The sequence below is a fragment of the Nomia melanderi genome, chromosome 10 (genome assembly GCF_051020985.1).
Source record: "Nomia melanderi isolate GNS246 chromosome 10, iyNomMela1, whole genome shotgun sequence".
Lineage (NCBI taxonomy): Eukaryota > Metazoa > Arthropoda > Insecta > Hymenoptera > Halictidae > Nomia > Nomia melanderi.
The window spans coordinates 16,341,710-16,413,798 of NC_135008.1; the positions used below are offsets into that span (position 1 = coordinate 16,341,710).

The 72,089-nt window shown below is 36.5% G+C and overlaps 1 protein-coding gene across 2 annotated transcripts; it reads right to left on the bottom strand.

Moving 5' to 3' along the window:
- Nucleotides 1-34,057: 34,057 nt before the first annotated feature.
- On the bottom strand, nt 34,058-36,964 carry LOC116428728 (uncharacterized). Of its 2 annotated transcripts, none has more exons than XM_076371364.1 (3): nt 36,696-36,964; nt 36,090-36,146; nt 34,058-35,976 (listed from the first exon to the last, which is right to left on the bottom strand). In XM_076371364.1, the coding sequence occupies exon 3, from the start codon at nt 35,619-35,621 to the stop codon at nt 35,031-35,033; it is 591 nt and encodes a 196-aa protein (XP_076227479.1). In that variant the 5' UTR covers nt 35,622-35,976; nt 36,090-36,146; nt 36,696-36,964; the 3' UTR covers nt 34,058-35,030. The 2 variants fall into 2 exon arrangements, with proteins under 2 accessions (XP_076227479.1, XP_031836614.2); XM_031980754.2 differs by having other exon boundaries at nt 36,691-36,964.
- Nucleotides 36,965-72,089: the final 35,125 nt, after the last annotated feature.

The following is a 72,089-nucleotide window of genomic DNA, read 5'->3' on the forward strand; positions in this document are numbered from 1 at the left end:
TCATTCAGATCTTATAAATTAAAGGTTTAACACTGAAACTACTAGACAGGTCGAAATGATCCACTCCTGATTTCTCTTTTTGCAATTATTGGAAAGATAACAGAAGTTCGTCTGAGAATTTGTAATAGAAATTTATTTGGCAATGTAGTTTTAGTGTTAATAGAAAGCAATAGAAATGTAATTTTTAACTAATCTGAAATTTAAGTAACATCTAACTAATCTGAACCGAGCATGAAACAATAAGAGGAATTCCCTTAAAAAAATTGGAGCCAACTAATATTTATTGCAATACGTTACAAATGCAAGAAATATTTTGCATATAATGAAAACTATTCAAAAATGGGGTCAAAGATTTATTGAATATGTAATCGTATAAATGATAATAAATCATAATACCTACTCGGTAGTTTTAGTGTTAAAAATAGACAATTAGGGTATATATTCTCGTAATTGCATCAATTATAATCGACTCAATCATTTACCAAAAAATATTTCTAAAAATGTATTGAGTCAAATTGACTGGTTCCGTAAATCTAGTGTTAAGGTCTACAGAAACCACAAGGTTGTAAGTATGCACGCACACCGTGGCTCAAGTGGAACAAACCTTCCCAAGATAAACATTCACATGTGAACTCGAGCTGACGCGATCACCGTTCCTTTTCGCTAGACGGCTGGCCGGGTTCAGCGAGCAGCGTGCACGCGTACCTGTGCAGGACAGATATGCGACGGATGGCCCCAGGATCGTCTTGGATGATCGCGCGTGGAACTGGTGCTTTGGCAAAGCGCCATCGATCTTTTCCATCTCGTCGATGAAATTGCGCGAGCACGTGTACCGTGAAAACGTGTTCGCACATGCTGCGAGAGATTGATGCCGTGACTCTTTCGCGGTCCTGCGCCAGGAAACTCCAAGATCGAGGTCGTTGATGCCTTCCGGTGAAACTGTTCTCGCCTAACGTCGTCTTCCAGGAACGCCTGATTTCTACGCTCAATCTGTCACTTCGGGATAACCATTGCCAAAAGATTGTTCACGACATATCGCTTTCCGTTAGATGGCAGACGTGGATTATTATTATTACTTAGTCACCCAAGCTTGAGTAACACCGTTTTTAACGTAAACTTCAAAAATAATTTTCCTCGAATCGAATTTTATTAGATGTATGATATATAATGAGAATGGTAGAGCAATTATGGCGGTCTACGTGTTAATTAGCAGATAGCTTAACTTAGGACACTTCTTTGAAGTAGAAAGCAGATGGATACGTACATTGCTGCAGAAGTGTCGGGAATCGGCCATTTCTAACTTTACGTTATTTTCGCAAAGCTTCACATATTTAAGTTGAGAAAGTGCTGACGCAGTGGAATAGAAAATTTATGGAAGGAGAATATTTTGAAAGATAATAAAACCATTAGTTTAAACTTATTTGCAACTTTCCTTATTCTTTCCTGAAACTTTTGTAGTAACCCACGTATTAGCACTGGCACGATCATGTGTAAAAAATTTACGCGTACGGCCATCGGTGGTTGTTTTCGGATTCGAATCTTTTATGCTAATGCTTATTTAAAACTGCTTAATTCCAGTTCGTTCTTGAAAAGTTAACTAGGGTACACATAAATTGTATGCAAATGTAAACTAATAAAATAAATTCGCTTTTCATTACGCAAATACCAATCAAGATTTTTCAGGCTTCAATCTTGACGTGTACAAGCTATAGACTTTAATTATTTTAACCCTATAAATTGTATGATGCAAACGCTGGAGATTAACAGAAGAGAATTTAAATTATATGATCTTTCACTTTCGTGCACGTTATATGGGAAAAAATCAGAGCCATAAGTAATACTATAATTAATGAATGGAAAATAATCATAGTATACAAGCCATTATAAAATGCTGGACGAATACTAAATTTTCTGGCTTTAGTCGAAATTGTTAAAAAGATGCGTGGTATAAAGTTTTAACTCTTAGATCTAAAAAGACTCTAGGTAGATATTAGATAGAAATAACCTACTTGTGTGATTACAGATAAGTCGTGCTAATTGACTTATGCAATAATGATTATTGACGGTGGTAACGTTGATTTATCTTATGAACGCTTTTCTTCAGTAGCATTACAAATATTTTATTCATTGATATTTTTTACAAGCTATAAGGCGGAGGACATTGAACGATGACATGTAATCGATAAGAATTTATGATATTATATAGCATGAAGATATCTATATCGACCCTGTGATAGCCATCTTATTGATTTTCATGACTTTTATATGGAAACGAGCTCCTAGAAAAGTATTTGATACGCACTGTTCCTAATAGTCTTCAGTAATATGTGCCATTTTAAATCAGGAATCAAATCACATAAGAAACTAATGATAAAAATTAGTCCTTCGAACGACACATTGAAAACTTCAGCAATGCTTACTGATTCGAAGCTTTGTTTTTATAATTAGAGCGAAATCACGTTTCGCTGAGTAACGATGATTCTCTGGTTAATGAAACTGCGATAATACACCGGCGAACAATATTCGCAGACGATAAATATTGTGGGAATCTTTCATCTTGTTGCCTGACATTATCGCGTTCACGAGTTTCCTGAGAACTGCATCGTCATTATGCGTGTTCTTAAGTCTGTTTGCCGAACGTCGTGCTTCGGGGATTACTTTGAACGTGAAATGGTACCATCCCCCTTTCGAGTTTGCCGAGGGAAGTTATCAGTTGTTGCAATAAAAATGACGGGACTGCGACGGCACCGCCAGCTGCGTGACTCTCACGAATCGACGGGAACGATTGGTAAACGTGAGGCGGATGGACTCGCAGACATTGTCCCCGGCGATGTAAGCCAAACGACGCGAGCTTGTTCTTTAACTGTGTGTAAGCGACATTTTCACATCCACGAGAATGATTTCGCTGATTGATTCGTGACTGGATTGCAGTCGCTCTGGCAATACGGCTTTAACGCCTTTTTCTATAACATCGAGTCAGACTCGTGATGAAAATTTTCGGTAATAATTTACAATACTGATTCCTTACCGATCTGGGTCAGCTTGAAATATGTTACCAAGATCATCATTCTGAACACCTTCATCCTATACATGTTACCACCACTCGGCCTTAGTTTTCCAAACATTCGCAAAAATATGTTCGATAATGGAAAGTTTTCGTACTTATAGTGAATAACTTTAGTATTCGGAAACTATGAGATTTTTACTTTGTTACATCATAACCTCGTTTCTAACAAAATCAGCAAAAAACATAATCAAGTATTATATTAAGGTATATGTCTAGGAAACAATTTTTAGTAGATTTTTAAAATATTCAGTACTTATATTATCCCATTCTTCTTTTAATCGATGTTTTAACATTTCTTTTGAAGATATTGTTGTTTTTCTGATACCTTGCTCTCGTTCATCTCACACAATTTCAAGAGGGTTGAAGTCTGGTAATTGAGGTGGTGGTCGTAAAACTTTTGGGCAATTGTACAGCAAATATTCCTGCACCATGCGTGCTTTATGTTTCGGATCATTGTCTTGGTAAAACTTAAACGTGTTTAAAATTCCCATTTGTGTGGCACTTCTGTATAAATTATTTTTTAATATGTTCAAATACACATTTTTGTTCATAATGTTTTCAATAAAAACTAATTTGCCTGGTTCAAATGTATATATACAGGCGCAAACAAGTACACTACCACCTCTGAGCTTTATAGTCGGCCTTAGATTTTTAAATTTAAATTCTTCATTTTTCTTCCGCCACGCCATCCTTCGTCCATCTGACTCAAAAATCTCTTCTTCCAATTTTGTTCATTCACATACGGTTTCTTCCTAGCGACTCTTCCATTGTAGCCACTATCTTTTAAGGCCTGCGGATCGTTTGGGGATGTACCTTCTTTCAAGCCTCTTTTAAGAGCTCAGCTGTTAATTTTGGTGCACTGAGTGTAGGATCCTTCTTTATTTTTCTGATTAGTTTCCTCTTATCACGTGCATCCAATATTTTTGGTTGGCCCTTTTAATATAATACTTGATTATGTCTTTTGTTTGTTTCGTTAGAAACGAAGTTATGATGTAACAAATCTCATAGTGTTCGAATATTAAAGTTACTCACTGTATTTACGGAAAGAGTAACTCTTGTATGACCTTGATTTTGATATATATTATTAAGGTCATTGTTCTGTACAATCAGAACATTAAACTTGTTGAACATGAGTATTGTTTCAATAGTTATGATGCATTAAAGTTGCGCAGTGTGTTAGAAATTTTCGACTTCATTTTCATTTATTGAAGTTGTTCATTATAATATGTATATTCGAACTTTATTTGGGTAATACAGATTGGTATTAGTGCGGCCAATTTCTCTGGAGGGTGTGGGTGGGTTGCATTCCACCCCGGAAAAATGTATAGGAAAAATTTGTTCAGAATGATGACCTTGGCAACATATTTCAAGATCATGGAAATCGGTGATGAATCAGTGTTGTAAATAATTTCCAAATTTTCAACCGAATTCGACAAATTTAAATGTTATTTGTTTATGATTCATATAAATGAAATATTACTTGTCGATTATTGATCTTTAATCTTTAGACTAAACGTGGACACAAAGTAAGCATAACATTCTTTTTTCAAATTCTTCTTGTTCTAGTAAATTGTTAATGGTAAAGTAGCTGTATGAAGCACAATCGTGCAAGTAATCATAGCGCAAGAGATTAATGACTGGCAGAATGTCGGTAATCGGAACGCGTGTCCATTATGTATACGTTCTTTGATGAGCAAACGAATGTCCGATAAATTGTATAAACTTGTCATCAAATTGATACGCGCGATATTCATTCGTCACGAATGACGCAATCAATTCACTCCAGAGTAATCATCCTTATGTAATGCGACCGGTTACTTACGCAATGTTTGTAACACAGTTCATATTTTCCTTAGAATAGAATCATGTATTTATCGTCTAATTAGCAGATTCGTAGATAATTGAGAACAGGAAAAATTATTATCGCATACATTTTCAGACATATTTCAATAGGAAATATTTCAATAAATATCAGTTAGCTCCAATTTTTATAAAGGAATTCCTTTTATTGTTTCATGGGATGTGAAACATCACGTATAAGAGAAAGACGATTACCCAATTTCTCGTTTTGCGTACAATAAAATCAAAAAATCAAGTGTGTGCTTGTCAAACACAGGACGAATGCGCATAGGGTATATTTTAATGAAGATTAAAGCAAAATAAAGAAGAATTAGATGTTTGTCTGAAAACATAAATAATTCATCGTTAAAAGAATTAATACCACTTCAAACTTTAAGATGACGTGTATACTCATCAAACACAGTTAACTGATGCATTTAATTTAATAATAATTATGAAATATTTTTTAATATACAATAATATTAATTCGTTTCATTTAATGGTATCGAATGCTCGGTAGTTCTAGTGTCAAAGTATATAATAAATACATCCTTATAGACCTAACAAAATAATATAAAAAATAGACCTAACCAAGACCTAACCAATAATAAAGCAGCGTGTGCAAGGCACTAATTTTCAGTCAGCCTGCAAGGAAAAAAGGAAGAAACCAGTTTCCGTCGTTCGCGGGAATATTAATCGTATCCAGCCAGGCGAGCGAACGATTCACGGAAGGGGCTCGTCACGAATAGAATTCTTCCGCAAGTTCATCGTGCGTTCCAGCACAAGCTCGGATGGCATTGGTGGGGCACTCGCATGTTGTGTCCCCTGGGGAACGCCGGTAGCATAATTAAGAAGAGCCTCCCGAGTTTGTCGACTCACGCGTAGGCCACGGCGTCGGCACTACCTGGCACTCACGTTGCCAGACATGCAAACCTCCTGGCTTGCGAGTAGTATCTACGTTCCGCCGTTTGCACAATGTCATCGGCCAGCCTCTACAGTTATTGCTAATCATCCTGGACTGACGTTGCTATACGGCGATGACGTTCGATTACACGAAGGTTGCGAAACGGAACACAAAAAAGAAGGAAAACCGCGAGATTATCGCGTGATCAACCTAGAAAAAAACAAGCCACTATCAACGAGTACTTGGAACGCTTTGTACACGCGCAATCGACGAACGTTGTATGGTGAAATCGGACTACGTTTGGTAAATAGTGTGAGATAGATTTTTTATGGATCTATTGATAAGCTACAATGAATAGTACTTAACATGTTACTTATTGGTAGTCGATTAACATCAAAACTATCAGACGGGTCAAAACGACTAATGCCTGATTTCTTTCTTTTGCAACTATTAAAAGTAAAACATACGTTTCTCTGGGAAATGATTCGAAATAGTGATTTAGCAATACGCGAACTGAATTATAAATCAATTAAAGTCTCAATATGTGTACTCTTGTAGTTTCCGTAGAGGAATTTCAGCCGGTTGATTGTAAATAGGCTTCGTACATTTAGATGTTCAATGCTTCGTTTTCCTGATATTTATCATTTTTAATAATAATTTTTGTAACAAATGTAATTAATCCTTATTGATGATTTATAAAAAAAAGTGAGGTCTTAAGTTTTTATTTCACTTCACTCATTTCTAAACTATTCTTTACTTGAAGATCGTGAACTGAAAAAAATTGATTTTCGTGTATCTTTGAATCTGTAGAATAGTAAGCATTCATAATTACTAATTTTGTACAGAAATGTATTGAAAAATTCGTCTATTTTATCATTATAACAGGAGATTCTCTCTTTAAGTGATTTTTATAGTATAATATTATTTGATGTATCAGAGAATACTTTACTTATAATCTATAGTTAAATCTATGTTAAAATTGTGATAAAATAAAATACTGATAATAGTGAATACTTAATTTTATACTTATACTTTATGACTCCCTATTGTAGAACTTTTTATTTTCTAATGAAAGATTTAAAAAACACTTTTTTTGGTTTTTTATGATTATTTTTTATCATTTATTTATTTTCATAGAGAGTGGGTTATTTTTACTGTAAATTAAACTGTTATACAGTTGTTATATAGTCGAGCCATATCTTTATGTATCGGATGTCGATAAGATACAAATATCTTCTTGACCATGATTTTACCTTCTACTACGTTTGTAAAAATGATAAAATTACTGTGTAATAGGCAATGACTCGTTAATTCGTTAAGTAGTTTTGTTATCGATAACTAAATTCAGATAGCACTGAAGAAATAAAAATAAGAGTTCTCAAGTATTCGCCGGCTAAACTAAGCCTAAGTAAAACCGCAGAAGCAAGTGTTCTTTATACATATCATAATAGTTTGAAAACAGATGTTATTCATTTCAAAGACAACAATTTGTTTGTTAACCACGCGTGAAAAAAGTTAAAATTTTTGCATTAACCCAATATTTCCGGTCTTTTGAACTATGAACCATAAGAAAGACTCAATTTATTAGAATTGTGAAAAAGTGGGGATGATATGTTGTTGTCAATAAAATGAGTAAAATTATACAATTTGAAGGATAATGAATTTATTAAACATGTTGTATTTTTAAACCCATTTAAAATAAATAATTTTTTAAATAATTTAACAATTAGCCATCGCAAATAGAATACATATTTGAGTTATAGAACTTAGAATTAGTTTCTTTTTATATGTCATACATTTTCGTTTGATTTTTATCAGCTTACTATGTAATTATATATAACATTTGTTGCTTAGTGAAATCTCATTTTGGTTCCTGAATGTATTTTTTAATATTCCTATACTATCTCTTTTGCCACAAGGTAAAATATTTCCTTCTCCTTGACACAGATATCAGCTTTAGTATTTTTATAGCAAGATAAGAATATCTTAGTTTCTTCTATTTTCATTATTCGAATCATTCTTTATCTGTTCTCTGTTCCTATCTCATAGTTGAAGTTACTTGAATGTCACTGATAATACCATTGAAATTTAAATCAATACATAATAGTACAAACTAAACAACGTCTTCCACTTTTTCCAAATAATTTACAAATATTGTCTACTTACCTTTTCTTCATTATAATGTTTTGAGTAATAGCTTCTGACTTAGAAACATATACATTCTTAATAATATAGGTTTAATAATTGATTTCAAATAACACTGTTCACTTTCATGTAAAAGATCAAAAAGAGAAACACTTATAGAACATCCTCTCGGCTTAAAATGTGGTTGAACGAAGAGTCCCTATAGTCACGTTTCGTTTTAAAATATCATCTAGTACAGCAGGAGGTCACTTTACTGGCATACAGTAGTTCAAGGGTTAACCCTTAAGGAACCACAAAGAACCGTTACGTAAAAGACCAAAAATTTTAGTTTCTATCGGACCCGCATATCCAAAAGTAATACATTTAATTTGCGTTTAATCTGAAAACAGAATTACGATAGAAAATGTTTTTTTCTGGCAAACGTTACATTGAGTCATTCCATAAATAACGTGGTTTTTTATATTTCTTTTATTTTGAGAAATAAAGATAAATAAAACTTTTTTCAAAGTAACTATAATATGTAGATAAACAATTTATAGATAATGAAGGAGAACATGTTTTAGATTAAAAACAGATTTGTTTACCTTTATTTTTAAAAATAAAAAGAAATATAAAAGACCGCATTATTTATGAGATGACCCAAAAAAAATCACTGCACTTCAGAGATTTCAAATTTCCCATAAGTGCATAGAAATTGAGAAAATAAATAGAAGAAATAATTGCTACATAAGTGAAGCACACCTGAACCAAAACAAACGATCTAATGAACGAATCGCTGTCCATCACGTATCAAACTCGTCGCGTAATTCGTTGAAGAACAACAATGTAGTGTAAACAATTTTTGGCCCAAGTCCACCTTGACTTTCTTCAACAGACTAAAGCTGTATCACTCTCTGTCGTACACTCGCGAAATGAGTGAAGCAGTGGTTTGTACAGTGGTTTAAGCCAGAGTTTGTCGCCTTTCGTTAGAATGTTAACAATAACACATAAAGGACTCTCATCACACGTAAACCTCACATCATACGTAATTCTAAACTTAGTGATTTTACACTAACAAGAACAATAAACTATTACAAGAAAACTGAAGAGTTACAGGGTCAACTACATTGTTTGGAACCCTAACATTTAACGATAGTCTACAGAAAACCAAGGACAAGACACTTGAGCCGTCCGTTACTTGCAAGGGTAGTTATCGAACCCGGAAATTCAAAAAAATTATGAAACTTTATGTGTAAATAGAGTAAGTCAAGTCTAATACGTTATAATTATAGACCTGAAAAAACAATATATTCTTCGTTTAAACTTTTTCTCGCCATCTTTCACTGTTTTTAAGATAATCTACAGAGTTTTTAAGATAATTCACTTTCAAGTGAAATTTGGTACGAAAAAATTGCAACGTATTAGACTGGAATTACTCTATTTACACGCAAAGTTTCATCATTTTCTGAATTTCTGAACCCGATAATTTTCTGAGTAAATCAAAGATTTTGGTGTTAAAGCGTGAAAACATTCGGTTGACAACTTTCTCCTAGGGTTCCGAAGCTCTTTACTTTCGGAACATTTTCTCAGGCCCTGTTTCACACATTTTTCCTCAAATATTCGTTTAATTTCAAAGTGTAAACATCTCCATAGACGTCCAAGTCACCCCTACTTGGTAAACCTTTTTGTATTTCAAGAGCAAATAGTATTTTAAACGTTAAGAGTTCCTGGCTGATAACGAAATTTATTTATAAAAATAAGAAAATTATTCTAGTTACGACATGGAAGATTTATAGAACAATTTCTAAAATCAAATTTCGCAAGGCAAACACCCACGGGTGAGATTCGTTCCCACTCAAGGGTTTGAGGGTTAAATATGCAACCATCGAAGTACCAATATTGTCAAAATCAAGTTCAGACTCGCACGTTACTTTGCATTCTTATTTACACTTGTTTTAATCGATAAAAATAACGAACAACGTCCACGATTTCACGCTAATTGCAATCCTCATCGTCTGCCCCGGCTGCCGTTTCCCCGGGTCACGGCGGAGCGGGTCGTGGAACCAGTCGGGTTCACAGAATTTACGAGCGTCGCCTTCTCGTCTGTGGTTTTACCGCATCGCTCAAACATTTTTCCACCGGTCCTCCCTTTGCCTTCCGTTTATACGCCCCCGTCTCCTTTCACGCTTCACACCGTCCAGTGTCGGCCCTTTTTTTTCACTGGCTGCCAGGCCAGCCGTGACGCTGCGATATCTCGCGGTCAGCAATGAACGGCCGACGGGTATGTAACGAACGGGCATCGGAGCTTTTTTAGGATACGAGTCGAGTCACGGATAAAGTAGAAAATATTATCCCACGTTCTATCGTTTTGGGCTTGTCACCTGATGTCTCTTTACTTCCTCCTCTCCTTCTCTGTTATGTGAATCAACGCGCCCGTATTTTTTTATTAACCCATTGCTATATGATTTTCTTTGCGTTAGTCTAAGCGACTAACTAATTTTACTGTCAATAATTTGCGAGAAACGTTTCATTTATTGTAAGTACACACCAACGTTGAAAGTAAAATATTAAAAATAGCAAAATTTCTTTCTTTCTATTGCTTCGACTCGCCTTTGGTACGAGAGTCTATACTGTGGAATTAAAGTTCTCGTTTGCGTTTTGCGTAAAACCTCCTAAACTACGGTTTAATAGATCTTCATAGCTTAATTCTTCATATATTGGCAGAATCGCATCATAAACTTTTAAATCCATTGCAGGTCTTGGTTAGATCACTTTGGAACACTTTGAAACTGCAGTGGCTCACTGTGCGAAAGCGTTAGCACGCTGTGGCGCGCTCTACTTCTATAGCTCGAAAATTACCCTTTCGTTTTCGATACCGTTTTCAAACTAATGCAATATGTTTTTCATGTGTGCAAAGAGTATTGTTAGCAAAAAAGAATTTCGAAATTTTGAAGCGGTTAAAGTGATGTTATCCCTTAATACAGCAAGATGTCACACAAATAAAAGAAAATAAGATAATTGTTGTCTGCTAGTCAAATTCTGCAGAAAATTAAATAAGACTTTCGTTACCGTTTAAGAAATGTCTCTAGAAGACATTTATAGTAATAGCTTCAAAATCGCGTTTTTTGAGTTGTGACTCTGTTCCTGAAAGGAAACGATATGGTAAATTTATATTCCCATTCGCGTCAGCGGACTACATGTAGCAAAACTTCTAAAGAAACTTTTGTTTTACATGAAACGTGACTTAGTATCAGTTCGTATTTCAATCGAAGAGTTATGATTCAGGTGTTTACTTCTATTTACACTATAGTACGAAACTCCAGGCAGGAATGTTAATATATGCAGTAAAGTTAACGGAAAGTAGTGACTAATGTTTTCTACAGCTTAAATATCTCTTTGATGGAACTTTGAATAATGCTTTTGGTATTTTCGGAAAAGGAGGGTGTATTAACCCTTTACACCCCATAAGCGCCTTTCAGTCGCCACTCGATTTGATACAGCAAAATTATGAAGTATAATACTTAATGCTAAGTTTCATACGATGCATTAATATGTGAAACATTACAATAAAACAGCCTGTTTCTTTAATTTATGTACGATTTCTCGTTAAGTTAGCTTCAAGAAATATATACTATATTTCATCAGAAAGTGGGTATCTTTGGTAGAAAACGCTTGGAATGTAAAGGGTTAATCACTCCAGTTAGTCTTTACTTATTTTTATTTCCATCTTAATTCGATTAACACTTAACCGATCGGTACATCGCGGTGGTGAAGTGAGAGAATTTTTGTTGACGCCTGACAATGTTTTATATGTTTGCAAAAAGTTGGGAAAAAAAGTGGAACTATGAATTCTGGTAGCATATGATCCTTCCCAGAAAAAATATGTGAATTCACAAAGAAATTCAGAATTGTTACAATTAGTAATTTATATCTACAGCAAAGTATGAACGCGTATTTTTATCTGCACAACCGGTTAAGTGTTAATATTCGTATAAAGCACAGTGGAAATATTTTAAGGACGTACAAGGCATCCTTTTCTATACAATCTGGTTGAAACATTTTCACGATATGAATGTGTACCCAATTCGGTTTTCATACAGTTTTGATTTAACATAAATTATTTCCCTCTTTTTATACGATTTGTTTGATTTATCACGAATTAAAAAGAAATTTATTTTCTTTGTACACGTTTTAGTTAATACAACACAATCACTTAAATTTTAAAATGAGTTTTTATATAGTTTATCGTATTATTTTATTAATTTCTTAGATTTGGAACCGAAGTCTATTTTTCTATAGGTATAGTATATTGTTCTTTACACGAATTTTTTTTACGTGAAACGTGTCTATCGTGGAAGAACATAATTGAGTGTCTGGTAATACAACATTACATACATAGGTACTATCATCCTACTTAGACATGACAATTTAAGTGTTAGATTTTTTTCACTGAAGATACCTTTTTTCCAACGTAGTTGACCTTAAAAGAAGGACATTTCAAGTTCACTTTCACCTAACAAGAACACTATTGAAATCAATCGATGAAAAAATGACACCCATGCACTGTTTTAGAGATTCAATGTACATACAAAACAAATAAATAACAGTATTACATGACGATTTCACATAGGCCAACTTACAGCCACACTAACTGTAAGATCATTAACACTAAACGTACCACGACCAGTCAAATACTCGGGATTTGAAAATTTGATTAAAAATTCTGCATCTGCTTTCGTTCACTTAACTTAATATCAGTTTTTATATTTTCCGATTAATCAGTTCTTCTATTCGTCTTTCCATTTTATTCTGTTTTCACTCAGAAAAATGTATGGTTTAATTTGTTTACCTTTATTTTATAACCAATTATTTGATCGGTTATGGTAGGAATAGACGTATATAAAGTGCCTGTACATTTAGTATTAACCCTTTCGCCACAATGGACGAGATATCTCGTGTATCTTTATCATTTATATAAAGTGTTTTATTTGAAAATCTGACACATGTAATCGATTTTTAAGACATCTCATCGTCGGTGGAAAATGCTTAAATACGATAAATATAAAATACTCCATATTTTACACAATTAAAGTTTTTATTTTTACACAATTAGAGTCTGGTTAATGACAAGAACATTGCAAAATATTTCTACTGCCTCAAATAGATTGCCTATCAATATTACTTCTATATTAGAGCGCCAATAATTCGAGTATTGCAGGCGGGATAATTGTAAACGATATAGAAGATGTAATATACAAAGATACAACGCATAGAAGAAAATTTCATCCAACAATAAAATGTATAATTTACAAAAACAATGGCCGATGGAAGAAACCCTGATATTTTTGTGAAAATTATTTCGCTGTACTATGCATTTCACCATGCTTTCAAGCATTCCATACAAAATAAACAATAAAAACTCTAAACGTGTAAAATAAAGAGTATTTTATATTTATTACCTTTAAGTATCTTCCGCCAACGATGACATGTCTTAAAAATCGATTACATGTGTCAGACATTCAAATAAAACATTTTACATCAATAATAAAGATACACGGGATATCTAGTCTATTTCATCGTTTTTTCGACGTCGTGCAACGGGTTAATTAACTTCAGTAGTTCTCGCATACGAAATTCAGCTACCGCAGATCCTTCATCCGGTCAAATAGCTGCAGGTATAACAATACCAAAGAATTCTTCCAGAAACTCGCATTTAATCTCCAGCCATCGAACAGTGTTTCTCGACGTTCTGCGTCGCCGTTCGATCAAAGGAAAAATCTGTGCGCGCAAAGAGTTCCCAGGAGGCCATCTGTGCACGCTTGGCAATCGGTGTTCGCGCTCTTCTCGAAAGCGTGTCTCCGTTTGATCGCGAATTCTCTTTAAGCCGGCGCTCGCCTACTTCTCGAAACAAAAAGGAAACAGAGAAACACCGGTGAAAGAACGATGGAGAGGAAAAGACAAACAGAGTGGCACAGGAGGGAGAGGGGAGTGAAAAAAATTCGATTACGCGGCGTCGTCGACGCGGCAGCGGCGTGTTTCACGGTTGCCGCGTCGATTCTTTTCTTCCTTCGTCGCCGTTTATTTCGCGTTCCTCCCGCGTTCCTCCTCGTACTCTAATGAGATACGCACGGAAGTGTGTATTATCGGATCGCGGAGGCTCAGGCTCTGCTGAAACGCGATTGTCACCTCTGAAATTTCCACGCGCGACTTCATCGAATCTGTGTACCTGGTATCTGTTTCACGCACGTTGACTATTCATGCCTGCGGTTCACAAACACAATTACCGAGCTCAAAACAGGCATAAATCTACCCTTCAAAGATTTAACAAAGGACATCAAAACAAAACTAATGAAGAAATGGAAATCACACTTCAATAACATAGCACCCTCCCACATAAAAAACCTCTCGAACAACTCGTTTAAAAAAAAAGACCTGAACAAATTGTAAAGGAGAGAACAAGTAGCTATATCCAGAATAAGAATTGGGCACACAAAAATAACCCACTCGCATATACTAACAAGGAACCCAGCTCCTACTTGTACCCACTGCAACTCAATAACAACTATAGAACATCTGATACTGCACTGCCCGAAATACAGAAACCAACGTGACCAGTTCAAAATAAGCACAACATTAAGGGACAACTTTAAAGCAGACGCAATAGAAAATGTATTCTGTAGGATACTAAACTAGTGGAAAAAATAGTATAATAGTATACATAGTTACTAATAACCAAGATGTTGATGCGACTTTATATATATAAAGTGTTCTTTTTCGTTAATACATGAAGCAACCTATAATGTTGTATAACGTTGCACGAAAGAAGGCGAGAAGAAGAAATGTGGGTCTGAGTGGTTAGATTTGAAGGAGTTCTGCCCGTTGCCTTATGCATTTACGGCTCTAGCGTGTGATTGGTCGAAACGGTCACATGCACCACGTTCGTTGAGTCATGTGATGCATACAACGAAAGATCTCTCTTACCTCCGTGCCGTCCTGCTCGTCTTCTTTCGTGCAACGGACGGTACTTATCGATTAGTGGCTGATTGGTAGGCTTTAGCACCAGAGGTGTCTAACCTTTTAACTTGCCTAAGTCTCATTAAATTGATAGTATATTTAACTTTAACTATTTATAATATTGTTAATTCCTTTCAGTACCATTTAGCCAGGCAAAATCCAGGCCATAATTATAGCCACCGCTATCTCGCTTGTGCTGTGACCTCGAGTCTGACTCGTGTTATTCATGTTTGATTCAAAATTGTGATCGCGAGTAAGACTCGTCAAAGTAGTACAAGTGGTTAATGGGTCTTTTAGCTTCAATCAATAAGTTTGCTTTACACCAACAAAGTTTATCGATCGGTAAGCTATAAATCACTTTCTTGAATCTTAAATTGAAGAGAAACCTGAATTTTAGGTTGAGAACGGGAAAACGGGATAGTATACATATTATTGCGCATCTATATACATGCACGCCATAAATCCAGACACAGTTTTAAGAAAACAAGGCAAGAATCCCGAGGATGATAAGAGGAATGTCATTAGCATATGATTGGTTATCCTTTACTATTGCATAAACTGCACGTATCACGCATCCTTTTATATTAATGACATATAGAACGCGAGTACTTGGTCCCAGCACGTGGACAATTTACTTCCATAGTTCCACGGAAAGTCGGCGGCGGCGCCACTTCATAGCAGCCCTCTTTCCTCCGCCCTCTTTCATTTTCATTTTTACAAAACAAACTTCTCGGGAATCGGCGCGGAACGATTCGCGAATTTCGCACCGAGGTTGATTTTCGCAGTTTCCCAGACTTCACTTCCGGTGTCCTCTCCGTGCTAGAGCTGCAGGATCGTGACAGTGTACACGCGTGGCGGTGTAAATACACGCACATGGGGAATCCTGATGGAATCCCAGTGTGATAGGCTAAGAGAGCACTTGAGGATGCCCAGCCCCTGGCAGTGAATGGCAGGGGAAGTGGCGGACATTCAGAGTCCCCAAAGTTCAGTGGTCCGCAGCTGACGTGTACAAGGAAATGGCATTTAACGGATTAAAAGCGGCCATCCAGATAGCCGCCGCGCTAGAGCCCGATAACGGCCGGCTGGAGCCTACAGTTTTATTATTTTTTTTCTATCGCCGTGTACCTTTACCTTTTTTCCTCCTGCGTTTTAAACCGTTCTATTGCGTACATAGGCGACCTGGTTTATTGATTTCGCGCGAAATAACGGATCGTGATGTGAACCGCTTATTGTCGGGCTCCATTGGTTGATCAAGAGATCGGTGATCCTCCAGGTATGCTCGAAGAAGCTCGTGAAAGAGAAAGCTATTCCAGTTCATCTTTTCACGTACGATCTATTCTTAAAACTATTATCTAGTAATTTAGATACTACAAAGATGCGTTCCGTGTTATACGAAACAAAGAGCTTCTAAAATTGGAATTATGTAAATATTTTTATAATAAGACAGAGAATAATATGCAATTTATTTAAAAATAACAGGAACGTAAAATTGTTTTCATTTTATGTACGGGATAATTTAAGGCAGAATGGCAGACAAAATTAAAACGTAATCTCTGTTAGAATAGCTTAAAATTAAGTTCCTTCGACATTGACTTTTTTTGCCGTTCATGTTTCATGTTATATAATTTTAAATAACAGAAGAAGTATAGAAGTAATATTAAGGCGTTTTTACCAAAATATTTAAGTTTACTTAGTAGTGTATCTCCTCTGCACGTGAGGGTAATAGTTAAATCATCTCTTTGAGTTTCTTCTTCTCCAAAATTATCTTGAATAATTGTTCAACAGGATCTTAACCCTTTGCACTCGTATGTCATGCTGCATATGTCAATACAAATTTGTTATAGAACGTTGGACATTATTTTAAAAAGTACAACACTTTAAAAGATTACACAAATGAAATCTTATTGTAATAATAATAAACAAAATAAATATAAAACATTGAATTCTACCGCTGTAAATTACTGTAATTCATTTCTCTGAAGATAAATACAAGTTTACATCCAACAACATTGAAAATAAATCGAGTGCAAAGGGTTAACGCATTGATGACAGGAGCCGCTAATTCGCGTCTTGCATAAGTGCGGTATCCTGTAAAAAATGTTGTTAACTACTGTTCAATGAAACAACAAAGCAAGCAATAGATAGTATAAACAAAATCTTATGAAACTGTTTCCACATTAAATGCTTGAATCGTGGGAATTCAGGTTATATGGTTATTAGAGCATACCGTCATCAATGTGTTAAGCAACAAACCCAATTCGAAACCACTTATTGGCGATTTAACCTTTTCCTGTCGAAGTCCAGGTAGACGCGGCAAGGTACTTTTACCGTTGAGGTCGAATACGATTGTTTCATTAACTGAGCGGCTCTTATTGCAGCCATCTTATCGTAACTGTTCAACATATTTATGGTTTATGTTTACTTATTGCTGACTAAGCGCGGCGACTAATTGGGTAGCCCATTCTTGGAGTGTTCCCACCGGAAAAGGTAAAGTTTATGTTTCGGCTGAACAAAAGGTCGCCAGGCGTCTTCCCTTTAATTCCTTTAAACTCTTTCATTGGTTACTGTATAAATTTTTCTTCCATTCCTCCAAGGAAATAACGCTCGGCTTGTTTAGTTTTTCAACTCAGGGACGTGACGCACACACCTGAGGAAATTGGATATATCTTTTTAACGAGCAAGGTACACCTGACCCTCGATTTACGCGGATTTTTCTTACGCGAGCCTCTTTTTTACGCAGTAAATTGGAACACTATTTACGCGGTAGTTTTCACGCGTGATCTGAATTTATTTGATCTGAATTTAGCAACAAAGAATAAAATATACTTTTGTTTCCTAAAATGTCATTTTTATTATTCCTTTTGTTAAGCTATGTGAAATAAATATGTATTTCTAAAGCTTATACCAGCTTTTCTCTTCAATATTTTGCTGTCTCTAGTACCGACAGGCTCTATTTACGCGATTTTCGTTCGCGTAAAACGAACCCACGTGGAACGGATTTTCGCGTAAATCGAGGGTCAGGTGTAATTTCTTCTCGCACTTTTACTGTCTCCATTCGTCCTCCGTCGGACGTACGCGTAATCCAGCTTGAGGAATGAATTTTTAAAGGTGCGGATACTCGTTTTATCGACAGCAAACAGCATGGCTGAACGGTACCAACTTAATTTCTGCCACCGTTATGGCAACGGGAGGGAAATGTGTTTGGAATGAAACTAATTGAAATATCTGTGTACAACGTGAATTATATCATATGGAAATGTTTCTTTAGAATTTACCATACAACAAAATCCGTAAAATTGTTATTAGATTGAAAGAAAAGAAACGAATTTGAAAGATTCGATTTCTATTTACTGAACTTTTATTTTGCTTAAGATATCAGGAATCTTAGTTCTGGAGGTACCAAATAGATTAAAATGGTTAATATCACATTTCTTTAGAATTACTAAAGTCATCAACATATGTTCACAGAAAATAATTGAATAAATTCATTTCTTGTTTCATATCTTCCATAAATTGTATTATTATTATCCTTTTATTCATTTATATGCTATTGCAAAGAATACGACATTAATTCTCATGTAATGTACTCTTGTGTATTTATTGAAGATTAAAATGAATCACTTTTATTATGTAGTATTTTTCTGTTTCTTATACATCTATTATCTCTTCTTATTCCTAACTCTATATTTATAACTGATATACTCCATTATTCCAATATTAAAATCAAGTACTGTTTCTTTTAATCGATCTTCAACTCAGGGAGTCTAAAATTTGAAAAAATGCTCCTCAATAAACAGTTCGAAAAAAGAAAATTTCATGAGATTCAGAGCCTATGGAAATATTCAAAATATTCAAATATTCACTCTGTAAACACACTATCGGTCAATGATGAACAAATTCTCACGGTACGTAAAAAAAAAGTGCGCGAAAGACAGGAAAATTCAATTTACCGTTATACAGGGTATGTTCAGTGAGTGTCGTAAAAAATGAGGCGCCTGGTATTTGAGTGAATCATACCCAATAGCGCGAGCATGTGAAACCGAGGATGCACGATCCCGAAAATATTTCAACGAGAGCCTCGCGGCGTTGTAATATCCTTCCGCGCGTGACATGTACGAGGCCGGTTGAAATAACGAATTTTCGAAAAACGATGACGTTGTCGTCCGCGGGCTAACGAGATTCACGCGGCCAACGTCTCTCGTCGTGTCGGCGGATTCGCCATTAAAAAACTATTTATTATTAGTTACCGATCCGGCCCCGTAGCGGGAAAAACATGCGGTCCTCCGTGTTGCGGCAAACGAAGCCACTTTGTCTCTCGGATATAATCGATACGTCTGTCGTATGGACGGACAGAAGAGTCGAAAAAGCTGGATTAAACGGCCAGTCGTGATGCCCGTGACAATTCATCGGGGCGAAAATGTTTTTCTGGTATGCATGTCGGTGCTGATTGTCAGTTGGCGATGGAATTGCTAGGTCGATCATAACGATACCATCAGTTCGGATTTAAGGGGCTGCATGTAGGTAGCTAGGCAACAGAAGTGGATTTTTTAAAAATATCTTTGTTGTGGATGAGAAAGAAGGCGAGGCAGCTTAGTGATTTTTTACGTTGCAGAAATTTAGCATGTACACGAGGTAAAGTGTTTGTTAATTTTTACAAAACTGTTGATTCAGTTGTTTATTAACGCTATAGAACTGTATTGCCATAACGTTACGCAGTCCTCGAAAGGTTAAACCATCTTAATCTCCTGGTCTGGAAATTAATTCAAAGATTTCGCAGTCTTGCGCGAAGAAATTTATTTTTATCTAGTTTACGCAGATATGTATACTAATTTGGTTTATTAACCGCATAAAGCACAGCTCCGTGACACATGGGCACGACGAATTGATAAAGGACAATATCGAACCTCATTACTTTATCTAAATTCGACACTAGATTTTGCATTTTCTGTATAGAAAAAGAGTTTTCATCGCGAGTAATTAAATAGTAACAGCTTTATATTGATAATGAAATGGAAACATGAGTAATGGTTGACTTGAAGTTCATATATATCGTAATGCTCATAAAGCATTAAAGTTTCGCATTTGGCTAGAAATTTTCATCTTCATTTTATTTATTGAAGGTGTTCTTTATAATATGTATATTCGAATTTCATTTAGATAATAGAGGTTAGTATTAGTGCAGAGGAATCTACTTCCCACTCCGGGAAAACTAGCCTCAATAATACCAATCTTTATTATTTAAATGAAGGCCGAGTAAACATATTATAAGAAACACAACTTTGATCAATGAAAATGAAGACGATGAAACCTTACAACTTTTGAATCGATACTCACTGTCGAAATGTTTAAAATCCTGAATATACACAATAATGACTTTAACAATATATGTCGAGATTAAGGTCATACAAGGATTACTCTTTTTGTAAATAAGTACGTAAGCTCCCCATTTCCGGACATATTTTTACGAATATCTGGAAAACTAAGGTCGAGCGGCGGTAACATATATAGGAAAAAGTTGTTCCAAATAATGACCTTGACAACATATTTTAAGATTATCTAAATCAATGATGAATTAGTATTATAAATAATTACCATTAAATTTTACTTGCGTTAAATATAGAATTGCAACCGTTACAAATATGTGACGTTGATAGCTAATGTTAACAATGATAAAGTGTACGTAAGTTGAGAATTCTGTGTACTATGTAATTTGGTTTTCGTTAGTGAAGAATTTGAATACTTTACAAAGTTCTTAGCCGTAAAAGGGTTAACTTCACATGCTTTAGGTCACAATAATCGAATCTTATATGTATTTTATCCTATACTTTACACACTGAAGAGAATTCGACAGAAAAACCGCACGGTCACTTGTGAAAGCCTAAAACCCTGTCGAACTGCCTCGTGGAGTTACAGAACATCTGTTTGCGAAGGATGCTCGTACTACACACAACAATCTTCACGGTATGCGGGCTTGCTCTTCGTTTCGTTTGTCCAGTGGCTAACGAACTATGAATTCCCCAGACCAAAAAAAACGAGAGAAGCAGGATAGAATCACGGCGACGCGGTTAATTTTGTTTTTTGGCGAAAAATGCGGGTGTACCTCGATGAATTATTCACAGTCCGCTATTTGTCCGGTTGATCCTCTTGGAATACAGACGTATTGTCGTCCAGATGCTTCTAAGAGTGTTTGACTGTGGGAAAAGCTTCGAAGTTCTTTTAAATTTTGTTTTATTAACTGCTTAATGCACAGTTCCGTGACATACACAGGCTCGAAGGATTTACGAAGAGCCGTATTGAACTTTACTATTTCATTCACAAATGTAAGTTTATAATTTATTTCTTCCATATAAACATAAAAATCTTGTTAGGAAAAATTGAACGATAACAATTTTATATTGATCATCACATGGAAACATCAGTAATAGTTGACAGTAATATAATGTTGCACACCGAAAAAATTTCTGCAAGGAATTAAGTAAACTTTTCGGACTAATCATTGCAACTGTACTGTTATCGTTATTCATGGCAAGGCTGTTTTTCCATTACAACTTTTCCGGCGTGATACTCCCAGTAAGAGCATATGTACAACCATCATTTTTTAGTCAGAGAAATATGGCAGTGCTTATTTTATTTTACATATCAGGAGTGTCGAACTGTCACCCCTTCAGCGTGTGGCTCTCGATCAGCAGTTCCCCTACTAGCCCCATTCTAGGAGTTGTCCGAAATTGTGTGCAGGGGTTGAAAATAGTTATCGATTCCGATTCTTGAAATAGTTATGGAGAACTAAAACAGAGTCAGAAGTGTTATAAGGTATATCGGTTCTGAACTATATTAGTTTCGGTTCCCGTTCTTCGAAACCTATACTATATGGATTCTGTATCGGTTCTATAATTGCTACTTTTCAGGTTTTGAAAAAAATGCAGAATTGAAATACAGAACTGAGGAATAATAATTATAGAACTTATATAGAATCAATATAATATTGGTTCCGAAAACACATAGACTCTGGAGGGAGAGTTTATCTTCAGGAATTCGGAGAATTTTGAGAATCATTCTGACATAAGCAACCTAAGCCCAGGAGTCTAAAATTACCAATCAAGTGACAGTTTTACAGAGGACAGTGTACAGCAGGTTCATCAAAGTAACAGAAGCATAGTGCAAAGACTTCTGAGCATCAACAGAATTGTCATCTTTTCCTACATCAGTGGGTGGTCCTTCGGGTTTTATAGACGGCACATCATGCAATATTTAAAGATTACTCGAAGAAACTAACTCGACTCGAGTGATCTTAACAACACTTGTGTTAGTGTTCGCGCAAAGGGGCTTTAACCGTTTGAGTACTAGAGTTTTTTAAAAAAACCGAACAGTGCAATAGCGCTTTCTGAATGGGGCGCGAAAAGATCCAAACGGTGCGATAGCGCTCCTTTTATTTCATGTTGAGAGAAACCAAGCACCGCGACAATGCTTGTCTTAATCTACGTTAATACTATTATGTATATATATTAATTTATAATAGGTAACAACAAAATACAAAATGTATTACTTGGATTACTTATATGCCAAAAAGAGTAGCGACGCGACGTACATGCGTCTGAAAAATTGAGCACGTTTCGTCAGATTGTGAGTGCGCCGTCAGTTGTCCATATCGTTCAAATACGCTGGCTTTTTTCGACATGAAATCTGAAGAGCGCGAAAGCGGCGCGTGGGACTCAAATGGTTAAGACAGGTGATCACTACTCTACGTACTTACAAAGTAATGGACGAAACAACAACCCGGCGGGCAGAATCGTACCTGGACAATTCCTGTGCTGCTCGTATGAACAAGTGGCTGAATACGACTGTTTTAAAGACTGCGATACAAGTTGCAACACGCGACGATGTAGGCGTCGCTATGAGCGATGGATTTGAGCCTTTTTCACTTTTTGTTTGAGTGTAACATACTGTGCGTTCAGAAAATCCTGAGACACAGGAGCAACAGGGGTCTCTCGTTACGTGTATTGTTCATGGCTTTGATTGTTTATGTGTAATCGTATTGATGAATAGCAAAATAGTATCGAAATGAGATGAAAGAAGATGAAAGCTGACCAATTATACTCGCGTTTCTTTTATGGCTCATGTCCTGAACAACGTATAGTATGTGGAAGTGATCGTAGCCAGCTGTACGAATGTATTTTATTATTTTATTTATTATAATATATATTTTATTTCGTTATAATATAGAATATTACAAATTATACAATAATGTCTATGTCGCACGCCTGACTCTAGGTTCAACCTCTTTCTCGTTGTATCATGTGACAATTGCATGGTGTTATTATAGTCGCTCGGTGGCGGTGAGAGGAAAAAGGGGGAGACTGTTCTTCGCTGCAGTGGGTTAGTAGATTTGTTAGAGATTCAAAACCGCGGACAGCAGCGATTACCAGACAATTCTCTAATTTCTTCAATGCAACACGAGGAGTCATAGCCTATCTAAAGTCCTTTAAATTTCTATGCACTCTTGAATCGACAGAGACTGTTTCATTGTTTATGCTCGCGACTTTATCATTATTACTTCCAGGAGAATAGCTTATGGCTTCTCGTAAAGTCAGCAAACACGTGTCGGAAAGTTTCGAACGCAACGATAAGACCTTTTCACTTGCGGGCCACTTTTTGCCAGGGGCATGGTCACTTGCTCATCCAAATAAGAGGCTTACGCGTCAAAGTAATGTATTTACGTGCGTACCCCATTTGGCCAATGAAAAATCCGTTTAGTTTAACCGCCAGTAGGAAAATTACTCAGTTCCAAGATTGCCGGTAGTCGCTGAAGACGTCTCCACCTTTCTTTTTTTCAACGACAAGAGTTTTCTAGGAATAGGCAGTTAGTCAGCAGCGAGACTCCATGTGCTCAGGCCTACTTCGACTTTAGATTTATAGATTCATTGGACACAATTCTAGCAACTAAAGTCGCCACATAAGCAAACTCCAAGAATTCAGGTGTCTATACAGTCCACTGTAATTTTAGTAAATAATCAGTTATTTGGAGTTTACAAGGTTCGTTAACCTAAGGTGTTTTCCGCGATGCGTTCATTGCTTTCGGCAATCAGCTGACTATGTCATGGAAATGACGCGGTCACCGTCTTCGTTGTTGTCGTCTGTCTACGTCATTATTTCTGCTGCTACAAGTGTATTACGGAACCTTGAAAGAATCCAACTTGTCACTTGTAACGATCCAACGCCGCAAATGTCAACGTGTGTGAGAGCTTTAAGAATTTCTAGAAAAATAATAATATTAAAAATATTAAGAATTTCTAGTAAAGGAAAAATGGACACTCGTCTCGGCAGGGATCCGACAAAACGGAAGAGAGCGGTGAACGTGCAAAACCAATGACGCGCGAATGATACGTCAACAAGCATCTGGCCGTTAATGAGAACGCAAGCGGACACGCGCTCCTCGCGCGCAAACATCACGTACACCGAAGGCGCGCGCTTCCTCGTGGACGCGTCCGCCATCGAGGACACGCTGGTTTACCATGAACGCAATCTGACGACCCGCATTAATCGTTGTCGTCAATCAGAGGAGGCAGGAGGCGACCGATGGAATGCGATTAATCTCGATCAGTCCGTATACCGTGAACGAACGGAAGCGACGATCCGGGGAAACGTAGAATCGAGTCGCTTACGAGAACAGTCTCGGTCCGTGGATCGCCCGTAAAGCGTAGAAATGGCGCCCGATGGTCGGGGAAGTTCAAATGAGGAACGTCTCATGGAAGGAGACTGCTGTTCTACTAATTGCATACTGGGAACAGTATATTATTTCTCGGTATTGGTAACAGAATTGTCTACAGTTCAATGGGATGGTAGTGAAATGAAATTGTCTTGGTTTCGTAGTCGTAGTAGTATTTGGAGCATGATACTTATCGCTGTATGAGTTTCGATATGTTGGTCCGATGTGAGAACGTAGTATTATTTAAAGGATTAAGTATAGTTGCAATGGTAACTACAGAGAAATGGAAGGAGATGCTTGTATTTCTTAAGCAAATATAGATGCAGGAATGTGGAATGTGGATAATAACTGAGTTATATGTGTATCTGTAAGTGAAACATTCAGTAAATTATACTTATGTATAATGAAATGCAAGATCAAAAATGTCGAAACATTCTTGTTAACCTGCTAACTGTGGAATTTAATTTGAAAAATCTCTAACAATGCTCGCAATGAAATCAAATAATGTTGTGTATACTCATTAAACGGAGGCCACATGCGCCTATAATATATTATAACGAAAAGATAAAGCAAAACGAAGAAGAATTACATGCTTATCTACGAAAATAAATAATTGATCGTTAAAGGAATTAGTATCATTTTGATTTTAAGATGACGTATGTACTCGTCGAACACAGTTAACTGGTTAATAAGGAAAAACGTCTTGTGCCAAGTTTCAATTACCTATTTTCATAAAAATGTAGATTTAAGAAAAAATTAAATTAGCGGAATTCATTGCATTTTTCACTGACAGTACCGGGAACCAATCAAATGACCGAATGTAAAATTCTGCGTCTTCTTTCGTTTATTTAACGTTATATCAATTCCAATATTGTCCGATTAATCAATATTCAATTTTCATCTTTTCTTTTGTTTCCGTTTTCACTAAAAATAATTTATCATCTAATTTGTCTACTTTTATTTTGTAACCAATTATTTAACTGGTTGCGGTAGAAAAAGTGTCGGTACGGTTAGTGATAAAAGTCAGGCAAATTTCAACTACCACACACGCACGGGACATTTTCAATTTCTCTATTTAAACAATCTTAAAATATTTTTTCTATAATAGGCTGCCATGGCGTAGTTAAACAGATAAAATATTGAGCACATATCCTTCATGCGACAATCTAAATTATATTAAAAAATTCTCAATAATTTGTTCATGTTATTCAAAACTAGATCCACCGACCAATTAGAATGAATCATTTATAATTTCTAATAAAAATTGAAAAAGTGCATTTTTTAAGATTTCAAGCGCGTCGTATTGTTGCACTCATATAAGTTTACAGTGAGGCATCGAGTTACGTCCTCTCAATTTACGTCGGTTCACAGTTATGTCATCTCTACGTAACGCGGTGTTCAATTGTTTTTAACCAATATTTTTCGATTTACGTGGTTAGTATTAACTGAATTAGTCTGAAACTTACTTGAATAAAGGATTCATCACGCAACAAATTAATTTTCTAACGTTTTTATGAATAAATAGTTTCAGACTATATAGTTTATATACAGTTTAGGGACTTATAGAAATATATTTTCAATAAAGATGGGTACCCAAGTGCAATTAATCAAGAATTAAGACCATTAGTTACGTATATCTAATGGCAATATTGTTAAACAGAGAAATACTATACGTTTAGGAACGAAATTAGAAACAATAAAACGTTTTAGTGGAATGCAAGGCTTTATACTAGACCTCGGCTTAGCTGGTTGTTGGGGTACTCAAGTCGACAGCGCGTCAAGAGCCGTTGTCGTAGGTAGTTTTGGGGAATACGTCGACTGCTCCACTACCAGCATTTTTTTAAATATATAAGCTCTTCAGCCCTTTGCGCTATAGATTCTTGTCCACCACTCAGGATGAAACACTGCGGGACGAAATAATACAAATTCCATGAAACATGTAGCTAGATAAAAAATACAATTCTAAGTCCGTATGTACGTAACAATGGCAATAAAAAAAGGTCATTCAGTACGTTCCAGTATTATTCGTGAATACCGTGATCTCTTCGGTTCTTCGTAAACATTTGTTAAATGTAATGTGTTATTATTACTTTACTATCATTTTTATAGATTTACAATGAAATGTATCCCCTAATAAATACGTCTACAGATATGTATGTTCGCATACATGCGCATGTTTACCTTATGTACCTCGATTTACGTTCTTTTCGGTTTACATTGCTCACTCCAGAGCCAATTAGAAGGTAAATCCAGGGCCCACTATACTAGTTTAATTTTCGATTCCTCGTACAAACATCTTCAAATTTTGAATAATTGTAAAATAAAGGAAAATGACCATTTACAGTTTTACATAAGAACTACGCTACTGTCGGCGATCTCGCTTTCTGACTTACCGCTAACGCTTTTCTATCGCAAACGGTCGCACCGGATCACGGGGCGGATCGAGAAAGTTTCGAGACTGGGAATTGACTTGGCCGGTTTTTACAGTGTAACCCCGTTCTTAAACTCGGTTCATTTATATCGCCGCTGGAGCGAGTAACGGATGGGTGCCAAAGGGCCTGGAACACTCCGCGCGTGAAACCGCCGACGAAATGGAACGTTTTATTAGGAACGTGTCTAGCACTTGACGCGGCACCGAGTCTAGACGGATCGTCGAATTTCCCGACGGTTTGTACCGGATGAAAAGCTGATTAAGATCGATTCGGCAAAATTATCCCTGTAATCCGTTCTCGGCGCGGATTAAAGGGATCGTAACCAAATAGGATTCCGTGCTGGAACGAAAGCGATTCAGGGTTTCCCCGTCCCCCGCTCTCAAGTGTCCTCGGAGCGGATAACCATCGAAATTCTCTCGCGAAAGCACGATCAGGGATCCATTTGTCATATTCCCGGGAGCTCGTGAGAAAATGAGACGCCGGTGGGTGCATATAAAAAGGGATTAATTCCGCAGCGTGCTTGCCGCCGTGAATTCTCAAGCGACTGAAAAAGAAGAATTCCACAAAGGGCACGCTTTGGAGATCGCCTAATGAGGGAACGTGTTCAAAAATCCTCGCCTACGACTCATTGTAAAATCAAATTACGCGGGCCGCCGTAAGAAGATGTCGCCGGTCGGAGGATGAATATTGGCCGGCCCAGCCCCCAGGGACGTTAATTAAGCCGACCATTAAAATTAAACCACAGCGTCGCGACCCAGAAAATTTTAAGGACCAACAATTCGGCGAACGACGCCTCGGAATCTTATTGTTGTGGAGCTGGTCCATATTAGTTCCTTGCGTTTCCAGAGAAACGGTTTTTATCGTAATTAGATGAACCATCAAGTGACTGCTTCCATACATACATATTAACCCATTACGATTAACCCTTTGGCTACAATGGACGAGATATCTCATGTATCTTTATTATTGATATAAAGTGTTTTATTTGAAAGACGATACTTTTTTGCAAACTATACATTCGATTATTGGATGAAATTTTCTTCTTCGGGTTGTATTTTCGTATATTACATCTTCTACATCAGTTACAGTTATCCCGCCTGCAATACTCGAATTATTGGCACTCTAATATAGAAGTAACATTGATAAGCAATCTATTTAATGCAGTGAAAATATTTTACAATCCTCCTATGGTGTTTACAGTTCTTATCATTCACCAGACTCTAATTGTGTAAAAATAAAAACTTTAATTGTGTAAAATATGGAGTATTTTATTTTTATCGTATTTAAACATTTTCCACCGACGATGAGATGTCTTAAAAATCGATTACTTGTATCAGATTTTCAAATAAAACACTTTATATCAATATAAAGATATATCTCGAGACGAAGATATATCATACACGAGGTATCTCGACCAGTGTAGCCAAAGGGTTAATTTCGTTCGTATAGCTACACATTTTGTAAATTTTTATCGAGACCATTGGTAATACATATTTTTCGTTTACCGTATATAATAAGCACATTCACCGTTAAATTAAAGAATTTATGTTCCCAGTTATTTCTTAATAAATGAAAACCAATCTATATAATTGATTCGATATTCTTCAATAATATTTTATTCGATGTTATTTAAAGTTTCGCTACTATTAACTTAGTGATTTTAATTATGAAAATCATTAAATATTTTCAGTATAACGCATGAAGGATATTCACAGTCTAAAATGATCAGGATATAGCACATAGGAAGATGAACACTTAAAAAAATTATATGCCTCTCTAAATGTAATAAATCCTTTTTTCTGTTTTTTAGTATTATAATGTAGGGTGTCGATAGCTTGCAACAACATGTCATCGATCATATGGTTGGAGCTATCTCCAAAAAACTATGAACAGTAAAAGATCGATGAACTCTGAAAGCCATGGTCACTAATGGAAAACAATTGTGAACGTGATTGAGCGAATGTGAAGTATACCTGCGAAAGAACAAAGAGAGTATATGGGGAAAAAGAAGAAGAGAAAAAGAGAGTGACTAAAGGTTTGTGTGTATAAGAAATTTGAACGTGTGCACTTTTTGTTTTCTTTTGCGAGCAAGTAAGTTAGCGCCTGGATTTTGCGTTTTACAGTTATAATTTCGTCCGTTTATACTAATTATAGCATTCTTATTTCATAATTCATACATTCATTTGATCTACGGATTCCATTCTAACATAATTTTAACGGAAACATTAATTTATTATTATGTGTTATATATATTTATGCCATACCGTTCTATGTTCTGATTTTCACGATAGATTTGAATGAAACGTATTACCTTAGCGACATTTGAAGCTCGACTAATCTAATTTTACTCAGGTCGGAAGTTAGACCCGCGCGCAACACACAAAACGTAATAGGGAATAAAAAAGCTTCGTAGACTAATGAGAGAGCCAACGTTTTACTGTCATTTGCATTTCAAATCAAATCAGGAAAACGAACCTGACAGGAATTCTGGTTTGCCCAGACTGCGGTTGAGTGCAGAGCTATACATTCTTACCTGGCATTTTAACTATCTTTACGTGAAAAGGAAGGAAACGTAAGCGGATGCTTTGGTTTGAGTAGTATGAAACATCAGCAAAGGAAAAGCAACTGTACAAGTAGGATGTTGTAGTATTTCACAAAAACAATATACTTCTCCACAAATTATAATAATTTAAAAGTAATGCAGAAACAATTAGAACATCGTAGTCAAGTACCAAAAAATTATCATAGACGTATATCTTTATATGTATAATTTATTACATTTTTCCTTAAGTTTAGGGGGCAACATAAATTTACTTTTGCAATTTCTAATCACTTGTTTCTATTTCTTTCATTAATGAATATTTTATGTCTGATTGTTCTACCACACATAGTGGTAGAGTATACTTTTATCTAAATAGTATTTATATATACATAAAATCATTTCAAAATAAATAAATAAATACTTTTTCGATACACTGTATGCACACTCTAGTATCATTATATTTAACAAAAAAAGAATGCTATGAATTCTCCTTTTCTAATACTATTCTTTGAAAGTATTTGCTATTTTACGATTTTATGAATCATTTACGTATTAGACACATAATTTGATTTTATAGTACACAATTTAAAATAATTCTACAGTATTAATAATTACATTTATATATTATATTAAATTTAATTCTACAATTAATTTATTGTTTCAAAAATTTGTACGTGTTGGTAACACGTAAAAACGTTGTTTGAAAAGTTTGAACCAAGCGGTATTAAAACTATGTTGGGGTCCGTGCGAGTGGACCCCGGTTTCCCGGAGTCGCAATCATCCACGTACGTACCCTGATTAATTACAACTTATTAAAAATTTTATTCCGCTTCACGGATATACTTTTACCGGACATGCTCGGTATAGAATTTTATGAATTGTAATTAATTTGCTTTACAGTGCAAGTGACGTTGGACTTACGAATATTTCTCGACAAACAAATCTGACGTTCGCAGTGCGTCGCACATAAACGGGAGACATCATGTCTGCGTGGTGCAGGTGCATTCACGCCACGGTGTATTGTAGCAGAGTAGCATCGCGTATTAACGAAATTTAGGACAGCGTTTAGCGGGAAATTATTGCGCTTGTCTGGTCACGACCCGAAAATTCCGTTTTATATTGTCCCTAAATGGGGGGACATCGCGTGAAATATAAATGTACTTGAAACCTGAACACCATAGCTAATTCTGTTTGCGCTTGATAAAACTACACAGACTAACTTCCATCAAATGGGAAACTAGCATTATGCGAATTTAAATGTTATTAAGACTAGATTTACGGAACGTGTCACTTTAACGCGTATTGACTTTTATAAATATTATTTTATAAATGTTTACGCCTATTTCTATCGATGCACTTGCACGAATATGTACACCAATTATCTATTATCAAAGCCCCAATCTCAAAAATGTAAATAAACGGAAATCAATTTTTCTGGGAGCAATAGAATAAACTGTACTATGAATGCCAGTAAACCTAGTGTTAATCTAATATGAAATGCAGTTCGAATTTTATCAATAAGTTTGTATGTCACGTAATGATTAACGCCTTGTATTGTATAATATACTAGATTGTTATACTATATTTATTAAATATTATTATTTTTGACAATACTTAACAATTTTATTTTTATATATATTTTTTTATATCGATTTATGTATGTAAAACATATTTTTTTCATTTAAATCCTCTTCTTTAGAATATATTCAAGAATTTAAAAGCATAACTGTCCCAGTTGAATAATCTTGTACGCGACCTACATTAGCAGCAGCCTATTTCATTCGATTAAAATTATACGTTCATCCCCCAAGCGGATTTATACATTATATAATCCTCTTTAAGTAAATTGTTCATTGAATTCTTATGACATTATCGGACAAATTCAACTAGAAGATCCATTTTGTAATTATCAATTAATTATTTCATCTTCCGTGCATCTAATTCTTGGGGCATCGAAAATTCATTGAAATTATTATTAACGGAAATTATAAATAATAATTCCCAATTACAAAAATCATTAGTAACGTGAATGTAGAAAATTACACCGGGAAAGTTAATTTTAGCCAGCATAGTGAATTTTATGATGGCTGCACAGAAGAAACGTCGTACTTTTTTGAAAAGCGACCAGCGTTCAAGAGATATCTGCTAATGTGACTGTTAAATGACCGGATAACCGTTGACGGTGTCAAAAAATACATCGTTTTTGGTCATTTTTCTTCGAGCTGTGCTCGCACGTTAACTCTGGACACTGTGGAAAAGATAAATAAAGGGAGCGATGATAGAATTAAGGAAAAAGCGGGCTTTAACGCCGCTTTCAACTGGAAACCGCACTTTTCGACGGTGACGCTGCCAGTTTCATCGCGAACATTCGTTTGTTTAAGCTACATTTAGTTTATTTTCATGGGGGGTGAACGGTAACGACCCCTTAAATCGTTGATGAGTTACGCGGAGCGTAAGTGAGTGGATAAATTTTCGTTAATGTTTCCTGTTATTTGGCTGGACGAGATTTATACGCGGCTGGGAATTCGTGACGATTTTGCGCGATTTAATTCGCGGTGTAACGTCGCCCGGGACGTCGCTTTAAAACGAGTTTAAAGTTTCATTGCGCCCGACAAGGAACGCGGAGCAATTTCCCAGATGTAAATCGTGCAATGGTGTATTACAAATCAAATGGCACTGAAACGTTGTTCCATTAATTATTTGATGTTCATCTTTACACTCCTTCTTATTAAAATTCCATGCAGAGTTACAGATATTATAGTAACATGTTTTATATTTGTAATTAAGTCATGAATTTTATGCGTTTATTATAAATATATCTAATTGTCTAAGGTTAGTGTAATAGGATGTATTGGTATAGATTAATGAGGATTTTGTTTATTCGGATTCTGATAAAGTTCTCTACAACTAAATCTTTATACTTCATGTTAATTTCTGTAAATTAATTCATAAACATGTATATTTTCATATATGATTGTATAGGGTGTGGTGAAAATATAATATCATACGAAACATGCATACGACGCATATATTAGCATTTGGAAATTGAAGGCACGACTTGTATCACACGCTCTTTAAATGTCAGTTAGGTACGCGCTTTATCAGGTATTATGTAGGTACTTACCTACACATATTTTAATTTTTCTACATATAACGTGTATATAATGTGTATTTAACGTATCTGTCTTTTTATTAATATTAGGCATTTATAGTACATTTTTCATAACAATGTTTAAAACTTATTAATGAATTAATTATTCAGTAATGTATTAATTGGTCAAGTTTTGCATTTGATACTTTATTTACCGAATGTCTATTAATAGGTTTCTCAATGACTGTACTACATCAAAAAGAAGTTTCGTTATGTTCATATCCATAATAATCTTAAGAAAAATCATTGTATTATTTCAAACAAGATGATTCATTGAAAACTTTCTTAAAAAATCCTCAGCTACTGATCACTGATCTTTAAAAGATCACTAAATATTCGCCGATGGATAAAATGTTAACCCCTTGACCTACAATATCTTGTTAGACTCGTGGTGAAAATTCTAAATTGAATTTGATAAATCTAAGTGTTATTTATTTTCTTTAAATATAAATTAAATATTACTTTTCTATTATCAGTCGTTAATCTTTGGAGCAAACATAGACACAGAACAAGCATCAAAGTTTTTTCCTTTCCTAATAAATTATTAATAATAAAGTAACAATATCAATCATAGTTAAGACATAAATCATAGGACAAAGGCTTAATAATAAATGTTCGATTACAGGGCAAAACAGGTTCCATTATAGGGGGCAGTGATCGCAGCCAGACACATCCTCGTTCCCACGCCGCGTTTCTAGAACCCCGGCACGACAGCGATAGCTCGCGCGTAGTTGGCAAGCAAACAGATTCTTAAAGAACGATTATTGTAGCGGCGATTCATAGAGGTCGGTTACGCGGGGACAGTGAAAACCGGGCGGTTATAAATCATAATAAATCGCACATTATGTAGGTTAACGCTGCAGTGGAAGAATTATCCGGTGAATTTACGACGAGTTTGTCGCCAAAACCGGTGGCGCGCAAAGAAGGGGGCGGCAGCCAGACAGAGGGGACGGATCTAGCGACGATAATGGCCTCCCCCAGCAAGGACACGGCTCGTCCGACCGACCGAAGAAGTTAATTTAGGAAAGAGGATTTCGTCGCGGACAAAACGTTTGTAATCCTTAACAAAGGGTGCTCGAAGTTCTTGAACAGACCGCGAGACACTTGGGCTCGCAAAGGGAAGCGGTTGCTTGGAATTTGATATTAACTTTTAATTCCTTTCCCCTTCCTTTTTCTTTTCGAACCGTTCGTCCTTATTATACACGGATTCAACGTAATTCCTTTTTTACGTGTCGCCGGTGAAATTAAAAGTTGTCGAGGAGTAACATAAATTCAATGTCACGTAAAATATTGTAGGTCTCTTATACACAGATTGGTTTCAAATTGCTCGGATAAAGTTTATTATCGTTCTGTGGAATCTATTATTATTATGTAGGAATGTCAAGTAATTGAGAGGTTTGATGTGGTATCTACTATTTACTAATAATAACAAAAATTCAAATATTATTTTTACAATGCTCGCTACAGCGTCTATTTTTCTACCGTTTTTTATCATATATTCACGATATTCTGCAATATTCACGGAGTCGCGTCACATTTTGTTCTTTGATTCTTTTCAAAGTTCGTTGCTCCGCATTGACGTTGTCAGACGATATAAGTGGGCCAGGCCATTGATAACTTACAATTATGTGTTTAAGGTCACATGCATCTCTTAAGGAGGGAAATACCTTTAGACGGATGAAAACGAGCTGACCTTTATGAATTTTTTTGTAAAGGAAAGGATTGTTTTACATTTTTGAAACTTTGGTTATCATTTATTATATTCTTTCTCTATTACAACGTATTTTTTGTTTTTCAAAATATTTAAAAATGGCGGAGTTATGTCCCTGTTTTTCGGGAGGGTTGTGGTGCGATTTATTAAATGGTGTAAGCTCTAGCATTGGCTACATTGATTTGAAACAAACATATTTAGACATATTTCGATAACTAACACTTACAGTTTGTAGATGAACCGAAAAAAAGTGAAAAATATTGAAAATTGAAAAAATGGCACCCTTTTAAACAGAAACTTTGAATTTTATATGAAATTTTCGCTATATTTTGCGATAAAAAGGTACTTTTATTTACAATTTATTTCACATCTCTAGGTTCATATAGAAGACAATATTGTTATAGATATGTGTGCAAAATTTCAGCAAGATCGATTGAGTAGTTTTTGAGTTATTGATTCCACCGATTTCGAAAATGTAGTGTTGAGATAAACACGTTCAAAGTTTCGATAAGTGATAACTCAATAATTTCAATGACTTATCAGCTAGTCTGCGATTCCTGCGCCATACACTATTCCTTCTGTTTCCTCATAGAGCTGATTTTCCTCCATACGTTGTTCTCTTCTTGCTTTTCGAGCCTCTTTGGTAGTTAATGAGGCGCGTCGCACCTGTCGAATTACTCTCTGTTCGTCGATTTTGTCGGCGTATGTTTTTGCTTGTTTTCCAATTACAATATTCAAAGCACTCATAGTTCTTAAAACTGAAGCATATCCTTCGTTAAATAAGCCAGTTGCCAAATATGCTGCAATTTCAATCATTTTTATTCCTGAGTGCAGCTGCTTTGGAGCGAACCGCCAAACAGTTGAGTTGAAACTCTCGTTATTGTTCTGAGTATGTCCGCCCAAGCACCTCTCAAGTAGATTCTCTTCAGATAAATCTTCGTAAATTGGTAGGATGTGCTTCTGCACGTCTGGATGTAGTGGTGCAGGATGTTCTATAAGGTCCAAATTTGCTCCTGTAGCTAGAGCTCTCTGCCACTTGCACCAGCTGTCATTTCCTACCGGGCAGTATTCGTGCCTTGGATTTTCTTCGGTGGAGCATAAGTGATAATACGAGGCCATTATAGCTTTCTTCATATTTTCCACACTATGAATATTTCTTCGTATGGCTAGCCATAGTATGCGGTGAGTTTCCTGATAAGCGCATCAGTCAGCTTGCCTTTTCCACCGAGGTTTTTTGTTTTTTTTTTAATATTTCAAAGCCGGCTGTATGATAATTTTTCTCGTATAACGCAAACAATGTAAAGTAACATGTTTACAATGATTGAAACGAGGGAATTATGAAAAGCGGGTCCTCCGCTTCGAGCGCGTGAATCTATATCTGCGGTGGGCTACCGCCTATGAGTCCCGATTATGGGGTATAGCATCAGAAGGGCTCCGAATTTCGCTTTAAAACTTTGGCACCATACTTTTAAGATGTTATACTAACATCCTACAGAAAAAAAAATATTGCGATTTTTTAAGGTTCTAAAGGTATTTCCCCCCTTAAGGTTATTAGTGACCACAATGGGAGGACACAGTAGGATAACGTTTATCTATACATACTAATACGTTCACACCAGAGTGGTAATTTACGTTTTCCTCCATTTGATGGCGAAACTCCTAAAATTTTTGCAAATATTTAAAAGGTCAATAAGTAAATTAATTGTCAACTGTATACTATTTATCAAACCCGTTTAACAAACTACATATTTAAAGGTATACACCGTCTAATGTGATATCAAAATGTGAACCACCGGTGGTACGCGTCGGTGCACAGTGCGGCCGCTCGTTAAGAAAAACCAAAAATTTAACTATTCAACGAAAATTGAAGATTACCAATCTATTGCTCAGTAGTCCCTACTATAAAAAATTATTTTTATTTAAAAAAGAATGAATAATAACTACTGTTTAATATATTTGCAGATATATAATACTGTTTAATGTATATGCAGATTTTTAATAGTAGTGAATATACTTCGAACCATATAGATCTGATTTAACATAATTTATTATAATTATAATTTATTAATTATACAAATAAATTCCGTTTCTTTATTTATATAATATTGGAATCGCAATGCAAAATATCCATTGTCATTTAAAAAACTTTATGATATGTCTGTACTGTGAAAGAAATATAACCATCATATGTTTAGCTCTATACCTTACAATTAATGTCTGAAGTACTGTTCTGTATCACTCATGTAGGAACAATCTCGGACGAGCCCCCAATATTTGTAGAACTTGTCTCGGGAGAGTCCCCAATATTGTAAGAACTATCCCGGCAGAGTCCTCAAGGTGGTGGGATATTCCCTTACAAGTCGCATGATTTTTACAGATCACCAAACGCTCGCTCGCCGATTACGCAAAGTATCGCTCACAAAGTCTCGCACTAACTCCTCTCTCCGCTATCCCGCACAAAATGTTCATCTCCGCTGTCGCGCACAAAATGTCCCCGCGCACGCATTCCCACTCGTTTTTAACACACACCCCCATTCGCTCTGTCTTTCTCACTTGTATCTTTCGTCCATATTCAAAATTCACGCAGTCACGTACACGCTTTTCTCACGGTTCAGTCGCTTGGTTCCAGACACTCTTCCTCGCATTCCTTCAGCCACTCAAGATTTTCTAACCGCAGTCACACTATTTTCCAAACATACCGGCGTCGGTCCGTTGCAATAAGATCTGGTCGCTCTTACGCAGGCACGCACAACGAACCATTCACCCCACACTCATACTTTTTAAGTTATTGAGTTTTGTCCAGAAAACGGGCGATTGGTGGTTCTATACGGCGTAAACGTGTTGAATGGTATAGACCAGGGATGTCTAAGCTTTTAGCTTCCTTGGACCTCATTGAAAGGAGACAACTTGTTATGGGCTGCACATAAATTAATAGCATGTTTAACTTGCATTTGTAATATTATTAACGAGTTTTTTAATCGCAATGTCATAAAGTCTGATATATACCACCATCTTTGAGGAATTCTAATACTTTCCTTCTAGAATCTTCTTCATGCAACATGTCGATTGAATTTGTTAGTTCATGTTGAGTTCTTTTGTTATTACTTTTAGAACACGCGATTAGAATATGTTTAACGCAGTTTTCTACACCACAAGTGTCACAGGTATTTGGTTCAGTTTGGTGATAAAATAGGGGTGCGTCCAGTTTATGTGGCATATTCTTATTCGAGTTAGTATATACTATATTCTTGATCTCTTCCATTCGACACTAAAGCCGAGTTTGTGTCACACATGTTATTTCTAATGTCATGTAGTAGTTTAGCAGATCTTGAGTTTTCTCATGGAATCTGTTATACGAACTTTCCACTACTAACATTTTGCGGCGAGTAGAAACCTTGGGAAACTTTTCCAAGGTTTTGAAAACTTTTCCCGATGGATGTTTTCGCCACGGCCACATTCAGTGACGATAATTTGACGCACGGTTTTCTGGATCTGTGGGCCTTCGTGGGTTTCGCACGTCTCAAAGATGAGATTCTCTTTATCCCTCCTTAGGGTAGCGATTTCCAAACTTAGAGGCGTGAACTAGTACAAAAGGAGGGGCGAGAAGTTATTATCCTGTCAATTACGTTTTTCCCAGTTTTTGTATCATTACATTTTTTACTATTTAAAACTGTGTCCATATTATTTTACGAAATAAAGGAAAGAAGACGCCAGGTTTATATTTTTTAAAAGGGCGTTTAGTAACATAACGTTTGGAAAACATTTTAGCGGGACGTGTATGTGTTTCGGGAACAATTTGATTCCGTTCGCACCGATCCAAACGGTAACATCGAAACGTGCTCAAAACTCAGAGTAATAAAGATCGTCAAAAAATACGATCAATGCACTATTCGCTGACGATATAGCGATAGCTGCATCATATGTAGTGTCCTGTATACAAAACCACATTACAGAATTAAATCAATACTTCGAGAAAGGGAAACTAAAAAATTAAATCTATACAATATTCAAGCATTTTCTAGGAAACACATCACAAATCCTCTACAATTACAACTTAAACAAACACGTTTTAAAACATAACTAAAGGAATTAGAACACCAGATTTGATATCTAAATAAACTTGAATTACTTTATACTTTATAAAACAATCGGCAAAGATTAAAATTACAAGTGAAAAACAGAAATTGTAGTTAAAATCGTGAATTTCAAAGTAGTACAAGTCCATTTTTTAACTATATATAAATTACTGATTTAACCGATTTTAGCTTATGGAGACCTATTTAATAATATTAAAAATGTACACGTAATGAAGATGTACATGTGTATCTAATACTGGCAGCAAGAATCAATGAAATAAATAATGAATGATCGAAGGTGAAAGGAGATGTTGATTTTCTGAAAACGTTGATTGGTTGACTTGTGCTGTTTTAATTATGATTGTATCAATTATTTATGCAAGATAATTTACTGGTCATTTCTCCCGTACGGTCATCTCCTCCGGAATTATCCTATACGACCACAAACACATTTGCAATGAAAATTTATTTCATGAAAATTTATGAAACAATTCAACATTATATATACATATAAGACGTGACCGGGGTCCAGGTCTATACAACGCGTAATCACGGCCGTGACTAATCATAACCGGCGAGCGATGGCCGTATGACGCCAAAGCTTTGTGCACGCGTTCTTGACGGTCATTTTCTTAAACGCCCGTTTCCCCTTCAGAAATATCTGCAGAATCCAATGGTCTGTAGCAAAATCGTGCTAGCTAACACATTTGTCGTGGAAATATAACAGAAGTGCATACAAAGTATGCGCATCTACCCTTTTTTAAACTTTCATCATCATTTACAAGCATTTAATGATACGCAATATTCAACATTTTTCTAGCTACATTCTCGGACATTTCTCCTCTATTTTTTACGACAAACTTGAACTGCCTATCGTTTTTAGTTTTCACGTAACACTTATTTCTTCTAAAAAATTCGTCCGTTTTCACAAAAACCCATGTTTTTCTAAAACTGGACGTGACGTAGTAATTTGGTTATCGGATTCGTATTTAGAGCAAGGAACTCTATAAAAATCACCTAGTGGCTATTACAAAACAAAAATCCTGTTGAACAGTGATATCAACCACTCGAGAGAAACGAAGAAAACAAGAATGTCGAAAACAGGTTTTCCTTGAACGACGAATTGCGGTAATCAATATTTTACTGTTCTTGTTTCTCTTTTTATTTTGTTAATAAAAAATGTTTTTGTCATTGTTGCATTCGTTCTTGCACAACATCTACCACCATTCCCAATATTATATTATTTATTCATTGTATGGTAACAGACAAAAAAAATTTTAGCCCTCTTTTTATTGAAAGTGATTGTACTCTAATGTTCATCCCTTGTTTCTTTTGGTATATAACTATGTCACTTAACGTTAGTCATTTTCTTTATATTGGAGGCGACTATAGTTATCTAACGTTGATCCTTCATTTTATGTGAAACGTGACTGTAGACACTTGGCGTTAATATATCGCTTTATATAGGATATAATTATATATATGTAGTCACGTAACGTTGATTACTCGCTTTATATAAACCTTCCGACGATCATGTCGGAGTCACATGAGGTTCACCTTATTGAATAGTGGAGAATGCGTCTAAAGTGACAGCGTTGAATCAAAAATAACTTCGGCGTAGTCGTCAGACACGCGACCGTCGGATGGTTAATACATTGTTGACCGGTCAAGAGTTAACTGATGTTTGCACTTGCATTAGCTATTTCAATTTTTGAAACGTAGGGTAATGCAGAGTATTGCAGAAGCAAAATATTTAAAGTTCTATAACAGATATTTCCAAAGTTTCATTTCAATTCATTATGTATAAATAAAATATATTGAACTTTATTTAGATTGTTTCATCCTCATATTTAATTACGGAATCATAACGGGTGACATGGGATAGCATCTGCGTAAAATTTCTGGTCAGCAATCTGTCAAGTGATTGAAAGAAAATACAAAATTTTGTAATCAAATTTTAATACCGGCCATTTGACTGGTCGTGATACGTTTAGTGTTAAAGGAGCTATAGTTACCAATTATTTAATTTTAATTTAATTTTTTTCTGAGCAATTTAAAAAATGTAATATAGTATCATAAATATTTACATATATCTGTTTATATTTCCAGATGTATTAGTCGAATATCACATAAATAACCTTACAACGATATAAAGAACGATGGTTGATTTTAATCTTTTTGTTTGAAAAAGTAAATAGTTTCGGATTTATAATCATACGAAAAGTTTTAATCAATAAAATCAACACGCGTTATTGCTGTTTCGACAACTAATTCAATCAAATCTTGCATGAACATAAATTACAAATTGTTCCATGCTTCGAAAAATATTAGCTCACAGTTTCACAAAAATATCATTGTGCAATGCAAACATTTCGTAAAGAGATGTGTAGTTACTCTCCAAATATTTTTCTGTTTCGAGATTAATTATGTTACGCGATCGAATCGCGGGGGATGTATTTTTAAGCGAAAACAGCAGCGCTCATTTCACGTTGTGGTCGGCCGTCGTCCCGTCCCTCTGTTGGATCGCCCCTTGAATAAACGAACAGGACGGGTTTTTCATATTTAACCAGGAATATCGTAGTGTACGAGCCGTAGACTGATCAGTGATCAAACATTGAACAGGCAGTTCCACAGGTCTCATTGTCGGATGTGTATGAAACACGAACAAACTGCTTATCGGTCAATAATGCAGCTTTGGATTTTGGGACGGTTTGGTTATTTATCAGCTGCGAATTGTCGTTATGTTTTACTAGTGAAATGGAAATGAAAAATTAGAAGGATTTATTCATTTTCAAAAACGTCACCTTTGTGATCTAGAACATAATGCTCTTTAATAACGGCTTGCAACAGCATTTTACACACAATGAAATTCACAATAGATTGGACAATATCGCATGTTTGCATTTTCTTTTTAACCTTTCAGATTTTTGAGTCAGGACGCAAAATTATCATTTAGATAAAAATTACTCTTTTTGATGCTTCGAGAATTTCGTCGTAGTTACATAAAAGGTTCTGTTATACCATGTAACTACTGACAATAGGATTGAAGTATTGGCCAACGAAACTAGTACAATGTCATGACTACTGCTTCTCATAAACCTTATTGTTGTCTGTAATTATTTTGATTGACTTTACTGTAATTAATATCAAAAATATGAGCGATAATTTATGGTTTATAAAGATCTATAAAAAAGAATGAGATAAACAATTCTACAGAATTTTACATTTCTACAGATTATATTTATCTTATTCATCGTCAGACCATTAATCTTGGATATACAGTTCTATCACTTTCTCTCAGTTTCATGATCATTTGCATAGAAATCCGCAATGCAGCGATAGCGAGCTTAATACTCGATTTACGACCATCAATTGCATAGTTCATTAAATTATCTTCAAAGAAATAGCCGCACTACACACAACAGTTCGAAATTAAAGAGTCAAGGGCGAAATCAATAAGAGTATATACTTCAATCTAAACATGTAAACTAATCGAATAATTGTACAGAAAATGTAAGCGGACCGTACACATGGATGCACTAATTATTCGCTTAAAAGGGTCACATACGGTACTAGAAAATCGAATTACGTTCTTTCATTGCATTTTCTCGAGTACGTTCGGTATATTCTAAATCATTAATTGTATGAAATATTCATTTAAATTCCTCGCCGAATATTAAATATATAAATATTCCAAACGTATTTAATAATTACTCGCGATACACACGCACTCGTTTATCAATACACCCACAGTATGAAACAAGGTCTACCCAAGTCGACGAAATCAATATTTACCAAACTCGAAATCCATCAAGTCGATAAGTTCCAAGAATCCGACGTGAAAACTCGAGTGATACGATAATAAGTGTTTCCAATGTTCCATGTCCACCCCTGAAGAAACAAAATTCTTATCAAGTTGACCGCGAAAGCGGCATGTTTTAGTTAAAAGGGTCAAGAATCAGTTTTGTCGCGTCACGCGTACGTTAAAGTACATACACCCGTCCTTTCATTTATGCGAAGCTTTTCCTATGCGAGTCTCCTTTCTAGGCATACATTATGTGGCAACAACTTCCCGCACTCTGTCAATAGAGAGTTCCGAGAAAAGAGATCCACGAGCCTTTCTATCTCCTGCTCCAGTCTTTCACGATTTGTATTGTATCACTAGAAATATCGAGCATTTAATAAAATTGATATGTGTTAAGGCCACTTATAGCCTTACCGTTTCGTTCGGGCCCTTAAACCACTGTAGCTTTAGTTTTATATACACTTTTTATCTTTCCTAAGACTTATTTGTACATTTGGTAGTTTTTCGTAACAATAAGAGCCTTCGTCCCATCGCAACTTGCAATCGTTCTTACGGTATTACGAGAAGGGACAGTGGCAGCCATAAATCCCTGAACCCATAAGGCCCGCGATTCTTACTGTAGATTTTCCTTGTCTATTGTTCACATCTGGCGTCCAGTCTCCAGAATTTTTAACTGTGTTATTAAGGCCAAAGCGTTTTTTACTTTTTACCAGCCACGGTCGACGATTGCAAACGGGACGAATTAGTTATTAACATTAGCAACTAGGAAGACCCAAGAAGGGAGGGGATTGTGTCTCCCTTCCACAACCCTCTAGATCTAAAAGGGCCAACCAGAACGTCTTCACCCCCGCGAAGACAACATTGCGGAGGTGTCGTCGAAGACGATTCTGGGAGGTCCAGTCAGTTAGAAACACAAGTTAGAAACACAAGTATCAACTCACGCAGTACACAGCACAGAGTACGGAGTAGGAAGTACGGATTAAGAAGTAAAAAGTAGCAATTTGGATCAAGCATATAGTTACCACAAGAGTCAAAGTCCACTTCACCTCTTACTCATTTCTAAGGTGTGTTCCCGATCATATTGGGTGGTCCTTCGAGACGTACAAATTTTATAAGTCGGCACACCACGTGCAAACGTCTACAAAGCTCGACCACCATTACGGTAACCACGAGTACCTAACAATATGTAATCCCTGTAAAAATTGTAACAATAGATCATTTTCAGTTTCTTCAGATATTCCTTATAGTATTTAAATGAAACTATTTATGTACACTACAAATAACTTCGAATTATTTATGTTTATATTTATGTTTACATTTATATTTATATTTATATTTATATTTATATTTATATTTATATTTATATTTAAGTGGAGTGTATTAACTGGCGCTTGAAGTTTGACTATGTAGCGACCTTAGTCACTAAAATTGAATGTACAGGAAAAAAGGTATAACGTGAATTGATAATGTTTCTGAGTCTGTAGAGTCTCGTTGTTGACTGACTGGCTAGTTCTTGGAAAGCTCTCGTCGTTGACAAAAAAGGAAGATATGTGTGTCTTCGGTGCCATCTAAAAACCTTGGAAACAAGTAATTTTTCCCATTAGCAATTTAACACTAAACTTACCGAGCAATTAAATTGACTTTTTGAAATTCCTTTACAATTTCGAGAGTACATCTATCGAGACTTCAGTTGATTTAGAATTCAGATTACGCATTGCTAGATCAATTTCTTTAATAATTTCTCAGAGAAATTATTCATCTTTTTAATAATTGCGAAATAAATAAATCAGTAGTGTTTTAATGTTAACAATACAGATTTGTCATCGATGATATGGGCTATGCGTGTAAGCACATTATTTGGGCATGCAAGTTATAATTCCCCTGGCAGAAAGAGGCCTGCATGTAAAAAGGTCTTAGCGCTGCGTTCGAAACTTTCCGGCACGTGTTAGATAACTTCACAAGAAGCCATAGACTATCCTGCTAGAATTAATAAACATAAAATCGTACAAACATCGATCGAGTACAAACAATGAAACAGTCTCTGTCAGTACAAAGATGCATAGAAATTTAAAAAGGCTTTAGATAGGCTGTGACTTCTCGCATCGCATTGTAGACTTTTCTCCAATGTACTTTGAACCTTTGCCAATGGGATTCGTTAAAGAATCTTCTAGAAATCGCCGCTGCGTGAACATGGTTTTGAATCTCTAATAATTTATTTTCAAAATTATTTCGGACATTCAATGCGTTTGAGATATCGATCATTTCGAAACAAGAAAACCGGAACCAGTCATTTTGACTGGTAGTGTAGTTCTAATGATATACCATCCGCAAACTTCCAACACTAGCCCCAGACGAAATGCTCACTCCTTCTTTCCTAACTTTTTAGAATTTCTTCCTCCTTTAATAACATTACAAACCGCTTCAATTATGACACTACCCTCGCAGTATTATTTATACGCGATATGAATTTACGCGACCCAAATACAGTGACACCGAACAGAATTTTACTTTCTTTTTCTAAAGTGCCATTATTACCATGTTTTTCTTACACTAAGCGAAATAAATATGTATTCCTAAAACTTATACTAGCTTTCCTGTCCAATATTTCCTTTCCTTTCATACTGTCAGATTTCTATTTACGCTGTTTTTATTCGCGTAAAATGAATCCCCGTGGAACGAATACTCCGCGCAAGTGGAGGAACGGGTGTACGTTCAAAGGGTCAAGCATCAACTCTGCCACGTCGTGCACGTGTTGAAGTAATCAGAAACAAAACAGTGGGGTTTGCAGCAGAGGCGGATCAATTAACGAAATACGGGGTTTCCGAGCGGATGCACGAAACCACGAATCGAAAGGGAATGACTCCTTCCGACAAGAGGAGCGTTCGCTCGCTGCCGATGAGCGAGCGAGGCGGCGAAGGGGCCTGGAGGGTCGATTGTGGGTGAGGTTGTTGTTTTGTAACTTGGTGGTGACCCATCGGACGTTCCGCGAAATTGCAGCCAGCATTGCGGAATGAGAGGACGCAGGCGGTGGCGGTCGGTGTGCATAAATTACGAGAAGCCCGTTCGGCCCGGTAATAAATCATACCGGTGGTCCCGGCCGACAGAGAATTCAGTTGGGACGTCATTGCGTATGGAACAATTTAAGATGCCTGTGTAGGTACAGGCCGATACATATTTTAAGCTCTCACAATCGCACGTCGACGCGTCTGGCCTGGTGATTTATGGGCGTCGTGACGCGGAGAAAAATTCGACGCGGTTCGGTAACGCGAACCCTGTAACGAATTTAATTAAAAAAAAGAGGAATTGTCAATGCAGCGGCGAGTCGGTCCGCGGACTCCATTCGGGCAGCTTCGTGCGACACGAAATTCGGCGAGGTTGATCACGCGATTAATGAAGTTTTTTGTCCCGCTTTTTCGATTACTGAGATACGTCTGCGTTACTTCACGACGGACGCGGCGGTGAGTTTTCATTTTTGAAGCTGTTCTGTGATGTTGTGTTCATTCGTAACTAGTTCCCGACTGCTCCTCCGTTGTTATTGCCGTTCAAGTGAAACTGATTATTTCGTTTTCAGTATTAGTTGTAATGTATATTTGAAAAATGTTTTTTCGTCAGTGAAATTGTTTTATTACTTTATAAATATAGAAATAGAATTTATAATTAGAGATTATATAATTATTATACTTTCTGTGTTATTGAATTATAAACCTCACTGAAGTCATTAAGAATGGACGATAATAAATTGGTTAAATTATTTTTGAAAATTGCATTATGAGATTGATAAATCTCCAGTACAGAAAAATTTTAAATGATATAAAACGTTTTATTCAGAAAATGAGACGAATGAAACTTATGTACCAATTTACATAATAGAATTATAATATTTGATACGATGAGAAAATTCATGTTACGTGTCGCATGGTAAAATTATTTCCCTTCTGTCGAATGTATTGTTGCATAATACGGTTGCGAGTAATACATTGTGTTATGACTAAAGAGGTTATGATATCACATGTACGAGGATTTGCCGTGCAGTAACTTAAATGAAACGTTTATTTCATACTATTATGTTGCTGCAAAATATAATAGATACTAATGTAGGTATACATACGTAAGGATGTACATTTTCTTGCTTATTGTTAGTACAGTATAAGACCCTTCCTAAGGATTCCAAGGCATTCACGCGATACGGTTTACACATCTGGGTCTCCAGTTTTGTAGAAGCGAAGTTATATAACGGCAGTAAAAACCTATAAATTTAACTCTATACTGTTGAGCTAGAATCTCTAAGAGATTTTACTGATATTACTTCCCTATTCACTGGTATTGCTTCTCATAACTTAGCATTCTTCTGTAGAATAACATTCTACACTACCAATTCTTCCTTCATTTAGCTTTCAATAGAATTGCGATGTATGTTAAGAACATTGGGATTACTTTTAATATTAACAGTCTGTAAAGAGAAATAAAACGAAAAATAATATTGTTAACTACTTTCGACTTAAGTAGGTTGATTAGATATTTTCTTTCCTATCTTTTATTTCAGTAAGGAGTAATAATTTTTAATTTTATGTTTTTAGTTCATGCGCGTGGAGGGCTGAAACTGTATGTCCATTGATAAACAGAGAGACATCTGTGAAAAGCAAAATTTGTATAGTACAAATTTTCCAGTAAAAATGTCAGTAAAAAGTACAGCTATAATTTTTAGATTATTTAATTGTTTTCGGATATATATATGTTATGCTTTCATTTGTATACATTTGTTACAACGAATCATATACATGTATTGGAATGCAATTTATTTTTTACCCTGTTAACGGTAAATTGTAATTGCTACATTTTGTAAACTGCTTTAACGTATTGCAGGTAGCACCGTGTATTGATATTCTTTTATTGGGTAATAAATGGATTGAAAATCTCATGCACGTCTGGTGAGTGGAATTAAACAAAGTTAATCAAAGTAACTGAAGTATTCACTGCACTTATGCCTTTAACGAAAGCGAGAACTCGTTTAAATGGACTCGATTTTATAATGAATAAAAAGTAATTCCTTCTTATTGTATGTTTCACTTAACTATACTTAATCTAAATATAAAAAATTAATAAATTAGTCTTTCAAGTCTGTGCTATTAATGATTATTAAATATGTTTTATTTAAGAAAAAACATAGGAACAGTTAATTGAATAAAACACAAATAAATAGAAACGATATAGCTCGCAGTGTACAGATCTTTTCTCTTCTCAGGTCAACGCAACTCTCCCCAAAATCTCTCGCCATCCGTACTTAAAAATCATTCTCTGCCCCACAAGCATTCTTCTTACTCACACTTCCAACAAATTCTCCAATACTCCCTATTCTCACCACCACGCACTCATTATCCTTGCTTACGCATCGCTCGGGAACACCAACCAAACCTTGGGCCTGGTCTCCATGAGTCCCTTTATCTTCTATGGTCCTCAGAATACTCGCTGCCCCACTGTCTACAACACTACAATTCCAATACATGTATATCGAGAAAACGCTTCACCAAAATAAATAAAAAACCAAGTTCGTTAAAATCTTTCACGATTCGCTATGAACGAACTTCAAGTTTAAAAATCTCGTTGACTCAATTTCCAGCGAATTTTACGACAAGGACGCGCGATTGCAGCGAACATTCAGGCAACAAATATATTTATCGTCACGGAGCGGCGTAACGGAGCACTTAAGATATTTCGGGAGCGTGCATTATTCATTCCGAGCGGGGCTACGAACACCCAAAGTCAAATCAGCTTATAAAGTCACTCCAGCTACAAATTAGATCCACAAACTGACAAATTATCTCTCCATCGTTCGCCATTTATTTTCCCGGTGGCGGTTGCACACCCGAGCTAGGGTAATAGATGATCTTCGAGGGCCGTTCCGGAATAGCCGCGTCATCGTTCGATCTGCCTTGGTCAGCCTTACTCTTAATGAAAAATACCCTGTAGAATCGTGACAATTGGCCTGCTCGCGCCATACTTAGAGGCGTGAGAGAACCCGAAAACGTCAGAAACTCGATGAACAAGGTAGAATAGGAACGAGTTCTCGAGAATATTTGAGATTTCCAAAAATTCGAAACTGCGTACAGTTTGGTCTTAGAATGCATCGAGTCATCCCCTAAATAATACAGTTTTTCATGTTTCGTTTATTTTTAAAAATTAACACATTGTGGGCCGGCAATTTTACGCGGAAGCTATCCCATGTTATCGGCTATTGTTCTGTAATTACATATCAAGGTGAAACAATCTAAGTAAACTTCAATATACTTTATTTATACATAATGCATTGAAATGAAACTTTTGCTTTTGCAATATTGTATATTGTCCTGCGTTTCAAACATTGAAATGACTAATGTAAGTGCAAAGACGAGTTAACTCGTGACCGGTTAACAGTGTGTTAAGATGAACTAAACTTGCTTCACAGTAGAGCCTCGCTCATTCGAACATCTTGAAGGAACTCATCTGAACGCTGTTCGGATAACTGATGACTTTGGATAATAGAGGCTTGTCAACTACCAATCCCTGAGCTTATTTGTTTCGATAAAAAAGTTCAATTCTTCGTGACGTTCAGATAACAAAGTTTGTTAAGATATCTGATTCTTTTTTGTTTTTAAGATATAACCTCCCTTAGTCTCGGTTATACGAACGGCATATTCTAGGCTGAGGAATTTGACTTATCGATTAGTTTTTAATTTTTCTCAGCCAATTTTCTATCGGTTATATTTCCTAATTGTTGATATTTTTTATTACTAATTTACTATTCGTCAATGCGGTTACACGTAACCAATTTTAACTATAAAACTGTAAGCTAGAAAGACACCTCTTGCTCCTGTGCCGTTCCGCTAGATAAGTTCCCGTTCCCTAACTGAACATAGGCGAATTTTTAAGCATTGTGTATTGTTTTAATCCCTTGACCTATGATTTCTTTCATGACTGCGCTTTCTAGATCTATTTCGTAGTTAATAATTTATTAGACAACAAGAAAAATTCTATAATTATCCTATGTCTGCAGATACTTCAATTGATAATAGAAATATAACATTTATTTTCAAGTTAAAGTATTGAGACTATGTCCGACAGTCTTTCAAATAATAGAGGTTCGGTTAGGAGTGTGTTAGAGGTTCGGTAATTACTGGTTCGGATAAAAAAGGTTTTACCGTAATCTAAAATATGTACTCCTTCATTATCTATAGATTGTACTTTATTACCCAGATTAGATTTAAAAAAGTTCTATTTATCTCAATTTTAAAAAATAAAAAGGGTGCAACGAAACCACATTGTTTATAAGATATGGTCGAATAGTTTTCGAAAATATTTATAAAAATGAAAATTTAAAACCATAATTTTACTCATCAAAGCAGGTCCCGAAACGACTCCCCGAAATTTTGGAAAATTTCAAATGCTTTTGTGAATTCTAAATATTTTTAGGAACACGCCCCGATCCTGAAAAAATGTCTCGTCCCATCCAAACGTGATATTTTCTGGTTCTCGCACACGTCTAGCGAATCCCTTTCATAAAACGCTCGTGACGGACGAAAGATCTCGTAACATCTACACAAGCGGCGGCGTATACGTTTCACGATTGTCAGCCAGAAGAAGAACTGAAGAGGAATTCAATCTGGTTCATGTGACTAATGAACGCATAAAATGCTCCTCCCTGTCACGTTCCAACCTCCCTCGGTTGCCACTGTTTCCACTCCGCGAGGACGAGGAAAAAGGGACGAAGGGAAGAGTCATGGCGCACGTAGAGGGAAAAGTCTGTCGGCTACGACGAGCTCGAGGGCTAATTCGTTTCTGGGAGCGGGGTAATGTCAGAATTTAAGTCTTCATTTCCCCGCGAGATTCCTCTCCGGCTTCCGCCCACTTAATCCGCTCCCCTATTTTGAGCGCTGACTTCGTTTCGTTCGCGGAATACTTTCACGAAGTTTGTCCATTCGATTTGTTCTTAGACTTTCAAGGTCGAAGGAGATGAAAATATCTTAGGGATGATTGATGTTTTCTGATCAATTGCAATGCAATATTTATTCCATCAGACTTGTCTTTGTTGTACAGCCCATGATAAAAAAATTAGGACCATTATGGTTTTACGTCATATTTTTCATAGTAATAATAGACTTGGAAGTTCCAAAAGGTAATTTTGTAATCATTTCTTCGTTGTAGTGTTAACCCTTTGTGCTCCAGAAGTATTTCACCGGAAATACTCCACATTTTCTAATGAGATACATGCCATATTTTCTGAAACTAACTTGACGAGAAATTGCATATAAGTTGAGGAACAGAACTATTTTATTTCAATATCTCACATATGGATGCATTATGCAAAGTCTAATATTAAATATTAAACTTTACAATTTTGTTGTATCAAATCAATTAGCGACTGAGGGGTCTCTGGAGTGTAAAGGGTTAAGATCAAGAGTTATGCAAAGAAATTAAATCTCAGTTATACAAAATTAACGCTAAAACTACCAAACGAGTGAAAATGACCCATTCCTCATTTTTCTTTTTGCAATTATTAAAAAAATAACAGACGTTTCTCTGAGAAATGATTAAAGAAATTGATTTAGCAATACGTAAGCTGAATTTTAAATTAATTAAAGCCTCAATAGATGCACCCTTGGAGTTTCTATAGAGGACTTTCAAACAGTCAATTTAACTGCTCGGTAGTTTTAGTGTTAAAATGAGGATACGATCAGACAAGAATCAGATTGATGATTCATTGCTGATCTTGTCAAAGATGACATCAATCGTGGCACTAATTTTTTTTATCAAGGATTGTATAACGTTTATTATACTAAATGTATCTACAACAATGTTACAAACTTAACAGAATGTCGGTACACCTAACAACAACGGCGTATCGTGTGAATTCGTGGTATGGCTAGATGCTATTCCAAATACCGTTCGGTAAAATCTGATGTGTGTCGAAAAATGAAACTGGAAGGAAATTTGGAAAAGAAAGGAAATTTTGGAGTAGCGGGTTAAGCTGTGTCATTGATAAGTAACTGGTTTCTGAGGTCTGAGTAGGTAAAAGTTGAAGGAATATCGGTAAGACGTTAGCTGTTTTCTATAGGAATTCGTTCTATGATTAAAACTTTGAAATTACTACGTAACTTTCGAAGGTTTATTCATCAAAAACTTGTAAGTAACATGTTTTACAGTTTGTATTATTTCTTTCTATCGAGGAACGAATATTTTTCTTGATATTATCTTTTCATTAAAAAACCGCCTTATTTTTAATGACAGCTTGATATATTCTCTGCATTCTAGCTATTAGTTTTTCGAGTGTTTCTAATTTTTTTATCTTTCCTATATGTAATGGTTAACGCTTATTAGAGAACAAAAGAATCACGGGTTTCTGTATAAGCTGACAACAGAACATCTTTCCTGGTAGTAGGAAAGTTCATCCGAACATTGCTTTATCTGAAGTCTCTAAAATCGTAATGCAGTGTGCTAATATCTTATATAATAACAAACGATCATTTCAAAGTTAATCGGAATATTCGGTTATGATGGAAATTAGCATGCGATTCCAAACTTTTGACCGGTAGTAGTGTATATGTACAATTGAAGAAAGACAACAATTAAAAATATATATTGTTATTACAAGTTTGGTTTAATTAATTAAAAGAAAATTTAATATATCACTGTGCAAGATTTATACAATGGTAAAGAAAATCCAATATCAATGCGTAATACGAAGATATACATGTTATGTTGTAAAAGTACAGTTTATGACCTTATTATGTTGCAGCAATAATTTTCAAACAGATTTATATTCAAAGCAGCAATTTTATGCTCTCCATTAGTTGAAAACTACCGTGCATTATTTTTAGTGACCTACGATATAAAGTTCGACACGTAGCCGAGTTAACTCGCGAGCCGTGCGTGGAAACTGAAAATAGTGTCTGGCCCTGAAGGGTTCGAATAAAAGTCCGCGCAAGTGTTACCGAGTTTCGAAGCTTCCTGTGCCGTTTCTGTGAAGTCTAGTCTGAAGGAAATGCAATTTAAGGGTCAGTTGAGGAGAAAGACGGGTCCATGTACTTTTTCGATACGCAACCTAAACTCATTAACTTAAAGTTCGTCGAGGTGGAGGTGAATCGGGTGAAAGTTTAATTCTTTCAGAATAAATACATTCCCGTGCCATTAAACTCCTTTAAAAGTATTACGTCAGAAGAAGCCGCTATACATTTTTGTTCAGAGACCGAGAACGATTAAAAAACATTTACTTAGAATAAAATAGTACTACTGAATTAATTAGTATAGCATACGCCAAATATATACTAATATCATAAGAAATAAATGTGATATTAATTAATGATACTATTTTTCAAAATTAAATTTTATATTTTAATAAAAATATGAAGTTGCAAATTTAGTGATATTACAAATATTTTATTTAATAATAAAACTATATATAAATAAATTATATGTATTGAAGCTTACAAAAATAATTTTCCGATAAAATTACCGACCAGTAAGGTATTAACATCCTGGCTTATCAATTCACGGTAATCTACAACAATATAAAAAGAGTCCTATGATATTTAAATTGTTATCTCGCTCGTACATACCCGTTTCATGTGAAACGACGAACATAAATTTCCGCCGGTGTAGACGCATACGTGCGATTACTTAATGCGTCAAGTGCTCGACAAATTACGGGACGCACCGTTGAGTACGTAATAGAAGGGGCATGAAGTCTGACAAGAGCGATTTCAATGGCAGGAAAACCTTTCACAATGATTACTAGGAATCGTATCACACCCCTTCCCATATTAGCAGCAATTTTGCGGCTGCGGCAAGATCAAACGAGTTTTCCTTGCCGCAGGCCGCGGCTCGCGGCGCGACTTCAAAGGGGCGCGACCGAAACGTTGGGTTTTGTTGTCGGCGTTAGTTTTGGGCGTTCGAACGGGAAGCAACCGGAGACGCAGTGCCGATAAAGTTCGGCTACGCGGAAACGGGGGAATCGGTTTTCCGTGACGATAAAAGGAGTTTGACAAGAAACTGGTCCGTTCGTTCGTTTTAACTCTACCGGAAGTTTCCCATCTGATTATGAAACTTCGCGAAACATTCACGCGGAAGAAAACTTCCGGTCGATGCGGCGCGGCGCGGCACGGCGGCCGAGCGAACGCGACTCTGAAAGAATCGCGCGCACGGATATTTGACGATGCTTATCCGGCGTCCTTAATAATTAAGGCTGCGAACTTTCTTATTTGTTGCTCCCTCGACCGTCCTCAATCGGGCATCATGGCTGCGAACTTTCACAGAATTAATTTCCTTCTCCGTTCGAGAGACGGGTCTGGATATCGGTTGCACGTTGGAGATGAATAATCTATATGTTACAGTTCAAGTGATACATTGGTTTATATTAACCTGTTCGCTACAATGGAGGAGATAGCTCGGTTCCAGGATTTCAAAGAAACGATGCTATGGACGAGATATGTCGTTACCATTATGTCATAGGTACGATGCTACGGACGAAATATCTTGGTACCATAATGATGTCATACAATGCTATGGACGAGATATTTCGTGAATCTTTATTATTGATGTGAAGTGTTTTATTTGAAAACCTGACACAAGTAATCGATTTTTAAGATATGTCATCGTTGATGGAAGGTACTTAAAAATGATAAATATAAAATATTCCATATTTTACAGAATTAGGGTTTTAGGGAAAAATGTATCGTTTAATTTGTTTACCTTATTTCATAACCAGTTCTTCGACCGGTTATGGTAGAAATAGGTGTATATAAGGTGCCGGTTCGTTTAATGTAAAGTCTTATGTAGTCTAATTGTGGGCACGTAGTGAACGGGTATCGCGTAAATAAGAATATTATGAGGTTTTTCTGTATAAACAGAAAAATTTACTGTATTTGTTTACTTTTAATCTGAAAGTTTTACAATGATTTTTTTATAGTTTTTTTTAGAGAGTCACTTTACCGTAGGAAGTTTTGGTCAGAGGAAGGTCGATAAATTTTGGAAAACACCCAAAATTAATGACAGCAATAACAATAATAGTTTATCAATAGACAAATAACAAAAAGACTATAACAATGAACAACACAAATAAATACCGCTACACTTACACACAATCGCTTGATCGCTATTTCACATGAAAAGACGCCCCGCTCGTCCATTCATACCCACATTACTTTCACCCTTGCAAGACTTACTTTAAACATGACTTACTTTCATAACTCATATTAAATTCAATTAAATCCTTTTCCTTCTACTTTCAGCTTTCCTTATAAGTTATCCTGTTAGTTCATCTACAGTTCACGTAAAAATTTATATCAATTTACATTAGAAATCAGGTACTACAGAAAACTATAGAATTGTGGAGCCACGTCACCATCTTTTCCTGTACAGAAATCATATCATCGTGATTTAGTCTGATAAATATAAAAAATGTTTCTCGTTATTTCATATTTCTTTGATCCACATCTTCCCATTTCCAGGTTTCATCGGTCGTTACAGGGACGAAGCAATGGGGAGTTTGGAAAAGTGAGAATACAAATCACGAGGAAGCATTATTATTTGCCTTCACGAAACGTTGCCGTTGTTCCGTTTATTAAAGGACGCCATTCGTTTCAGCCGGGGTTCGCACAAGTAGTGGCCGCAACCTGCGGATTCCGGTGATTTATTATCTCGAAGAGCGGATTCGGTTTTGCGCCGGACAGAAGGCACGTTCGCTTAACACACAACCCATTAAGTAAGTAACATGGTGGCCGGTAGCCGGCGCAAAACGTGCCGCAACTACTGCGCCGCGTCGCAACGTATTCCCTTCCGTAACATTAACGACTGATATTTTTCATACGGTTCTATAAATAAAACGCCGGCGAGCTCTGTTTTTATCATGCTCCGTCGTGCACGCTGCCACTTGAAAACCATAACTTTGCACATCTCGAAAAATATAGAGATGAATGGCAGAGAAATTTTGATCGGGCTGCAAAGTATGTACGACCTAATCAGTTAACTGCGTTCGGCGAGTATACAGTTCATCTTAAAATCAAAATGATACTAATTCTTTTAACGATGAACTATTTATTTATTTAGATAAACATGTGATTTTTCTTTGTTTTGCTATAGCTTTTCGTTAGAATATATTATAGGTGCATTTGGCCTGTGTTAGATGAGTAATCTAGAATTTCAGTTTCCTTTTATCGTTGTACTGGGTGTTCTCGATATTTTAATACAACCTGAAAGAAGTGAAAATGAGGTAATATAGATAAGATAGTAAGTAAATAAGATAATTATTAAAATTTTAATTGCTTTGAAAATATCAATAACTATAAAAGTGTTTAATATTTCAAAGAGGCCACCATATGATACAAATATTATTTCTATAGCTTTACTTAGGAGTTATGAACGTTTTTTACTTTTGTAGAATAAATAAATATATTTTTCTCATCACTATACGGTAACCATTTCAGAAACGAGTGGAAGCACGTGCATACATCATTCATATTAGAAGCAACAAATAAAGAAAATTACAAAATGAATATATGTTATCATATAAATGCCTTTCTAAAACAATATATCCTATATTCAAAAAGTATTCTTTCAGTTGTTAGAACATTCAAAATAATGCAAGCATTATGTTCCGGCACGGTTTATTTAGCTTAGACGAAGAAGTAAAATTTGGAAACATTTTATTGCTAGCTGCAATCCTTAAATCCGATATCATAAATGACCAGCTGTCGAAACTAACATGTTATAAAAAAGCGGCAGCTCAACCACTTAAATCTCCAAGCACACAGCCACCGGTACCTTTGCAGGTCAGAAGGAACAACGTACCCCCTACCTCCACTACTAGTAATGTCAAAATCATAACTAGCAACACCCCGAGTGTTTTAGCTTCTGATTTGTCACTAAGGACACCGCCCTATCTCTGTATTTTTATATATATAGAGAGACATTGAGACAGATAGATAGACAGACATACATCACAAGTTCATAACACTCACGCTGTACTCACTGGACAACACACACACACTTTAACTTTGTAAACACATACACGTTCCTTTCACTCAATATTCAACAAATACAGTCCACTTTCGAACGAGAAAAGGAGAAGCCTTTTTTCCTCACATCCATTTCACACAAGGTTAATTCGGCGTGTGAAAGTGTTACGCCAAGTCCACTATTACTGCTTGGACAGCGTACACGAACACATTATTTTTCAGCTGGTGTACGCCTTATAACAAATTGGAACTCGAACTCTTAGACGTCTAAATACTTTATCGAACTTCGTAGCAGCAACTTCGGCATAAGAATAATTAAAGATCTCAATATCAAACGCATGAGGTGAAGCATCTAAATTTCCTTTTCGATGCATATCGCATGAGCTTTTTGCTTTTGCCTCCCTTGTTTCCCTGTCTTTCGTTCACGCTGTTTCCTATTCCGGCGGCGGCTCGAACCTCGAGCTTTTCTTTCTTTCCCCAGCCCACCCCCGTTGGTATTCCTTTTAGGAGTACGCCGAACACGCGGTCTTTCGCTTTTAATAGTGCCTCCATCCTCCCTTTACTCACACCCCGAGCAGAGAACGCACACGTGCACATAATTCTCGTGGTTGTCGATGAACGCGGCCGCGTCTGTGTACACGGAGGGTTGCGCAGCACGCCATGGAGGCTATTAATTCGATTCCCAATCGATTCAGCCGTGCTTCGTTTCGCGAATAGTACGCGTCGACGTCCGGCTCGAGAGGATTTTTCATTTACCGATACTACTTGCTGCTGGCTGCGGTACACCTACATAATTAATCGTCCCGTCCGGGAAGACACGCGATAGGTATTCCGCTGCTGGAAAAACGTGTGTCGGGACATTCTGCTGTGGTTCTGATGCCTTGACATGTCGACAGCGCCTTTAATGAACATTCTTTTTCTGTTAACGCTGAACGGGCCATTCTTCTCTTAGCTTTCCTTATTGTCAGAATGGAATAATCAGTCGCTCGGGAACAGCAGTGTCTATGGCTGTATTATTTTGTTAAATACACAACGAACTCTTTGTGTAGCACTTAGAAAGTGTAGCTAAGGATGTTATTAATGTTTCTGATCGTTTCAGCGATATATTAAACTTTGTCTCGCCATCTCCCCCTTTTCAAGATAATCCATGAGAAGAAAAATTATTCTTTTCAAAGTTGGTTTCCCTTCTTTAAACTGAAATTTGGCTCGAAAGAAAATTGCAATGTATTAGGCTCGACATACACAGCAGGTTTCATCATTTTTGGAATTTTCAGGTTCAATACCCTTCTTTGTCAGTCTCGCTTCCTTCCTTTATTACTACATAGATTCTTGGTCGAAGATCGATGCGGTTCGAAAATTGTAAGTGAAAACTCCTGCCGCTCAGATTTTTGCGCTCGGTGGTAGTCTGCCAACATGTCAGAGCAGTACTATACCTATAATTTAGGGTACTCATACACCCCTGCAAGAAATGTTCGCCGCCGCAAGAACGGAAATCAATTTCCCGGCTCGTGTATCAGATAACCATTAGGCGGGTGAGGATGCGGGTCAGTGGCCTGGTTCGGGACGTGCTGATAAATACCGATTATCAATGGGCCGACAGCAATGGATGTCGATCGACGCGTAGCCACATTCCACGACTCCCCTGAGTTCCCACGATTTCAAGCCTGCCAGAAATTTCCCGCAATGGAAAAATACACCCAGCGGACGGTAATTGCTCGGCGAATTCACGGCGGAACGCCACAGTGGCCGGGCGAAAGTTCAGGAGTGGCTGATCCGCTCCGGAGTTAACGGAGTTTTGTTCCCCCTCTGATGAATGCGCTCCGGCCGCGGCGGCCGTCGAAACTGTTCGCTTCGAGTGGGCCGCAACGAAAAGCTCGGGGCCCCGGCTAAACGGCCGCGAAGGCTTCAGCGATTTTACGAGCCCGTCGAGTGGTCGTGGCCAACTTTCCGCCGTAAGAACGGTTCGCTTGAATCGTGTTAAGGAGGGAGAAACCGCGGCCGGGGATTTTTACGGCGAGCCATCGGCCAACGAGTGGGGAATTCGATGGGGAATGGGGGCAGCCACTGCCCGCGGAACAATCACCGCGCTAATTAAAAGATCCGGTTAACGAATTATTTCGGTCAGATCGAGTCATTGGGATTACTCGCTTTTCACCCGAACTTTCCGCTATTCGCTTTTAGTTTCCGCTTTGCAGGCGGTTCCGGATGTATTAATTACTGCAGCGAGTGAAAGACTTTTTGGCCGAATTATTAGAGAGCGCTTTTCTGGACAGAGAGACTTGTAATGGGTCTCTTGAGTCTGGGCACCTGATCTAGGAGGTCCTAAAACTTGAAGATATAAGTTGAAGATTCTTCGAACCGAGAAAACAGGGCTGAGCTTTGGAGTTGAGGTCCGAGGGGATCTTTATGTCTTCATTTGGAAATGTTTTGGGACTTTAGCTAGGTGTGATATCAAGTTCATTACCTAGGTCGTATATCTTAATCAATTTCAATACTCGAGTTTCATTGCACGAATTTCATTAATTACAATCTCAGTGTATTAAATGAGTAATGGCAGCAGGTTTCAATGAATTGCGCTTTGTAATAGTAATATACTTAATTTGGATTTTACATTATTTTTTGTGTAAACATAATTCTGTTCTTATCACTATTATTCATATTCTAACACGAATTTTCGTATGGTTTATTGAATTACTTCGCTAATTTCTTAGAGCTGGAATCAGTATGCATTTTTCTATATAGACACAGTAAATTCTATTTATGTACTTGTTTTCAATCCTTTGTACAATCCAATCCGCATATCTAACTTCAAATTACCTTTGACTTAAGTTTCCATATTTGTGTATCCGTTTATCTCGATTCTCAAATTAAGTCTCTTTCTTGCTTCACCAAAATTAGATGTATACAACGTTACGCTACTACAATACACTTTTAACACTAAACGTGCAGCGACCGGTCAAATGACCGGTATTTAAATTTCATTGAAAATTCTGCGTTTCCTTTCGTTCATTTACCTTTGTAACAATTTTTATATTCTCCGATTAATCAGTTTTTCAATTTTTATGCCTCCTTTTGTCTCTGTTTCCACTAAGAAGAATTTATCTTCTAATTTTATTTTCGATTACTGCATGTAGTCATATCGGTCATTTGATTGCAACTAAGAGTTCCACTCAATGAGTGTAGAAGTAAAGCAAGAGTAATAGAAAAAAATTATAACACCGACAATGTTTATGAATTACTATTGTATTTACAATAGTAGTTTTCAAGCATGAAAACAATCTACAGTATTCGTTGAGTTGAAATTTGGTCGTGTGTACGTGTACCGGATACATTTTTAAAGTCGATCTTTTCGAAAACGAAGCTTCAAATGAAAAACTTGTATTTCATATTTTCGACTTAATTCTTTATGCAAAATCAGCGCCTATCCGGTTGTACTACCAGTTACATGACACCTGCATACAAAGTGTATACGTTTACTGTTAAAGTAAGCCGCTCTTAAATCGCTGAGGCTCTAATTGTTCAATTGGAAATCGATATAACTATGTAGATACTTTAATGCCCCGTTAACAGTAATACACGCAGTGCACCGTAAGCAGGATTATTATGTTACCAAGCTCTTTTGCGTATATTGAAATGAATTTTCCATCAAAATTTTTCATTACAATTCAGCTCTTAAAATAAATTTTAATAATTTCATTAATTAAAATTTCATTTAAACTAACTTTAATTAAATACCTTCTTTATAAATTTAAACTGAACTTCCTCAAATTCAATTGACCTCTGTCAATTTATTGGTTGAATGAAACAATTTTTCAACAAAATTTACTTATTTATTAACATTTTTAGAAAACTGAAATGTCAAAGGTTCGAGTATTCATTCCGCGCGAAAACATCCGCACATGAAGCTTTTGATCTATCGAACATTCTCCATTCGCCTTGTCGACCGCTGATGTGGTAACATCTTCGAGGTTATAAACCGATATGCCCTAGGAAGACTGAAACCAATGTCGTCGGTCGAACTGGGTCACTACCGACACCTTGAAAGCATTTAAACTTGGTCCTAACAAGGTCTCTTAGGGTCTCTCGCGCGGCATTTGCCCCGTAAGGAATATCTATACCCATTCCGGCCGAGTCGGTCGAAACTATGGTTAGGATGGATACCGGATACCCAACAACGGAACGATGTTTCCAACTGATTGTAAACTAATATCCCGTTTGATTCTGGAAGAGCGTGTTCTATATTGATACGAGTTAACGTAGCTACCGCGATCTAATTTTAACGTCTGCTAAGCTGGTCTGGTGAGATATTCTGTTGGAACAATCATGATCCCATCTTTAACGAATTACCAAACACATTCATTTCTTTTCTGTTACTCTGTAATTAGTCTTTTTTTTTTCAGTTGGAGTTTCCGGAACGTTTACGCTGACTTTTCATAGATAGCTTTCGAATATATTTAAACGAATGAAAGATAATAAATATGGGGTAAATCGGGGGGATGGTCCACTTTTTTGTCATATACATATATGACATTTTTTTCTGTAGCTTCAGCAATATGTTTCCTTCGAACTTAAGATTTTGCATATATATTCTAGAGATGGTATATAAGACATAGGATGTATAAAATGTACATTTTTTTCTTTCAAATATATGTCATATAGAAATATCTCAAGTGTCATATTTTTGTCCAGCACTGTAAGTAGGTCCCTGTACAAGATTCAGTATACCACTCGGATGATTAAAAATATTTGACCATCTTAATGAGATCTCAACCGCAGTATCATCTCACCCCGAATTATCTTGTGCAGTATTTATATATGTATTCAAAAGGATTATTTTTCATGTTTCTTTCGCAAAGAGTGTTTTATAAAGATTATTTTCGAAATGAGAAAAGTAGAATGAATCTTTGATATTTAATACTTTTCTTTTATCTAAAGAGAAGGTTTATTACTGAAACAGTGAAAGAATCGAAATATATTCGAAGAATACTGAAGTAACTAAAACTTTTAGCTCTCATATGTTCGAAATATTCCAAGTTCAATCCAATTCCTCGAATATTTTGCAGAGATGAGAAACAATCAATTCTTAATTTATAAGTTTAAAAAATGAAACATGAAGAGTGAAGATAAATGGTGAATGATGTAAAAATTGTAAATCGTGCTTAAAAAAGTCATGTCTATTTTCGAGGCTAATATAACTATTATAATATAACATAGATTAATTTCAAATTTAATATAAATCAAGCTGACTAGGAAACTGTATAGCGGTACATGCTTGTTCGTCTTTTATATTAGTATCATACACGAGGATCGATTCACAAATTTTCCCAATACTACCACCCAGCATTTCCCTCCGGACCATTACACGAAGTTGGAAATCGGCTCAGCCATTTACAGCAGTTTCGCCGAACGGATGTTTAATTATCAGAATGTCCAGGAACAAGGAATCGTGATTTACCCTTGATATCTGCGGGGTCGTACGCTAATTACACGAGTCCCTGCCATTTTGCTTGAGCTCATCGCGCACTTGTCTGCACGTTGACCAACTTTGGCACAAAACACTTGCACCACTCGATCCGCAAAAGTTTGGTGGCAGGGCTGAAATGGATTTTATGTTTTCGACGATAGGCGCGAGTGCCAGGCACGAAACACCTTTTCCCCGTTTCCTTCTGGTTTAGCGACGCCGGAAAAGGTCGATTCGGCTAGTGAAGCGCATTGTCCATGGGTTTCAAAACCAAACCTAACTGACCTATGGCGTATATCTGAAATTTCATGAAAAGCGACGAATTGTTCTCTTTAATGGAACGATTTATTTTTCGTAAAACTTAATTTGAAATGATATAAATTCCCTCTCATAAAATTATTAATGCGATTCTATATTTATCGCATTACACGTTGACAGAAATGCAAAGTTTCTATAGGATGTTTGATTAAAAGTAAGAGGTTTCTTTAATATGTTAAAATTACCTGAAATTTTTTATGCATAATGAAGTTATCTTTGCAGTGTCATGTATGGAGATAATGTCGTCTAAACGAACACTTCAACTTCGCCTGATGGCTTGATTATTACAATTTTTACTAATCTTCTTGTATGTTGCTATTTAGTTGCTCAATTGATTATAAATTGTTAATCCGCACTTTTGATTTAACATAATTCAAGTATTAAGTATTCGGACGAGATTAACGCAAAGAACTAATGTACAAATGTCCGTAAAGGTATTTAAATTATTAGTTTTCTATAAATACCATTAACTACATTCAATGTTCTCCTAAATCCAGTAGTTTTCAAGATAATTAGCGAAGCATACTTTTCACTTCCAACATTGAAAGCCATCTTTATCTTCACTATATAAATGACAGTTAATAAAAAAGATAAGTATCACATACTTCCATAAAAACTGCAATACATGCCACCAATACTTCATGAATCCTTAAGTAGTCGCATGAGATCAAAGGATCTCCTCTTATTTCTTTAATTTTTGTGTTTTTTGTCAAACTAATAAATTTTGATTGGCAATAGACTTTCGATATAATCTTTCGATTGACTATCAATTAAAAAATAATCAGACCTACTGCTGGCCTCGCGCATCTACTATGTAATTTTATCAATGCGTTCACTTACAGAATATTGGTATGTCCTTCTATTAACCTTTTGGCAAACCTCAACGAGATATTCTCTGACACGATATTAGCCGTTTGACGTTTTTAACGAGATATCCGCCACCTAATATCGATTCATCTTGCCAGTTCGGCTGTATAAGTATAGTAGTTTGTAACTAATGGTGTTTACATAGCTAAATGGTCAGAACAAAATAATGGGATACCATATGAAAGAAGAAAATAATGATTTACTTATTTCTTTATTACATTGCATAAGAAAGAAACCTCTTCAATTATAGCTAGAATAATTGTAAGATTACAATTTTTATAGAGCCATCCGCTATGTAACGAATTACTTTTCACTATTGAACAACAGGCTATAAAACCGTGAGCGTAAACAAAATGAAGCAGTGTGAATTGAGAAACAATTTAATACGATGTTGCCGCCTCAATGGCTACAAAATGAGTTTAGTCTTAGGACGCCGCTCGGCAGCGCGACTCTCGCCCTGCTTATTGCACCCCGACACTTGAGAACGCTTTCCCGTAAAAAGACACGCATTGATGAAACGCAGACGATCAGCGTTCAACTTTCACCTCGTTCAGATTTTCTTACATAATATCACATGAAACAAGTACATGAAATGATGGAAAACAAGCAACAACAATAATGCGAGGAGAAACACATACGAACCATATGAATATATCTTTAAACGGAAATAACGAGATATTTCGTCAAAAACGTTAAACGGCCAATATCGCTTTGTGAGATGAACCAGCATTGCTTAATTAATAAATATCTTTGCTGCTAATAAATATCTTCTCTCGAAATTCCTACAATTGTTAATTAAAATTCCGTTCCCAGGCTGCGTACAGCGAAAGTTGTACCTCGGCGATCTTCCGTCGGGTTTTTTCTCCCTTCCTGAATTACGGTGAAGCCTGTCTGTTGATTAACAAGTTCCCGGCTGGTTATCGGGGAACGTTGCACCGGTACGACAGGAATGTTGTCGCTGAGAGTAAGAAGTGTTCGGCGCGCGTCGGCCCACCAAATAGAGGATATTGTTGAATACCCCGTTCCGAAGGCGAGACGAGCGGAGAATTGAAACTTAGTCGGTGGCTGCCGTTAGGCGACAACGAAAAAAAGGATCGGACGGCTCGTAAAATCCTTGTTGCCCGGAGGAGATTTATCCCGTAGATGTCCGAGGGTCATCATATTTCCCAGGGCACTCGAATCCCGCGTGACAGAGTGTCACGCGAGATTGCGCGGCGTTATCGTTCGTGAGAAAGGCATCACCGTCGTGGAGAAATTGCCGCGCGAATGGGTGGAGACTTTTAATGCGCCTTTGAGTGAATCGTAGTGAGTAGTGAATTGTAGTGTAATCTATAACAATGTTCACGCAGTGTTGTTTATACGCAATCTAAATTTAGTGACACTGAATAAAATGTACTTTCGTTTCCTGAAATGTCATTCTTGTTATATCCTTGTTAAGCTATGGGAAATAAATATGCATTTTTAACACCTAGAACTACCAGGTGGGTCAAAATGACCAATTCCCAACTGCTTCTTTTACAATTGCTGCAAAGGTACAGATAATTCTTTGAAAAATGATTAATGAAGCTGATTTAGTAATACTTAAATTGAAATATGAGCCAATTAAAATTTTAATAAATCCACGTTTGTAGTTTCCATTAAGAAATGTTCAAAAGTCAGTTTAAGTGCTCGGTACGTCTAGTGTTAAAACTTATGTAGGAAAATCTAAACGAAGGGAAACTCGGTCGCTAGTAGTCTGTGTTTCGTCAACGCTTACAGTTGTGAGATGTCTTGATGTTTAGTGAAACGGCACAGAGGCAAGAAGTGTTTTCCCAGTTTACAGTTCTATAATTGGTTGCTTGTAACCGTATGAACGAATAGTGAAGTAGTAGTCAAAAAATATCAGGAATTAGGAAATAAAAGTAACAAAAAATTCGGCGACAGAAAATGAAAACTGATCGATTAGCCAAATTCCTCAGCCTAGCCATTAAATAATTTCCTAATTATACCTCTGGGGAAAAACGTTTCCGAGTGTTGGGGCGCAATATGTTGATTATTCTGTGGAGAGCGAGGACCATACTGATAAGGAGGTCTAAAATTAGACAGTGCCCTTCTCAGCGCATTCGTTCGGTACTCGTCGAGACGACAGCGCAACATTAACGCTATTTCTATGAAGGTGTTAAAAGACATGTTTTAAAATTTTAACTTAAAATTATTTTCAAAGTTTAGTAATATATTCTGAATTGATTTTTTGACTTGTTCAATAACGATTATAAAGTTAACAATAGAAAATGTCCAAAATTCAATTGAAGAAAAATCATTAAACTGAGAAAGTAATTTTAAATTAAAATTACAAAAGGTATCCTTTGATACCTTGGGTAGAAATACTATTAAAGCATACTACATTTTACATCGTTTACATTCATTTATCAACGCCCACAGTCTCTTAGTTAATTTATAAACAGATCAGTCGTTTGGATTTAACTCCGAGTAATCTTACACTTATAACAGGTTTTCTTTCCAATATTTTCTTTTCTTTTCTATTTACAGACTTCATTTTCATTCGAGCTACGTCTGGACTAATCGGAAATCCATCAGTCAATGTTCATATCCGGAATCTTTGGGTAAGGCAACCTGGGGTTGAAAGAGAGAAAAAGAGGAAGAGAGAGGGAACTATAAAGCGCGGATACCAGTTTTGGCGTAAAATCCGGAACGGTTAAAAACTGAACGACGATAAAAAAAGTTATTTATTGGAGAGATTGCGCGGCTGTAAAATATACTGCCGTTTTTACGGAGACCATTGTTGCAGGAAGAGTTTACTGTTGCCGCTTGGGTGTGTACTTATCTCAATGCTAACTTCCATGGATTGACCTGGTTGCAATATTACAGCGTAATGTGTAAGTTTCGAATTTATCTTTCTTAAGTTCATTGAATCATGCGAATATTACAGAATAATGTACATATGCGTTTTTGATTTTAAAAAACATTTTGTTTTGGTGATTTTCAAATTTTAATATTTGAAGGATTTTATATTTAATGTTTTGATTCACACAATTATTATAACGTAATATAAAAGTTTTTGATTTGAAGAAAATCTTTCAGTAAATTATTGTTCCTTTTTAGGGAATAGTACCTCGAGTTTTTAGTCGAAGTACTGTAAGGACCAATAAAAATTAATTTTTTGCATTTTTCAGTATGTGAATATTAAATATTGACTATGTTAAATAAAATAATCTGTTGAATATGAAATCTATTCGTCAACATTTTCGTGATATAATAACAACTTAATAAACGAAAATTGATTCGAGACTGCACGATGAATTGTTATCTTGTGCAACTTCGAACTATCTCATTTTTCGAAAACACTTTAAAAATAATTACCTGGTAAGAAAATCGGAACCTAATTCTTAATTAGCTAGTTTATTACAGTAAGAGTTCATTTATCACAATTTAAATCTACAATTACCAAAGAAGTTCAAAGTTTCCAAACATCGCATTAATCGTACTGTACGACTGAGACTTTTTGAACTACTCCTTTCGATTGCTCCACGATAATACGGTCGGCTCACAAGAAAATTAAAAAGTAATTCAGATTTATGTAGATTAAAATGAGAAAATTATTTTAATTCATAATTACAAAGTGAATTTTTCTTGAAAAGGCCAAACAGATTTTTTTAAATGTTTTAATGTTTAATAACATAAAAATATGTCAGATAAAAAGAAAACATGATAATGTTTTCTTTGCTAACGTTTCTTCTCTAGACTGTGGATTTTTATGCATTCACAAGAAATTTGAGGGTACAAAATTATACAGAATACATACAATACAAAAATACATAAAATATACAAAGCGTACTTCTTATAGTAGTTCCCAGAAAAACCGATTTTCCATCGAAACTATATTTTTCTAAATATGTTCATACAAATATAACTTCCCGTAAAGATCCATAGTCTAGTGGCCATGAACAATAAAACTTACTATTCCACGGCATTAAAAAAAAAGAGCTTTCCATAAACATCAAAATCGTTTCGAAATTTTCCATCAGTTACCTTATCACTAGAGTTACAGCCATTTATTGTACAGTTTATTCTACTGTCCCCAGAAAAATTGGTGTTCGTTTATTTAGATTTTGAGGTTTGGACTTTGACAGTAGATAACTGGGATACATATCCGTGCAATTGCATCAATCGCAATCAACGTAAATATTTACAAAATGATATTTATAAACTTCGATATGCATCAAATTTACGCGTTCCGTAAAGCTAGTGTTAAATTAATTGACTAGCCGCTGATTCGTCACAGCCTCGAATCGCACAGGTGTGCAGGGTAACGTGGAAATATTGCCAAATGCCGAATAAAGCGTACTTTGAAAAATGAGACCCCTTCCGGCCGGCGGACATCGTTTCCAAATCACTCGTCGGCAGAATTAAACGGCGAAATCGGCGTCCACGCGGGGGGAGGCGCGTGTTACCGATTTGTCTGTGTCTCAAATGCACCGATATCCCCTCGCATTCAGCGTGAAGTTATCGCGGGAACACGGTTCCCACTTCACGAGCCAGGATTTTCACACCTGCCGACGGGGAAACAGTCGAGGGTTTAATTTCCGAACAATTTCAGAGCGTACGGTCTGCTCGTCGAAGAGGGTAGGCGTGCGACCCTTTGAAAATCTTTTTACCCCGGTTCCGTTTCCCCGGAATTCATCCGCCGTCAAACAAACGCAACGAAAGGATCGACCATCGACAGCTTCCCGCGGGGTTCCAATTACTCGAAATCGATTCGCGGTACGTCTGGCCGATTCCTCTGGCCGAGGAATCGCGCATTTATAGATGACCGCCGTGGAGGAACGCGGAGACGCGTAGAATCGATACCACCGTCGCATTAACGACCGGAGGCAGGGATATTTTCGATATTCTGCAATTGGCGTGCTGGTAATCGGAGACGAGCGGCGATGGGAACAGCGGCGCGTAGAATGGAAACAGAACGGAAATAATAAAAGACAAAGGGTCCCGGGAGAAGGGAAATCTAGTGGGGTTCTCTAGCCGGTACTATATTCCCGCGATTATTCTCCGGCGGTCGGTGGAAAGGAGCGGAAAAGAGGCTGGGTAAGGGAGAATGAGGGCGGAGGACGGAGAGAACTTGCTATAGGGGAATTCGAGCGCAGGCGAGGTCGGACCAGCTTGAATTGGGGTGGCGGAGCTCGCCGAGCACTTTTGTTAATTAAATGCCGTTGTTCGGTTCGAACCGGTTCTTTTAATCGAGTTATCGTTTAAACAGCTCTCTCGCCTGGCAAAGGAACCGTGAAGGCTTACCCTTAATTAGAGCTGATTCCTGTTTTTCCTTACGATTCGCCCTTGAATCGGCCGATTCCGTGTTCTCGCATTCCGCGGACAAAAACGTGCTCGGCGCGCGTCGCCAAGTTATGGGGAAGAAGTTCGTGAAGTTGAATAAGAGGCGGAGGTGGACGTAGAAAGACCGGGGGTGATGTCAATCGTTACGCGGAGATGCGCGACAGCTTTGTACGACGCTGAATATCGCTCAGGCTCGCAGATCATTAAAACTTCTTACGTCTGCGAGGATTTTTTTATTCGTTAAATTATTGATTCGAAGAAGTTTGCCGGATCTATGAGTCGAGGGGATTCTTAACGAGCAGACGTTTCATGCGACGTAACGGTCCAATCATAATTTCTTCAGCACTTGAACATGCCTTTCAGGAGTATTTCTAATAAGAAAGGTTTATGAATGCTGGCTTAAAATTTCTTGACAAGGCGGTACGCGCAAGGGATTGGAAGGGTAGAAGTGGCGCAGGAGATGAAAGGGAACCAGGGGATGAAATCTAGAAATGCACTTGCGCATCGATTTGTTTGCTCTTCCTCTAACCGCCCACCGGATTCGAGCCACCTTTCTGTCGTTCCTCCCGATGCGCCCGATTCCATTCAACCTTTTCTCTTTGCTACTTCAAGTGGAATCCAACTGACGTAAGAATTCTACTTAAACCTCCGTTCTCGCCTTGCTCTAAGACTTCTCTCTGTCCTGTTGTCACCCCGTCCCCACCCAGACTGTCTCTCTGCGCGTACCAGCACGATTTTCGCGCTTCGCTACCTTTCTGTACCGAACTTTCCTGATCTTCGCTTCTCGACAGCTGGCGTAGACTGTCGGGAAACCGTAATTTACGGGACTATACGCATGTTCGCGAGAACAATCTTTCTCTAGGAGCAAACAATAATCGACTTGTTAGGCGCACACACTGCGTATTCAGTGAGGGTGAAATATTCTTTTACACAGATTTGTAAGCATTACTTTAACTGAGAAACCTCTGCCGTGAACTTTGTGTGCAGTTAAGTTGTTTGTATTTCGGTTTCTTTGGTTTCTAGTGACAGATTTTCTATTCGTTTTGCTTGAAAATTAGTTTTAATTGTTTTTAATAATGCGTTATCCCCGTTATCATTGAATAGCTGTAAGACTGAAGAAAAATCCCAACAATTCTTTGAGGAGTTTGGTGTTTGGCTATCTGGTATAAGAATTTCTATGAGAGAATTTCTTGGTACTAAAGGACGATTTATGTCAGAATTAAATAGATTAATATTATTTTTGGCTCAAATGGTAGTATAGAGCAGGTACTTCATTCTAAATAGTGAGTCAAGAACGCCTAACCTATTTATGAATGTATATCCTAGAAGAACTAGTTTTTATAACGATCGAGGTTTCAATGCTAATTCCGTTCATTCTAATATACCTCACTTTAATTAAGAAAATATTGAACTGGTTGTCTGTAGTTGAAATGTATATTTTGAAGAACTGATAGTGAGTTTTAGGCAATCTTTTAGTAAAGGAAGTAAGATAGAGTCACACGCAAAAGCAACGAATAAATTTGTTTTTAAAGTATATATTTCTATCAGTGATTAGAGAGAAACCATCACAAACTATTAATCCAAGTTTTAACATATGTGATCAGGTTTTAAACCATTATTTTATAACAATATTTTATTTGAAGGTTACTATGAATAATAGGTCTTCATTTTCAAATATTTTTATATACAAGAATGTTAAACAATGATAATTTTTAGCTGTGTACTTGAATACACAACAATTCATGTACTTTATCAATAAATGAATTAATATTGTTAAACAATATGGTTCCTTATGTCATTTTACATTTTAAATTATTACCTAAATTGAAGACATTCTAACTTTCAAAATTTCGTCTCTTAATTAAAATATTATTTCATCTAAATTGTATCGAATCTAATATTTTATATAATACTCGAAATATTTCGTTTCTAAATTTTATTAATCATGATCAAAGGTTCAAAATGTATACGGTGCGTTTCAGCGAACTGAGAAACCTAATTTTTTCGAAAAGTATGAATGATATGATAAAATATTTCAGATAAACACTGTGAAGTATTAAGTGTTACATATCATGTTCTTATTTGTTTGACTTTGAGATGACCTCGGACCACCCTGCAAATGTCACGTGGCCGCAAAAATTCTCAAATTCTAACAAGTCTCCACTGTTATACACCCAGTACGATGCGAATACGAGGCATGGACATGACGCGTCTATCCTAACGGCGCGGTTACACCGAGATACAGTATCTCGTGCAGAAGAATCTTGAAAAAATTACATCGCGGATTCTTAAACCAGCTCGGTTAGGATTTCACTTGGGGTGCCTTCGCAAATATTCGCCCGGCATCGTGGCCGCGGTGCAACTGACAGCGGGGATGAGACGAATCCCGAGCCGGATTCTCGGATCCAGACCACGTAGCGCCGTACGCCGGTGGCGTACCGTGATTTTGCAATCTCCCGGCGTTTTTTTATGTCCGACCAGTCGTCCCCGGAACAAACCCATCTTCGGCCGAAAAATCTCGTCGGATGAAAAGTGTAAAAAGGGTCGTTCCTCTCGAGACCCATTTTCGGCCAGACCAGGGAAAAACGAGGGGTGGATCGAAATGGACCGGGGATGAAAGGAAAAAGGGACGATGCTCGACGAGTGGATCCCAGTTACAGTCAGAGACTAATGTCACCGGGGATCCGCCGGCATTTCCGACGATTACATAATTAATCGCGTTATAATTGAAGCGGCTAGAATCCCGCGGCTATTAATTAAATGCCCCCACTCCCCATGAAAATGATCGCGGGCAGAGGCTCGCCGTGCCTCAGGATTACATCCCGGAGCCAGCGTCTCGTCGCAAAGGGGTTTCGTGGTCGGTCGTACGACCAGGCGAGACACAAGAGACAAGCTAGATGGCCTATGAGTTCCACCGTCCACAGTAAGTTATGCTTCTGCTGTGAACTCCATTCTACGAGGAATTCCTATTCAATTTAACGTATCCCAGCGATAACTCTCGACGTTTCGACGTATCGCTGAAACTGGTGACAATGCATCGGTATTTTTCTTCGGTTAAGGGGGAATATCCTGTTATAGCAGTAAAATCGACGAATATTTATTGTTTCACAGGTACAAATGTACATTCAATAACTAAACAAAAGAATTGTCCTTATTTATTTTTTATTTGCATTGAATCAATGAATTGCATTATAATAATCATAATCTAAAAAATAAAAGAATTTTTTAAAGTTAAGTAGATAGTTTGTGTTGAGATTATACTAATTTCTGACAAAAATTATGTAAGTTTTACGTTTTTGATACTAAAGTAAGCTTATTCTTTATTTAATTCGTTTTCACATCAAAAACGTAAACTTTGTTATAATTTTTTATAAGCTTTGTCAGAAGTTGTATTTATAAGAAAACAAACACCTGGAATTATAACATGAACAGAATATGAGATTAATTCCACCAATATTCAAAACGACTGTTACTCAATAGTTTTCTCACTTTATTCACATTTCGAGTAGAACTATTGCTCCAACAATATCCCCATCGAACCATAGACCCTGTAACACATCAACGTCTCCGTTGTCGATTCTACTCGTCTGTCTTCGGAACAATATACGTCGAATGAACCTACATATAATCATCTTTGCTGGTGAATGATTCTGTTCCAAGTTGAACGATTACAGAGGATATCGTTAAAAAGAAGAATCGAGGAAAATACTATCGACAGTACCCTCAGAACGTACCATTGAGCGATGACTTGGTACCTAACAG

Bases quoted from the DNA above. Each gene is read 5' to 3' on its own strand.
- LOC116428728 (XM_076371364.1), bottom strand. From the start codon at position 35,621: ATGAAGAAAGCTATAATGGCCTCGTATTATCACTTATGCTCCACCGAA.